The sequence below is a fragment of the Anolis carolinensis genome, chromosome 4 (assembly GCF_035594765.1).
Source record: "Anolis carolinensis isolate JA03-04 chromosome 4, rAnoCar3.1.pri, whole genome shotgun sequence".
Classification (NCBI taxonomy): domain Eukaryota; kingdom Metazoa; phylum Chordata; class Lepidosauria; order Squamata; family Dactyloidae; genus Anolis; species Anolis carolinensis.
The window spans coordinates 181952107-182024195 of record NC_085844.1 but is presented as its reverse complement, the minus strand read 5'-3'; the positions used below and the strand labels follow the sequence as shown (position 1 = coordinate 182024195).

Here is a 72089-nt window from a genome sequence, read left to right as displayed (position 1 = left end):
TAATAGCAGAAAATTATTTTTATAAGCCTAACACTATGTGAATGTCCCCAAACATTTATTAAAGACATATATATTATTGACCTTTAATTGCATGTCAGTTATGCATTGTGAAGTGGTTTCAATGCTTGGCTATTACTCATAAAATCAAGTGAGCATGAGTTCTAATGTCCCAATATTTGTTCAACATCCTAGTAGAAAATAGGGACTGTGTTGACAAGCTGGATAACTTAAAGAATCTACAAGCAGGAATAAAAATCTCAACTGAGAGCAATGCTGGCATACTCATTTTGCACACTTAAGAACAGAGAGTGCCTCATTGACCCAAGACACTGTACTGCTTGAGAAAGAAGGGCAAATAGTATATGTGAGAATACATGAAAAGACATATGCACATTTAGGTCAAAGGCAGGTCAAGTTGTCTTTTTTATCTGAGTCAAAAAGGGAAGGAGGGAGAGAGGAAGAAGGGATCAAACCATAAATAGTAAAACTAGCAATATGTTTCCCTTTCACAACAGTCAAATTGTGCTGCCTGAGGAAGCACACACACTCTGTCGAATGATAGGTCTGATTCTACTACAGTGCATGTTGAACGCCATGCCTAATGAAGCTATCAGACAACCATTTCTGCATTTACTTATATATCTGGTAACTCACAAAACATGGAGATAAGTCATGTAGAGTGAGAAGCTCTTTAAGTTCTTTCTGCCTCTGCAACTATTCATGCATATGTGTCACTGTCACCAAGTTCTGTCCTCTCATCTTCTGGGAGTGAGGAGGAAGGGAAAAGGAAGACAGACGAGAAGAAAGCAGGTAGTGAATCTGAAAATATATGAATAAACCTGTTTGTGTCATAAACGTGTCATTCAGCAGGCATTCCACCAGGCTGTGAAACCTCATAATATAAGGGACATATGCCAAAGTTTTCTGGTTTTTATTTTCCCTACCTTCCTCCTTTTTCATTTTCATGGAATCATGATGCTTGAAAGTAACACAAGGGTCAACTAGTCCAACTCTCTGACAGGCAGGAATACACAGCTAAAATATTCCAGACAAATAAGTGTTTAACTCCTTTGCAACCATCTCCAAATAAGGAAAATCCAACACTTTGTAATGCAGTCAATTCCTCTATTGGACAACTCTTATCATCAAGTAATTCATCCTAATGTTTATTTATCCTTTTCTGGTCTCTGAAAAAGCAGGAAATAAGCTTGTGCCATCTGCTACCTGTCCATCATATTACCTCTTCACCAACTAAGCTTACCCAACTAAGCTTAAAAGATTAGTTTCTAGATGCTTTGCCATCTTGGTTGAGTTTTGGACACATTCCACCTTTTCAATAACCTTTCTGAACTGTGATGCCAAAACTAGCACAGTATTTTGGCTGAGATCTGACCAAAGCTGAATTATTATTATCACCATCATTATTAATATTATTATTTTTATACCCAGCTTTTTCTCTCCACAAGGAAACTCAAAGCAGCTTACATTAAAAGCATTTCAATACCATTTAAAATCTACAAATATACAAACATTAAAACAGAATTAAATATCATTGGTATTTTAAAAATCAGTTAAAATCCATACAAACATATTCAAAACTAAAAAACACAGTATCCCCTGATTTGATCTTTAAAACGTTATTCTTTAAAAGCCTGCCTGAATAAAAATGTTTTAGCCTGCTGCCAGAAGGACAGCAGGGAGGGGGCATTCTGGGCAGGGAGTTCCAGTGTCGAGGGGCAGCCACCAAGAAGGCCCGCTCTCTCATTCCCACCAACCGACCTTGAGATGGAGGTGGGACTAAGAGAAGGGCCTCTCCTGAAGATCTCAGGGCCCAGGCAGGTTCATACATGGAGAAACAATCAGCCTGGAACTGAGCAATCTAGGGCTATTAAGGTCATAACCAGCACTTTGAATTGTGCTCAGAAACAAACAAGTGGCCAGTTGAGCTGCGGCACCAGGGGGGTTGTCCACTCCCTGTAGCCAGCCCTAGTTAATAATGTGGCTGCAGCTCTTTGGACCAGCTGAACTTTCCAAGCACTCTTCAGAGGCAGCTCCACGTAGAGCACATTACAATAATCCAGATGGGATGTAATTAAGGCATGTACCACCTGGTTTCTCAAGGAATGGGTGAAGTTGGCACACAAGTTTTAATTGTGCAAAGGTCCTCCTGGCCACTGCAGATACCTGGACCTCCAGGTTCAGTACTGAGTCCAGGAGGACCCCCAAGCTTTGAACCTGTGTTTTCATGAAGCAAGTGAGATGGAGACTAACCCCATCCAGTACAGGCTGGATCCCTTTTCTCTGATCTGCATTCCAACTGACCAAGAGCACCTCTGTCTTGCCTAGATTAAGTTTCAATTTGTTTTTTGTCACACAGACCATTACTGATGACAGACACTGGTTTAGCATCAGGACAGCTTCCTTGGCTTTAGATGGGAAGTAGTAGTAGAGTGGCACATGCATATAGGTGGCACCACACCCCAAAATTCCAGATGATCTCTCCCAGCAGTTTCATTTATGTGTTAAATAGCACGAGGGACAAAACAGAACCCCGAGCAACTCCACAAGACAACAGCCGGGGGCTCCCTCGGCACCATCTTCTGGGTATGGCCCTCCAAGAAGGAATGAAGCCACTGTAAAACTGTGCCTCCCAGTCTCATCCCAGTGAGATGGCCCAGAAGGATACCATGGTCAATGGTATCAAAAGCTACCAAAAGGTCCAGGAAAACTAACAAGACACACTCCTTCTGTCTAACTCTCTGCATCGGTTACCCAGCAAGTCACCAAAGCTGTCAGAATTTTCTCCTTGAGGACCAGTATGTAATAGCCTTTTGACCACTCAAAACAGCTCAGTTGGATGGTTCATTGCAGATGCAATGGTGGCAGCAATAAACTATTTTTCTGCTGCCTCCATTGCCACAGAGTAAGCTTTCAAATACACTCCAACCTGGGCTCAGTCAGAGTTTTCTGCCAATGCTGCTCTAGTCTCCATCTGTCTTGTTTCATCACCGCCGACTCCTTCAAAAACCAAGGGACTGGTTCAGCTCTGCTCCATAAGAAGGGACGTTTGGAAGTGATTGTTTCCACTGCCATGTTCATTTCCCCATTCTAGAGGTCAGCCAGAGCTTTGACAAAATCGCCTGCTGAGGTGACAGGAAAATCCCCAAAAACCATTAGGAATCCATCCAGATCCATAAGCCTCCTGGAGCGGACCATCTTAATCAGTCACCCACCCCTGTGGAGGTTTGATGTCCCAAGTGAGTCTTAATCTGACCAGGTAGTGATTGGTCCATGACAAAAGAACTGTGACAAGTTCCTCCACACCTCCATCACTATCAACCCAACATGCTCAGAAAATAAGTTCCAAAGTGTACCCAGCAGCATGAATAGGACTAGACACCATTTGGGATAGACTCATGGTTGTCATAGAGGCCATGAAGTCCTGAGCCGCTCCCAACAGGGCAGTCTCACCATGGGTGTTGAAGTCTCCCACCCAAATACCCAAAGTCTTGCAGCTTCAAAGCCTGGCTGCTTCCAGCCTGGGGGGAATCCTTTGTTGGGAGGCATTAGCTGGCCCTGATTGTTTCACGTCTGGAATTCCACTGTCTTCTGAGTGTTGCTCTTTATTTACTGTCCTGATTTTAGAGTTTAATACTGGTAGCCAGATTTTGTTCATTTTCATGGTTTCCTCTTTTCTGTTGAAATTGTCCAGATGCTTCATGTGGATTTCAATGGCTTCTCTGTGTAATCTGACATGATAGTTGTTGGGGTGGTTCAGCATTTCTGTGTTCTCAAACATGCTGTGTCCAGGTGGTTCATCAAGTGCTCTGCTCTGGCTAACTTCTCTGGTTGAGATAGTCTACAGCAGGGGTCCTCAAACTTTTAAAGCAGAGGGCCGGTCCACAATCCTTCAGACTGTGGAGGGGCCGAATTATCATTTGGAAAAAAAACTGAACAAATTCCTATGCACACTGCACATGTCTTATTTGTAGTGCAAAACAACAACAACAATGAAAGAACAATACAATATTTAAAAATGAAAACAATTGTAACCAACATAAACCTATCAGGATTTCAATGGGAAGTGTGGGCCTGCTTCTGGCCAATGAGATAGTCAAGTTAATTAGGATTGTTGTTGTTGTTGTGTGCCTTCAAGTCATTTCAGACTTTGGCCGAGCCTAAGTCTAAAATTATTTATTTATTCATTTACTACATTTATTTATTACATTTATATCCCACCCTTCTCACCCCGAAGGGGCCTCAGAGCAGCTGTATGTACATACAATATATTATATTATTAGCATAGTACAATATTAACATTATATATTACTATATTGAACTATACCACTATACTGTAATATTATGTGTAATATATATCGTATAATTAATATTATTATATGGTATTATTAATATTATATTGTATAACATTATAATATTTTTATCAATATTATATGTATATATAATATATTATTTAAAATGATATAAAAATATATTATAAAACTGAGGGCAGGGGCCAGGTAAATGACCTTGGAGGGCCGCATCCGGCCCCCGGGCCTTAGTTTGGGGACCCCTGGTCTACAGAGCCTTTCATGTTCCTTGATTCGTGTTTGGGTGCTGTGTTTGGTAGTCCTTATGTAACAAGCATAAAAATAAGATATAAATAATAACAGCAGCAACCTGTTTCTTTAAGCTTCTCTGCAGCTATGTGCCACACCCACTCCTCTAAGCCACGCCCCCTTTCCGGGAGGCACTGAGTCATATTTTTTCTGGAAAGGGGGCAGCAGTCCAAATAAGTTTGGGAACCACTGGTCTAGACCATACCTTTCTACTGATGTACTTTTGTATCACATTGACTTTTTGTGTCATCTCCTTTTAGACTATACATTTTAGACATGAATTGAGTTGTTGTTTTTTGTTAAAAGGCCACTCTGAAAGTCTTTTCAGCTCTAGAAGAAAGGTATAACTACTAAAATAAATATAGAAATTGTTCTCCCTGAATAGAAAGAGCCACCTAAATGTTGCATTGAAATAACTGCAGCGATCACAAGCTACTCAGCTTATTTTGTTTTGAACATTGCCGAAATCTATTTGAGTGTAATGCTTCTAAAGTCCCAAGGCAAATCTGATTCTCTCTTAAGCAAAGTTCAACTTGTTGGGTACATTATTCTCTTTCTGTCTTAGCCTGCCACCACTACGTGAAATTTATTTTCAGTGTTTTCCCTGTGGAACTGATCTACTGATATCATTATAATCAAATATTGTTCATTTTCATTTGTTCTTCTTTGCCCCACTTTTTTTAACTTGACTTGTGCCATGTCCAGTAATAAATGTTATTCCTCACAGATACGGACAGGTTGCTCACCTGTAACCATGTTTCTTCGAGTGTACCCTGTGAATTCACACTAATGGAGAAGCTGCGCCTGCGCAGGTTCCGACGGAAACTCTTCCAAGCTGAAGTTCAAATTTTGGCGGTAACCACGCCCCCCCCCTTCCCAAGGGGCATATAAGGCAGCCCCAGGCGCCCGCTCTCCAGTTCCTACGCCGCCAAGGCAACGAGAAAGGGAGAGGTTTGCCAGAGGGGAAGGAAGGGCAGGTTTGTGTGAATTCACAGAGTACACTCGAAGAAACATGGTTACAGGTGAGCAACCTGTCCTTTTTCTTCGTGTACTCTGTGAATGCACACTAATGGAGACTGACACGCTAAGGTCCCGGATGGTGGGACAAGGCAAACTCGACAATCAGTGAATGTCCAAACATATGTTTATTAGGACATATTGAGATAACAGTCCCAAGAGACCAGTGCAGTAAATTGTCCGAAAGGACCAGTGCAATGCAAACATGAGCATAGTAGAAGAGGAAACATAACATAGAAATTATTCAATAAACATAATAGAAACACGCAATTGCGTATAGTGCATATAAACGCTCTCCCAGGGGGGAGAGGGGAAAGAACATCATGCCGTTTGACATACCCGCCAGGATCAATAAGGCGCTACAAAGCAACAGAGCAACTGCTCAACACAATCAGGGAAAAACATATCCCTAGAGGTAGGTATGGGGAAAAAGACTGGCCCAAACTTGAAGGAGAGGTATAGAGAGTCACCTGCGGGTGAGTATAAGGAGAAAGACGTTTGAGAGTCAGGAGAGGCAAGATGAGAGTACTGATCTTGCGAAGGCCGAGTCCTTTAAGGCTTTATTGTCCAGCCTGTAGTGAGAGACAAACGTAAGAGGGTTTGACCAGATAGCCGCTTTGCATATGGAGTCAAGCGGAATACCCCTAAGGAAGGCGGTCGAAGCCGAGAGGCCCCTAGTCGACCTCGGGCGGATGGATGGAGGAGGAGGTCGCTTGGCTAGTTCGTAGGCCAACTCAATGGCCTGAGCGATCCAGTGGGACAATCTTTGGGAAGAGATGGGATTACCCAACTTGTCCTGGGCATAGGCGACAAAGAGTCTTTGTGTCTTACGGATGCCCTTGGTACGGTCCCTGTAGAAGAGAAGTGCCCTTCGAACGTCGAGAAGGTGCAGTTTTTGCTCGAGAGGAGAGGAGGGGTTAGAGAAGAAAGCTGGTAGGACAATGTCCTGGTTGAGGTGGAAAGCTGACACCACCTTAGGGAGAAAGGTAATGTCCGGGTGAAGAACAGCGCGGTCATGGTGAAAACGTAGATAAGGCTCGTCGACCCTGAGAGCAGCAAGCTCGGATGGCCGTCGTGCCGACGTGATCGCCACTAGAAAGGCCAGCTTCCAGGAAAGCAGACGGAGATCGGTCGAGGCAAGCGGTTCGAAGGGAGCAGAAGTGAGTTGAGAAAGTACAAGTTCGAGGTTCCAGCCCGGCGTAGGTGGTAGCGACGGCGGGCAGATGTTATTGTAGCCTCGGAGAAAAGTTTTGATCAAGTGGTGAGAGAAGAGAGATGGCTGACCGTGGCGTTGAAAGGACCAGGAAAGAGCTGCGAGATAAGCCTTAATAGAAGCGAGAGAGAGTTTCTTCTCGACGAGGGTCATGAGGAAGTCGAGGACCACCGATACCGAGGTCGGAAAGGCGTCGACATTACGGGATCGAAGGAAGGCGTGAAAGCGAGAGAGTTTATAGGAATAAGCCTTGGTAGTAGACGGCTTATGGGCTGCCCAAAGGACATCTTGCAGGTTCTGCGGAAGGGAGGCTAGGTAAGAATCCTCCATGCAGTGAGATGAAGGGAAGGGAGGTCCGGGTGAAGAATTTTGTCGTCCTCCCTTGAGAGAAGGTGCGGCGAGGGAGGCAGAGGGCGAAACGTTCCTCTGGAGAGACGAAGAAGGGCTGGATACCACGGTTGGCGGGGCCAGGCCGGAGCTATGAGAATCGCTGTGACCGAGATCGAGAGAAGTCTTTCGAGAACTTTCGGTATGAGGGGAATCGGTGGAAAAAGATAAAGCATCTCCGCCGACCAGTCCAGTAGAAAGGCATCCCCTAGACAGCCGGGGAAGGAGTTCGGGGGAAGTCTCGCTCCGTAGCGGGGTAGCTGAGCGTTGTGGGGAGATGCGAAGAGATCCAGAGTAGGGCGTCCCCAGTGGAGGAACAGACCGTCGAGGATCTCGGGATCGAGCTTCCACTCGTGAGAGGAAGATGTCATCCTGCTGAGGGCATCTGCTAAGTCGTTTTGGGCACCCGGCAGGTGGATTGCAGAGACGTGTACGTCGTGGGCTATGCACCAAACCCAGAGACGGGAGGAGAGGAGCTGTCACGACCCAGGCTACAGAGCACCAATAACCATACGCAGAGGCCAGATTCTATCTAATATCTTTATTAAGGAAATATATAAAGTTAGTAAAAGCAAATGTAAAAGATAGTCCAGAAGCAGACCTTTCAGGAAAGGTCAAAATTAGTCCAAAGAAATAATGTCCAATATGAAATATTAAGGTCCAAAGTTGTAATCCAATAACCGAAACACTCACTTTGCCAAGCAAAGTGAGGGGAGATGACAAGGTCCTTTAGTCCATAAACTTGAGCAAGGCTAGGAAATAACTTGATACTTGAAACAAGGCTTAAAACGTGGAACAAGGTAACTAGGAACAAGAACAAGGTCCGTGGAATAACTTGGTAAAATCCGTGGAACAAGGCAAGGATTGGTCCTGGGAAACAAGGCAAAGTCCGTAGATAAACAAAGGCTGGGAAGCAAGGCGAAGGCTGGATAGCAAGGCAAGGCTTGAGCAGGAGCGAGGCTTGAATCGGAGCGCGCTGTCCAGACACAACTCGCTCCGTAGGCTGACGAATTGACTCCGCGAAGTTACTACGCGGGCAAAACACCTATATAGAGTCTAACCTTCCCACCGAAGCAGTTCTCTGGGAATCAGAAACGAAAGCTAAACTCTGAGACCAGATGTTAAACTCCTCAAAGATTCTCACGAGAAGCAGTCTTAATTGGCTACATTCTTAGCTGCAATCCTCGCACTCCTGCGCGAAGCTGATTCCAAACTTCTCTGTTGTTTACAAAACTCCCGGCGCAAGAACACGGGAGAAGTAGGCTCTGGGCTTGTTTGACATACTTCTGGGAGACAACTTTCTTGCAGGTGCAAGGTTCCCAGATCTGCCTGGGAAAGATCTGGCTGAGAGGAATCCAGTTCAGACTGGGAAGGTAAAAAACCCAAGTTTTCATCTTCATCAGGAATTACAATGTCCTGAGCAGGACTACAAGGCCCATGGGTCATCACACTATCCCCCTCCTCAAGGCCCCTCCCAAACTGGGGCCCTCTCCCCGAGGCGCGAGGTCGCGGCTTGGCGGGATAGGTCTGATGAAAGCGACGGGTTAGCTCAGGAGCATGGACTGTGGAGGCGTCTTCCCAAGAGCGTTCCTCAGGGCCAAAACCCACCCAGTCAATGAGATATTGTAGGCGGCGGCGGTGAAAGCGAGAATCCAAAATGTCCTCAACCTCGAACTCCTCCTCCCCATTCATCAAAACAGGAGGGGGGGCCGGTTGGTCTGTATCAGGACGCACACCATCCGCCGGAAGGAGCAGGGAACGGTGAAACACTGGGTGAATGCGCATTGAACGCGGAAGTTGGAGTTTGAAAGTCACGGGGTTTAATTGCGCCACCACTGGATAGGGGCCAATGAAACGGGCATCTAACTTCCGGCAAGGGCGGTGGGAGGGCAGAAAGCGAGTGGACAGAAAAACCCGATCTCCTACCTTGATTTCGGGGCCCGGCTGGCGATGTTTGTCAGCGTGGCGTTTATAGTCCTCCTTGGCTTGGTCCAGTTGCTGGAGCAAAAGTTGTTGTACCGCTGTGAGTTCCTGCAGCCAATCCTCTGCTGCGGGAACTTCTGAAGTTTCAATGACAGGGGGAAAGAAACGTGGGTGGAAGCCGTAGTTTGCAAAGAACGGCGTTTCTTTTGTAGAAGCTTGTACTCCATTGTTGTAGGCAAACTCAGACAGTGGTAACAGAGAAGCCCAATTGTCCTGTTGGTAGTTTACATAACAGCGAAGATACTGCTCCAAAGTGGCATTGGTGCGCTCCGTTTGCCCATCTGTTTGGGGATGATGAGCTGAAGATAAGCGAGAGTCTATGCCCAATAGTTTTTGTAGCGCCTTCCAAAAACGAGAGGTGAATTGAGATCCACGGTCTGTGACTAAACTCTTGGGCAATCCATGTAGTCTGAAAACATGTTGAAGGAATAGATCCGCAGTCTCTTTGGCCGTGGGGAGGCCTTCGCAGGGAATGAAATGGGCTAACTTGGTGAAAAGGTCCACCACCACTAAGATCGTGGTGAATCCACAGGAAGGTGGTAGGTCAGTGATGAAATCCGCAGAAATTATTTCCCATGGGCGAGATGGGGTAGGAAGGGGGTGTAAAAGTCCTGAGGGCTTCTCCCTTCTTATCTTGGAGCGCTGGCATACTGGGCAGGTGTTGACATATTTTTCCACATCCTTGCGGATCTTGGGCCACCAAAAATCCCTTAGGATCAGATGCATGGTTTTAAATAGTCCGAAGTGTCCTGCTGGTTTGCAATCATGACACAGACGAAGCGCTTTTTCCCTGCCCGGTCCGGGTGGGATATAAACATGATTTCTATAGCAAAGCAGCCCATCCTTAAGCGAAAAGGGAAAATGCAGACCTTGGCGAAGTTGGTCCTGCGCCCAGGCATCTGCTTGCTGACTAGCCCTGATTTCTTGAGCACAGAGGGGTCCTGGAGTAGAGGAAGTTGAACCAATGGGAATGGATTTGGTGTTCCCCACTGTGAGCGTGGCAAAGTTCCCGGGTTGTAATAGTTGGGATTCAAAGGTCTCCTTGCGTCCTGCAGCGTATTCCGGTTTACGTGACAGGGCGTCTGCTTGCTTGGTCTGGGCTGGGGTCACATAATGAATCTGGAAGTCGAAACGTTCGAAGAATAAAGCCCAACGTTGCTGCCTCTGATTTAGTTTGCGGGCAGTTCTTAGATGTTCTAGATTACGATGATCAGTGTGGACTTCAATGGGAAATTTGGCCCCTTCTAGCCAATGTCTCCAAGTTTCAAAGGCTGCCTTTATGGCCAGTAGTTCTTTTTCCCAAATGGTGTAATTCCTCTCTGGTGTGGTTAGTTGACGAGAGTAAAAGGCACAGGGATGGAGGTGATCTCCCACCGGTTGTAAGAGTACAGCCCCAATTGCCACATCTGAGGCGTCCGCTTGCACAACAAAAGGGGTTCCAGGATTTGGGTGCTGTAGAATTGGCTGGGAGGTGAATAGTTTCTTTAGTTGCTGGAACCCTTTCTCTGCTTGATCAGTCCAGCGGAAAGGCTGCTTTCCACGGATGCAGCTAGTGATGGGGTCGGACCAGCGGGCAAAATCTGGAATGAACTTGCGGTAATAGTTCGCGAACCCCAAGAAACGCTGCACCTCTTTCTTGTTAGTTGGCGCCCGCCATTCCAATACTGCTGAAACCTTGGCTGGATCCATGGAAAGCCCTAGAGGCGAGATGCGGTAACCAAGGAAATCTACCTCTTGTAGATCAAAGGCGCATTTTTCCAGCTTGGCATAAAGTCCATGATCCCGCAATCGTTGTAACACCATTTTGACGTGGTTCTCATGTTCTGATTGTGATCTAGAAAACACCAAAAAATCGTCCAGGTAGATTATCAAGAACCTGTCTAGATAGTCCTGAAAAATGTCATTGACAAAATGCTGGAACGTTGCGGGAGCTCCGCATAAACCGAAATTCATAACTCGGGACTCGAATAATCCGAATTTGGTCTGGAAGGCGGTCTTCCACTCGTCCCCTTCCCTGATGCGAACTAAGTTGTAAGCCCCCCGAAGGTCCAGCTTGGTGTAAACCTTGGCTCCTCGAAGCCGATCCAGTAGATCCGAGATTAAGGGCAGGGGATAGCTGTTCCGCTTGGTGATATTGTTCAATGCTCTGTAGTCCACCACCAAGCGTAGTTCCCCTGACTTCTTCTTCACAAACATCACTGGGGAGGCGGCTGGGGATTGAGAGGGTCTGATGAATCCCTTGCGAAGGTTTGTCTCTATGAATTCCCTGAGAGCTTCTTGCTCTGGTTCAGTCAGGGAGTAGAGATGCCCTCGCGGGATCGGGGCCCCCTCCACCAAGTCAATGGCACAGTCATAAGGTCTATGTGGGGGTAATTTTTCGGCTTCTTTCTCATTGAATACATCCCAATACTCGGAGTACTTCTTTGGCAAGGTGATGATGGGCTCGGTGTCCGTGGCATGGCAGACCTTGGCTACGAGGCAATGGTTTTGGCAGTACGGTGAAGCAAACTGCAGTTCTCTGTTGGACCAGGAGATGTTAGGGTCGTGGAGAGTCAGCCATGGAATTCCCAAAATCACAGGGAAATGGGGAACCTCGGTAACAAAGAAGGAAATCTCTTCCATATGTTCCCTTATCCACATCCTGGTGGGTTCCGACCACTGACTTACGGGGCCCGTCTTGAGGGGGCGGCCGTCTATGGCTTGCACCACACGGGCATTCTTGAAATCATGATATTGTAATCCCAGAGAGTCGGCATACTCTCTATCAATGAAATTGTTGGTAGCTCCAGAGTCTATCATGGCGTGGATCATGACGGGTCCCCTTTTTGCTGACCATAATGTGACCACGAGAAGGAACAGGACCCCGGTTGGCGGCTCTTGAATGGATTTTTTGACCGGGTTGGCGAGCCTCTCTACACCCGGTCGTTGGCTTCCCCCGCCGGCTGTGTGCCAGTCGGCTCAGACGCCTTCGTCTCCGTGGAGGACGCCGCCGCAAGACGGGCGGCAGGCTTCCCTTTGGCTGGGCACTCTCTGGCGAAGTGGCCCCCGTTCCCGCAGTACCAACAGAGGTTTAAGCGTTGACGACGGGCCTTCTCGGCGGCATCTAGTCTGGGACGCACATTGCCCAACTGCATCGGCACCTCCTCGCCTCCTCTGGGGTATGGGGTTGGCGGTGGGGGTCTCCACACTGGACGTGGCTGAACGCTGGCGGGAGCGGGGGGTTTTGCCCCGGCTCTACTGCCCTGGCCTCGAACCCACTGTTTCCTGTTGGCAATCATGACTTCAGCCCGTAAACATTGATCAATGAGTGCCTCGAGGGTCTGGGGAGGATCCACCTTGGAGATTTCTTCCAGCATTTCAATGTTGAGACCCTCCCGGAATTGTCCTCTGAGGGCTACATCGTTCCAGCCGGTGTTGTGGGCCAGCACTCGGAACTCGGCTATATACTGAGACATAGGTCTGTCTCCTTGGAAAAGGCGACGGAGTTTGTGACCGGCTGCCTCCAAATTGTCCTCGATTCCCCAAGTCTCCTTGAGGTGGTCCAAGAAGTGTTGCGCTGATCTTAGGTGTGGAGAGGCTTGGTCGAACAGTGCCGTCGCCCAATTGGCCGCTGGCCCGTCTAGAAGACTGTAAACCCACGCCACTTTGATGTCTTCTTGGGGAAACTCGGCATCACGGGCCTCTAGATAAGCTTGGCATTGGCGACGGAAAACATGAACCTTAGAAGCTTCTCCAGTAAACTTGGTAGGCAACGCCATGGCCGGGAGGCGGATTCCGCGCTCCCGCAAGCCCTTTATTTCTCCATCCTGGGCGTTGAGTCTGTCGCGGATGCGATCCACTTCGTCCTTGCTGATGGTGTAGCTCAGTGGCTGCCCACCGGGCACGGTTCCGGTAGACATTCTGGCCGAGGTTAATTGGTGCTTAGGGTGGCGGAGTCAAACTGTCACGACCCAGGCTACAGAGCACCAATAACCATACGCAGAGGCCAGATTCTATCTAATATCTTTATTAAGGAAATATATAAAGTTAGTAAAAGCAAATGTAAAAGATAGTCCAGAAGCAGACCTTTCAGGAAAGGTCAAAATTAGTCCAAAGAAATAATGTCCAATATGAAATATTAAGGTCCAAAGTTGTAATCCAATAACCGAAACACTCACTTTGCCAAGCAAAGTGAGGGGAGATGACAAGGTCCTTTAGTCCATAAACTTGAGCAAGGCTAGGAAATAACTTGATACTTGAAACAAGGCTTAAAACGTGGAACAAGGTAACTAGGAACAAGAACAAGGTCCGTGGAATAACTTGGTAAAATCCGTGGAACAAGGCAAGGATTGGTCCTGGGAAACAAGGCAAAGTCCGTAGATAAACAAAGGCTGGGAAGCAAGGCGAAGGCTGGATAGCAAGGCAAGGCTTGAGCAGGAGCGAGGCTTGAATCGGAGCGCGCTGTCCAGACACAACTCGCTCCGTAGGCTGACGAATTGACTCCGCGAAGTTACTACGCGGGCAAAACACCTATATAGAGTCTAACCTTCCCACCGAAGCAGTTCTCTGGGAATCAGAAACGAAAGCTAAACTCTGAGACCAGATGTTAAACTCCTCAAAGATTCTCACGAGAAGCAGTCTTAATTGGCTACATTCTTAGCTGCAATCCTCGCACTCCTGCGCGAAGCTGATTCCAAACTTCTCTGTTGTTTACAAAACTCCCGGCGCAAGAACACGGGAGAAGTAGGCTCTGGGCTTGTTTGACATACTTCTGGGAGACAACTTTCTTGCAGGTGCAAGGTTCCCAGATCTGCCTGGGAAAGATCTGGCTGAGAGGAATCCAGTTCAGACTGGGAAGGTAAAAAACCCAAGTTTTCATCTTCATCAGGAATTACAATGTCCTGAGCAGGACTACAAGGCCCATGGGTCATCACAGGAGCATCAATTTCCTCGAACCCGTACCGCCCTGTTTGTTGATGTAGAATACTGCTACGAGGTTGTCCGATTGAATGGGGATGGACTTGTGACGGATGAGGCGGGAGAAAGCTTTCAGGGCTTTGAGAATGGCGAGAAGCTCGAGGAAGTTTATGTGGTTGGCCCTCTCGGATGGGGACCAAAGATCTTGAACCGTTAGACCACTCATGTGGGCTCCCCAAGCGTAGGTGGAGGAGTCCGTGGTTATGGTTAGCGACGGCGGGGCTGGATGAAATGGGAGGCCCCTGCACACGTTCTGGTGAGACGTCCACCATGAGAGGGACTGGCGGACGAACGACGGTACCGACAGGTACTTGGAGTTGTGGTGGTAGAACGGCTTGAAAGTGTCTATAAACCACCTTTGTAGGACCCGAAGGCGCAGCCTGGCAAACGGGGTCGTGAGAACCGTGGAGGCCATGTGGCCCAGAAGGACTTGAATGGCACGGGCTCTGACCCTCCGGGCGGATCGACAAAGGGCGATGTGGTGGCGGAGAGCTAGGAATCTGTCGAACGGTAGTGAAACAGTCTCTGTGACGGAGTCGAAGAGGGCCCCGATGAACCGGATTCGGGTTGACGGGGAGAGATTTGACTTCTCGGAGTTGAGTTGGAGGCCGAGAGATTTTAGAAGACGCAGCGTGAAGGAGACGTGGTTTTCGAGAAGAACCGGATCGGGCCCGACGAGAAGCCAGTCGTCCAGATAAGGAAAGACCGTGATGCCATGTAGCCTGAGATGGGCCGCTACGGCGGCGACGACCTTGGTAAAGACCCTTGGGGCCGAAACGAGACCGAAGGGTAAAACGGTAAATTGGTAGGTTTGGTCGAGAACTTTGAAACAGAGGAACCGTCTGTGCGCCTCTCGTATCGCCACGTGGAAGTAGGCGTCTCGTAAGTCTATGGAGGCAAAGTAGTCTCCCCGCTGCAGCATCGGGAGGATAGAGGCAATAGAGACCATCCTGAATTTGGAAGGGCGAATGAATATATTGAGGGCCCTTAGGTCCAGAATGGGGCGTAGCCCGCCCCCCCTCTTCGGGACTGTAAAGTATCTGGAGAAGAAACTTAAAGGGTCCAGTTCGGGAGGGGAGGGACGGATGGCGCCCTTGGCCAGTAATGCATCGACTTCGGCCAGTATCTCTGGAGAAGGAGTTGAGTAGAGAATGCGACCTGTAGGTGGGAGGTCCGTGAACTCTAAGGCGTAGCCGTCTTGGACAATGCGAAGAACCCATGCATCTGAAGTAATGGACTCCCATTGATTGTAAAAGGGGGCTAGGCGGTCGGCAAAGGCACAGGAGGGTCGAGGCAGCGTGGGCTCTACAGCGGTAGCGGGCGAGGAGCTTTGGCAGGGGTTGGCGTCAGGTACGCCGGTTAGCCTGCGGAGGAGCGGGGGTGGTTCGACCGCGTTGCTTTTGCGGATGAGGTCCCCGACGAGGTTGGTGATGGGTTTGATTATTCGAGCCCGAGGGCCGCCTGAAAGAGTGGTGTCTGAAAGATTGCGGCGGGAAGCGGCGGGAGCGGTGCGGGAACCAGCGGGTGCGCTGAGGTTGCGGTTGGTCGCCACATTTAGACGCAAGAATTTTAAAGTCATGATTAGACTTGAGTTTGTCATCGGTACCGGAGTTAAATAGTCCGAGCGCGTCAAAGGGAAGGTCCTCAATGACCTGTCTGGAAGATGAGGAGAGACCCGAAGACCTCAGCCAGGCGTGACGGCGGATGGATATCGCGTGGGCAATCATCTTGCCCGCAGTATCACCTGTATGTTTCGCCATTTGTATTTGGTGGTGAGCAAGCGAGTCTGCTTCCTGTTGGAGGGTAGTGAGGACGGAGCGGTCTTCGTCCGACATCTTAGCGAAGAAGGGCTGTGCCTTCTCCCAGATAATCTGCTGGTAGGCACCCATGCAGGCTCCATAGTTCGCCATGCGGCAAAGCAAAAGGGCTCCAGAGTAAAGTTTTCGACCCACGGCGTCGAAGCGCTTCCCTTCTCTGTCGGCCGGAGTGTTCGACTGACGACCTGAGGATTGAGAGGCCTTAACGACCAGGGAGTTGGGGTCGGGGTGGTGTTTGAGCCACTCCAAGGTATCATCGTCGGTACGGTACCAAGTCTCGATCCTCTTCGAGGTCGGAGGAATGGAGGAAGGGGTTTTCCAGGAGGCCTGGATAACGTCCAAGAGATAAGGCAGGAAAGGGAGTAGTGTGGCCGGCGGAGCTTGGGCCTGCACCCTTTTGAAAACTGGATCAGACACTGCTTTGGAAGTCTGCTTGATCTCCAAACCCAGGGCGTCGGCCATTCTGACCATTTGATCAGAGAAAGCACGAATATTGTCAGTAGGAGAAGGCGGGTCCGCCTCATACGCATCGTGGGGAGGAGAGAGGTCGAGACCGAGAGAGACCACCGAGGCCGAGAGGACAGAGTCTGGGCGGTCAATATCAACATCTTCCTCCTCAGCCCCTTGGGGGGACTGAGGGGGAGAAGAAAGCACAGTCTCGGGAGGAGGCATGGCCTCGCGGGAAGAGAGGGCCGGGAGCCGAGGATTCTTAGACGCTGAGGCCTGGGCTGCTCGAGCCAGGCGAGCCGTTTGTCTGCCACGCTCCGGTGTCGAGGTGGGAGGGAAGAGCTGTTGGTGCGACGAGTGAGGCGGCGCAAGGGGCTCCGGCACCGGCACCCTGACCACCGTTTGGGTAGAGTGGTGGGGTGAGTCCTGCAGCTCCCCGTCAGACAGGGGGTGCAATGGAGATTGAGATACATCTCTAGGCCTCTGGGCTGGCACAATTGGAGAAGACCTTCTCGAGGAGGTTGCCGAGGAGGACGGCGGGTCTCGCCTTGAGGAGGCCGAGGAAGAGGAGCGCTGAGTTAGCCGTTTTTTTGTCGGCGGTTGCTTAGATGCAACCCTCAAGGACTTGCCAGGTGTGGGAGGAACCACAGCTGAGTCAGATTGCGCTCGACGAGACTCCTCGTGAGCCCTCTTAAAGGCTATCTTAATGGCAGAGGAGGACGGCGGGGAACCAATACGGGAGCGGACCGAGGTCACCGAAGCCAGAGAGCTCGACGTCGAGGAAGGCCCCACCTTGCCGGAACGGGTGGAAACGGTAGCCGTCGTCACGGTACACGGCGGTTTGGCCGATTTAGCAGTCCTGGAAGCCCTGGACGCCTTGGACGAGACCGAGGAGGCTTTAGTTGTCGGGGGCCTAGCTGGTGGCGCCGACATCGCTCTCAGAGCTGAAGAAGACGACGTACCCGACGTCGACGGAGTCGGTTCTGGCGCGAGAGATCTTTCGTAAAGCGCCGCTCTAAGCCTAGCGGCTCTGTTCTTTCTGGCCTGAGCTGTGAGAGCTAGGCAGAAACGGCAGGTACTGACCACATGAGCCTCGCCAAGACAGAAGAGGCACTTGGCGTGGCCGTCCGAGTCAGGAATTTTAGCAGCACACTGCGTGCAACGCTTGAAACGAGTAGTAGACATGCGAAGAGTCCGAAGTGAACCTTGTGGCGGAAAAAAAGGAACTGGAGAGCGGGCGCCTGGGGCTGCCTTATATGCCCCTTGGGAAGGGGGGGGCGTGGTTACCGCCAAAATTTGAACTTCAGCTTGGAAGAGTTTCCGTCGGAACCTGCGCAGGCGCAGCTTCTCCATTAGTGTGCATTCACAGAGTACACGAAGAAAAAATGTGTTTTAGAAAATGGACACATTAGTAAATTAATAAGTGGCTTGTATAGAAGTACTTCAAAAGGGAAGGGAAGAGGGAAAGGGAGCCTTGTAAATACTGCAGTCGTTCCTTCAGAGAGAAGATTGCTTTCTCAAGTCACACTTAAATTGATTTTTGCATTTCACTCAAGTGTGCCAGCATTATTTCAGCCTGCATTGCACATGGTGATTTGATGTTGCAAAGAAGCCAATAAATGAGTCAAGATAACTATGCTGCTTTTTGAAGATGATGTGAATTTATTGGGTTTGATTAGTTATATCTGAAGATATGAGAAACTGAACTTCTGAACAGACTCCAATTGGGCAGTTAGAAGTGTTTTGAAGGACATTGCCCTGGAGTATTTATATGCATATAATATTGTTTCTTATATCTCACGAAAGGGAAAAGATAAATGTTTAGTTTCCTCTATTTACCCTCAGGGATTGCAAAGCTTCTGAGATCACTGCTCTTCTATGTAAAGGTCATGGCCCAATGAAGAAGGCTCCAGGCCTTCCCACATTATATTAGATGTGATGGTGTCATCATGGATTGAAGCTATAAACAAACAGCTTGCACATTGCTGCCCATAATAAAATATGTTAATGTTTGTAACAGAAGAGGGTGCCAACTCTTTCTGTAATTTTATTATCATTGTTTCTACCATTGGTAGTGTTTTGGCTCCGTATTAAGATTTTTGTCAGGGACAGAAAACTATTTAGAGTTTGGGACCCTCAAATGTCACCCGTCAAACTCTGGAGGGCCAAAAAACCCAACATGCATGATTTTAAAAAATTCTTACATTATTGTGCCATGCGCTTTCTAGGGCAGTGTTATACAAAGTGGGAGTTACTAGATGGGTGCCACCCAGCAAGCCATCAGTGGAGCACCTGTGATTCATAACCACCCAGATATCCCCATGTGGTTCACAGTCATAGATCAAAACAGGCCATAGTTTAGTGGTAAACCCCAGGCTTTGCTTCAGTTTACTTTAGTCGTGGCAAACTGAGTTCAAAGTGCAGAAGTCTCAGTTTAGGGGGAAAGGAAAGAAAAGGACAGAATCCTGCCCTTCCCAGTAACCAAGCAAAACAAACTGTTATGGCCTTTCCTAGCTCATGCATTCTTCATGACTAATAACTTTTGCCATCTTAACTACCTTCTGATGGTGTTTAGCTACATGTATCTTCACCTGTGAAATGTTGTAGGGTATGGGTTCAAATTCTGTAGAACAAGGCATAGTTTAGAATCAAACTGCTAATTCATATCACGTCTAGCTAAATGAGGAAACTTGGCCCAGCTTAGTAAGCACAGAATCATAATTTTAATTCTTAGCCACTTGGTTGCTCCAGCTGTAAAAGCAGGGGAAAATAATCATATTATAGTACTAATTCTGTTAATCACACTTGTACTTCTCATTGTGCTAATTACAACAATATGGAACACTCAGTTCCAAAATGAATGTTCTGTCTTGATAATGAAATTGGAAGACTCTTTGAGTTGCACAAACCTTTACTGATTCATCTCTTTTGAAATTTCGGCTTAGGTTTTCCTCAAAATAACAAAATAAGACCAATGGGTATGTCTGTTACATTGAAGTAATTGGCTTAGATTCAAAAGATTGTTATGTTACATGGGTTTTAAATGATGCATTATGTATTGTCATAGCTATACCACCCTACCAATTCAGCTTGTTTTACTAATGACCAGTTACAAAACATGTTGGTGGGAAAATCATGTCCTATGACAGTTAAATGAGGGAGCACATATTATTCTTTATCCAGGCAACTTTTCATCATACCACTAAACAAGCCCCTGTTGAGGGCAAAGGATGCACGTAAGAGATAGGGCTCTTGTTCTCCCTTACACTTATTTGTGGTATAGTAGAGTCTCGCTTATCCAACATAAGCAGGCTGGCAGAATGTTGGATAAGCGAAAATGTTGGATAATAAGCATTAAGGCAAAACCTATTAAATCTCAAATTATGTTATGATTTTACAAACTAAGCAGAAAAACATCATGTTTTACAACAAATCGTCAGAAAAAGCAGTTCAATACACAGTAACGTTATGTAGTAATTACTGTATTTATGAATTTAGCACCAAAATATCACAATGTATTAAAACATTGACTACAAAAACATTGACTACTAAAAGGCAGACTGTGTTGGATAATACAGAACGTTGGATAAGTGGAGGTTGGATAAGCGAGACTCTACTGTACTTTTAAGTATGGGTGGCTAGCTGTTTGAAGCAAACTGTAGGGAAGTAAATTGAGAAAAGAGGTTCAGATATTCTTACTAGGGTAATTGCCCCAAGCTCTCTGCCCCTCCCCCTTTAGCATTTTTGATCTATAGTCTTCCTTCTGCCAAAACTCCAGGTTTATCTCTTAACTAAATGGGAAGTGACTCCCATTAATGAGTCTAGTTACTTCATGAAGCGGTTACTCATAGTACCAGAACACTAGGCTGATTTGTCCAATAAAGTAGACTTCTGCAAAATAGATTGTTTATTTAATCAAGTCCTTAATGAAGTCATTCATGACAAGTCTTCCGGCAATGCTTTCTAAAATAGGTTGCTATGCTGACTCAAAATGGTGCTCCTGCCAGTCTACCTATGGTATGCCAGGGAGATTTACTTAGATTACTCCATCAAACTCAATATCTATTGTGCGAGGGAGACGTGGCAAAATGAGGGTGTTCCCCTCCATACAAATTCTACCCATTCATGAAATTTTCCTTATCCTGCAAATTTGTAACATTCCACCAACTTAAAATTTCACTTGGGCATTATGAAATCTAGTTTAGGGGCAGCTAATACAAGAGTAATAAACGGGTTTTTTTAAAATTTTTCATTATCTGTGATATTAGAAATTTGAAGACGGCAGGAAAATTTCATTTCAGCTTTCTTATCTGGGGGACGCGTTCTAATTGGAGGACAGCTGTTACCAACAGTGCTGTGGATTTTGAAGAAGCATGAATAGGAGAGAGGAAACGTGCCAAAAGGAAGGTGTGTCAAGCAAACCCTTGTCATGACTGTCTCCCACTTGGGAATCTATGTCCTCATTGTGAAAAACCATGCAAATCCAGAATAGGTCTCCACAGACATTTGTGGGCTCTACCCTTGGGAGACAATCATACTTGGCCTCGAGTGATCGCCTACGATGACAAGTAGAAGCAATTGCTAAAACAATTGAAAAGCTTGGACTTTTTAAGTGTTGAGAAACCTTTGCAGAGTGACTTCTCTTTGGCAAGATTTATGGTAATGTTAGCATCTCATCTAGGAGAGACCGGAGGCTATGTAGCTTGATTGACAGTTGGGACATTTTCCTAAAGCCCTTACAGTGCAGATGCAACTCTCCAAATATCTGAGCTAAAACTCCAAACAGAAGAATAACATACAAACTTCATCTGCCAAGAAAATATTTGTATATTGCTTCTAATGCTTTCCTTTTTTAAAAAAAAATGTTATTTTTACTGATAACAATGTGTGTGCGCGCGCTTGTACACTGAGTTAATCATCAACAATTCATTAGTGGTGGTGTTGCTCCTACTGCCAGAAGAGTTAGTGGCCCACTGAGCACTTCTTCAGAAAGAAAAACAGCCTGTTTTCAAGCCTGAGCTTCTGCCTTAATCACACAGGACAAAAAAAAAATGATGGCAATGCCTCCAATAATTGTGTTAAGAGAAAATAGTAAGAAGTAAATGACATAGCAAGACCTGTAGGGAAAGCTTGGGGAGAGAGTGGGCACCAACATATGCTTCTTCAGAATTGTCAAGCCTTCAGTTGCCATGGTAGCAATGCTCCTAAATAAACCAAATTAGATATTTGTGTCTATGCCACTGGAATTGTCCGAATGAAAAAAACATCAGCTTTCAGAGTTAAACAAACACACAGGATTTGTTGTTTTCTCTCATCTGCAAAACAGTCACTTTTCTCCAAAACATGTATCTCGTTAGTGTTCTTCGAGAGAAAAATGTGCACGTGGATTAGGCTCTGTAGATTCTTTTTGTGTGAGTAACATTGGAGGAAGAGCAAGGAAGAATTTTTTTAGAATGTTGTTTACACTGAAGAATGAGCTAAGCACTTTAAGATACTGATAGTGAAGAGCCTATGCAGAGGAAACCTGTAGAATTGTGCTGCAAGAAGCATGAATGTTTATATACTGGATGCCTTTCCATTTCTGCTCTCACTCACAGACATGCTGCTTGCACGCAACATTTTTATGACTTGAAATGAACCGAAGGCAGTAATACATTGGATTTTAGTCTACGTGCCTGAAATCAGGACACAAGTAGGACCTATAGCAAAGTTGTGGTGCATGTTGTCATATCTTAAGTTTTTTTAAAAGCAAACGGAGCTGTGTTGACTGGAAAACAAAATCTGAAGTCCATCTTGTGATGATGCCTTTGTCTGCCTGACTAAAGTTTACAAATTTCATCATGCTGGTTTTTGAAGCCTAGAGGGTTTTTGATCAGGCAAAGGAGGTTAAACAAAGACACACCAGGAAGGGAAAGTCCTGGTGTTGGAGTGGCCACATCTATACATTTGTTCTGAGGAAACATCCGAGATGCTGCAAAGAAAACAGTTGGTCTATATACCCCTACAAGATTTCCTGTTGATGACACACTTTTTAGACATGCATCATTTTGCATCACAGTAATTCAACCCTTTATAAGAGATACACATACACAAATTGTAATAATGAAATGTTTGGATACACAGCATATCTCATGAAAACCTTTCATTTATATTTTTTAAAAATATATGATTTGTAAGATAATACATTTGTGCAACACCTACACACTGTAGCCGACACACTAAAGTATTGCAAAAAGTATTTGGAAAACTCTGCTCTAGCTGTGAGCAGCTGAGTAGGAACATAGGCAGTAAAAAGAAAGCAGTAAAGTTGTGTAGCTTAATTTGAAATTACAAAGTATCCCCCCCATTGAGAAGTATGGTTTTTTGACAGTGAGTCTGTTCAGTGAGTCTTTTCAAAAGTCTCTATACTGGCAAGTCGGGAAATAAATGTATAAATTTAAATGGGCAAGGTATGCCAATAGAAGTAACACTGGATAGCCATTCTTTGTTTTGAATGCAACATTTCCTCAGAAAATCAAGTCACAGTATATGAGAACATAAATTCATAAAGTCCCCTTCTATTGCTCAAAACCTTAAGAATAGAATATGCACTAATTTTTTTAACATTCTGAGTAATAGCATCAACTTGAATATGATGATACATCCCTTTTCCCATTGCACTTTCTGCTACCAATCCAATCGGCACTTCACCATCTTGATTTACTGTTCGAGGGAAATATGTCCACACTTTCTTTACTAGACTTTAGAAATAAGATCATTAAATAAGTATGCAAAAACTATTAATAACAACCCTTCCTTTCTGCATTGCAAAAACTAGTATCCATTAACAAAAAACAGGACCCCCCCCCCCCCCCGTGGTTCAGTGAATTAAACTTTTGTACCGGCAGGACTGATGACTTGAAGGTTGGATTCCTGACCTGAAGGTTGACAATTCGAATCCAACCTGGGGAGAGCATAAATGAGCTCCCTCTATCAGCTCTAGCTCCATGCGGGGACATGGGGAAAGCCTACCAGAAGGATGGTAAAAACATTTTTAAAATCATCCAGGGGTCCCCTGGGCAGCGTCCTTGCAGACAGTCAATTCTCTCACAGCAGAAGTGACTTGCAGTTTCTCAAGTCGCTCCTGGCACACACAAAAAGTTACATTTCCAATTTGTATCTCCAAGTGGAAACAATTATTTCATGATACCACATCTTATTCTAGGTGTTTAAATCAATTGTTCCATTGGATTTTGAATTGTAGATGTACATTGTATGGCAATCTCAATAATTAGGGTTTTTAAAAATCAGTTGCTATCTCTACAAAATAAACTTTAAACAACTCTTCATCAGAATTAAATTATATTTCTTAATTTTATTTGCTTTACCTCTTTTGAATGGCATACCATCAGGCAAAGGAATTTACACTTTCCAGATCTAACATTATGTGGCTGCAACTGAAAACACATTTCTGACTCAAACCTTGAAACCATTCAATATGCTTCCAGCCTAAAATCGCTTTCCATGACATGTAGTTATTATGCATGGTGTACTAAGAAATGGCCAGTGATGTATTTGGTTGAATTCTATGAATTTCCATTTGGGAAAAAGTTTGTATAATATGTTACTCCACAAATTAATAAGAAAACAAAGTACTTTAAAAACAACTTTATGTTTAATTTATAGTACACAATATTAATAAATGTGTCACATACATAGGGATATTACTTCCTGAGTTTGCCAACACTTGGAAAAAACCCATTAGCTATGCAGTACAGTACATCAGTAATAGTTTAAAGTACACTTAAGAACCAAGGTATAATTAATTACTTTCACTAATGGTGCAATATATAGAAAACTTTTAGCAGTCATTCTTCACATTTATCACTAATATGTACTGTTGTAGCTAAAAAGTGTATAAATACACATGTTGTATCCAAAGGCAAAATATGAAGCCATCCTGGCAGACTGGATTAGGATAACCTCAATTCACATCCTCTGACTAGTTGGATTTCTTCCATTTCCTGGTCCTTCAACGTGAATACTGATTTTCCAACTTTAAACCTTGCTTAAAAGAGACGACTTTCTGGAGCTGAACAGCTTCATCACTTTTAACAAAGCAAGGCTTTCTAAGATGTTCAAGCTGAAATTACTGGTTTGGTTTTAAAATAACTATGGTGCAATTGTAATTGCAAAGCTCCTGGGTTTGAAAGGGCATTAATTAAAATAATAGGTTGCATTTAAAAAGAAAATCTGACTCCAGTCCTGTCACTTGTCTTTCCATTACCAAACCCAAAATACACTATAGTAGAGCTTTCAAGGCCTGAAGTATAAGAGTATTCCTATATAACTTTCTTGACATGCAGAAATACAGAGAACAATTGAGACACAGAGGAAATTATTACCACAGGTGATCATGAGGAAGTATGTTTACATTGTGCTGTGAAAACGGTATATGCCAGCCCTGTGATCATCTTCTCTCCATCTTCAGTTTCACAGAACACCCTGTGATGTGTGTATGACTCAACAGCAAGAAACTCTCTTCTCGAAACAAACTGATCCAAGCTCTATGGAGCTCTGTTAGTTTACACAACTCGATGACATTACCTTTTCACTCATTGTATTAGAAAAGGCTGTTTTTGGTATATACTCAGAAATGTCAAACTGAATCTGATGTCATGTTGTGTTGTTGAAACAGTTTGATGATATGCTCCTCAGATCATTAAAGAGATGCTAAAAATAAATCCTACAACAATGCAAGTTCACTACATTAAAACTTTTTGTATGGTACAACACAATCCAAATTTTAAAAAACTCCATTACTGGCCATGCTGGCTGAATATTTCTGAGAATAGTTTTCCAAGCAAGAACATTTTTAAAGTTCTGGTCAGGTCTATAAATAAGGATCCACCTAATAAACACTCTAGAAACAACAATAGAGGAAAGGTTTTTGTGCATATGTTTTGCCATTTCACTGAAGTCTTCACATGGACAAAGAAAGAAAGTTAAAAAGCAGCTGAATGACCACCAGAGTTATTCTGCAGCTGTAGGTAGAGACCAAAAATTGTGGAAGTATTGAAAAGTTCTTCAAGTTCTTCAAGTCTCTGGCTATCGACGATGTGCAAACACAGCCTGGGTGGTTTGTTATGTCAGTACCACAGCACCACTGTAATTGAAAAAACATCTTATAATGTGTATTTACAAAATTTAAAACTTCAAAGAAATCATCCTCGATGTTACTTCACCCCAAGTTTGTTCTAAAAACTTTTTTTTAACACTGACAGTTGAACAAGTTCTTTAAAAATGTGATGCAAAACTGAGTCTAACTATGATAATCTGAGAAGGGTGTTAAAGGGCAGAATGTGGAGCTGGTTGGAAATCGCTGCTCTTTATGGCCTGGGTCATGGCTCTGCGTTTGGCTAGGCGAGATTTGGACGGAGGAGACAGCTTCATGGAACACATGGCCTGCGAGAGACTCTTTTCCTCTTCGCTGAGATGATTCTCATGCTGAGAGAGCTGGCGGTTCAGGGCAATGGCCTCCGCAGCAAAGAGGGTCAGGTCTTTTGTGCTGCTGTTCCTGTAAAAAGGATATGGGAGTAGGGAAAGAAATGGACAGAACCAGTTCATACCAGGCAGGCTGAGCTCACTGGAGCTGCATAGCAGTCCAGCTTGTTTTACTCTCTTCTATTTCACAAAGGTCAGTGGCAAAAAGTGAAGAATGGTGAAGCCAGTACAAGGTGTTTAGAATTATAGAGTTAGAAGAAACACCATAAGGGAAACACAATCAATGCTCTCCTGACTTATGGCCATCCAGTCTCTGTTTAAAGACCTCCATAATATTTCATTGTCAAACAACTCTTGCCATCAGGCTGCTCTTCCTAATATTCGCTTTCTCTGCAGTTTGAATCTCTTGCTCTGTTTCCTAGTCTCTAGAGTTGGTAAACTGGCTGGGATTTCTGGGAGTTGTAGGCCAAAACACATGGGGTCCCACAGGTTGAGAACCACTGCTCTAGAGCATTGCTCCATCTTCAACATGACATCCTTTGGAATATTTAAACATGGCTATCATGTCCCCTCTCAATGTTCTTTTCTTCAAGTTACATACCCAGCTCTCTAAGCCAGACTCCTCATAGGGCTTGGCTTCCAGATCTTTGACCATTTTGGTCATTACTTTGAACATATTTCAGCTTGTCAATGTCCTTCTTGAACTGTGGTGTCCAGAACTGAACACAGTATCTGACCAAATCAAAACAGAGTGGTACTATTACTTTTCTCAGTCTAGACACTATACTCCCATTGAAGCCATTGTTCCGTGTCCTAGTCTGCAGGGCAGCAGAAAACAAGCTTGCTCCCTCCTCCCTATGACTTCCCTTTACGTATTTGTACATGGCTATCATGTCTCCTCTCAGCCTTCTCTTCTGCAGGCTAAACATGCCCGAGCGGTTAAGGGAGCTGGGCATGTTTAGCCTGCAGAAGAGAAGGCTGAGAGGAGACATGATAGCCATGTACAAATACATGAAGGGAAGTCATAGGGAGGAGGGAGTAAGCTTGTTTTCTGCTGCCCTGCAGACTAGGACACGGAACAATGGCTTCAAACTACAGGAAAGGAGATTCCACCTGAACATCAGGAGGAACTTCCTCACTGTGAGAGCTGTTGGAACTCTCTCCCCCGGGCTGTGGTGGAGGCTCCTTCCTTGGAGGCTTTTAAGCAGAGGCTGGACGGCCATCTGTCGGGGATGCTTTGAATGCGATTTCCTGCTTCTTAGCGGGGGGTTGGACTGGATGGCCCATGAGGTCTCTTCCAACTCTACTATTCTATGATTCTATGCAGGCTAGAACCGCACTGATGTTTTTAGTGGTCAGGCCACATCATATTGCTGACTCCTGTTTAGCTTATATCAACCAAGTCTCCTAAATCTTTTTCACACATGCTGCTGTCAAGCCAGATATTTCCCATGTTATAATTCTGCATTTTGTGACTGAGTCCCTGACTAATGGAGCAGGTGGAACACATGGCGATGGGCCACCATGGGAGGCCCAGAGAGGACAGTATCAAGCATTTGAGAAAAAGCAGCATACAGCTACACCTTTCTCTGCCTTTTTTCTTCTTTCCTCACCTTGTTCCTTTTGCCATTTTGCTTCTATCAGAATAGTCAGTCACACCATTATTGGAGCCAATAGGATCCTGGTCTAAAAACCTATTGTTAGTCCCTGTAGTAACACAGAAACTGTATCTTCATTGTATCCTTTACAAATAGTCAAGTAAAGTTTGGCAATCCTACCAATCAAGCATAATTCTGTGATCCTAACTAAATGCCATAAATGACATAATAGACTGTGTTCTGTCACAAACAGCCCCGCCCCCACACACATACTAATGCTTCTCTCCTTTAGTTGAAATTTCTTTTTACTGGATTGTAACCACCACTCTTAATTGGTTTTAAAAGATATTCAAAACAGGTTACCTTTGAAGGACCTGTGGTGTAGGCAGTCCTCTTTCAGAAGCATGCTGTGCATAATGGAAACATTGCAAGGTTGAGTTGAGGATGGTTAGAGAATCATTATTCATTCAAACACAATATTATTTTGAATACCCTCTATGAGCTTCGAAATAAATAAGGCAAATACAATGTTTATAGAAAATTACACTGAACAACAACAAATACCAACAAAGGAAAGACGTAACTCATTCCAGATAGCACATTCAACAGAATCAGACAGTAGCTGCTGAAGAGTGAAAATGCTACATTTTATTACAAGAGTGGGATATTGTGGACTATCAACTTAATGTGGCTCCCTAAAACCATTTTTGTGGTCCTGAGGCCCTCATGTTTTAGCCTCCAAATGCCCTTTGGCATTCAAAAGAGAAATTTCCCCATATTTTGGACTCCCTCCTTAGTCTTTCAACCCAAGATATGTCTTTTATTTCCTTTTTTCATAAAAGAAGCTAACTTTGAAACTGACTTCCAGATCATGATTCTACTTGACCTAAGATGGCCAGGGGAGATGGGGTAGGACATGGCTGACTTGCCTCCCCCAATGTCTCTTTCTCAGACATTTCTGGTGACATTATAAAATATTTTATTTATCAACATGTATGTAAATCTTAGACCAATGACCTTTTGTTTCCTTTTTCCTTCTCTTGACATCCCCAAGTAAGGTACATATGGGTAGATTTCTTCATCAGGGACCTATGCTTTATCAGACACTGTGCACACTTATGACTCTCTATAAACCTTAAAAACTGTGGCACAGACACAGAGAACTGAGAAGCCCTGGCCCTAGAGTGTTTTAACTTGAGGTCAGCTGTTAACAACAGTGCAGAGGAATTCGAAGAGGCATGAATAGAGGGTGGAAGGGAGAAACATGTCAAGAGGAAGGTGCATCAGACAAAGCCTTGTCCTGAAATGTATATCCTCACTACAAAAGACCATGAGAATCTAAAATAGGTCTCTACAGTCACTTATGGACTGTACAAGACTATACACTTGGAAGACAATCATACTCAGCCACAAGTGGTAGCTTATGATGATGATAAGAAAACATGATAATTTAAAAGACACAACTTACACCTTGTACCCATGGATGCTGTAGAACCTGAGCAGCACTGAGCCTTTCTTTGGCATCACGGACTAACAACTTTGAGATCAGATCCTTGGCATCATCAGAGATATGAGACCAGTCCTTCTCTGGAAACTCATATTTGCCTTCCTGAATACTCTCAAAGAGTTTGTTCTAGAAACAACAAATATATATATCCATTTTCTTCAGACGGCAAAAGCTCAGAGTCAAAATGTTTATTTCTCCCAATCTTACCAAACCTCTCCTATTTTGTAAAATGGAAGAGGTTTGGTAAGTCTGCCATTAAAATTTTGGATTAACATTCCTCTTGTCTTGAATGAAACAACATAAAACCCATATTTAGCCAATTCTAAGATTAGCTATAGTGTCATATTTCCATTCATCATAAACATGCACAGTTCAGATCTAAGTAAAGCAGCAAAAGAGACTTCCAGTTTGAGGTATCCCCTTTCCTCACTAATACATCACACAAAAATGATATCAAAAGGCACAATTCTGGAAATACAGCCTAACTTGAAGAAGAGCCAAGTCAATATGGTGTAGTTGTTAGTGCATTGGAATAACCCTTCTGAAATCAAGATTCTAGTCTCTACTGAGCTATCAAACTAGCAGGACTTATACACAAGACTGTTGTGAAGATAAATTGGGAAGGATACAAGCCAGGTACACCACCTTGAGATGGGATATAAATGTAACTCATGAATAGACACGAGGAGAAGAGATGCTAGATCATAGTTCTAAAGGGAATGAAAGAGAAGTAGACAGCACCTTTACATGATTCTACCCATGCCTCACTCTTCTAGTCAGAAGCATATTTCAAAGGATTCTTTTTTGATAGAGGTCACCAATGCCTGCTTATACCAGAAGAATGTGTCTCCAGAACACAATATATTTATCTAGTTACCTGACAGACTTTGCAGACTTCTCCCCGGTCCCAGCCACAATCGGTGCCACAGTTTCCCACAAAAGGTGGATAGCCACTTAGCATGATGTACAAAATTACTCCCAAACTCCACAGGTCACAGCGCTTGTCATAGAACGTGGCTTCCTCTGTGAACACTTCCACCACCTCAGGGGCCATGTACTCTGCAGAACCACACTAGCAAGATACAGTTGGGGGAAAGAAAAAAAAGAAAGTAGCATTTAGAATCAACTGTAAAGGAAGGAGAAGCAAATGCCCTAGGGCCTTATTTTCAGAAGTGCACTCAGAACATAGTAAAAACCTACACATGCTACCCATTTCTATGCTTGCTATTCAAGACAAAGTCTATGTCAGGTTAATTTCCATTGATCCTTCCAATGTTATTTGTACAGACTAGTCATATTTCCAAAACCAAATCATTCTCTGAAAGAACTACCCTTTTCACATAAACCTGGCAGAGTATAAATCCAGCATACAGTATACTCCTGCTGACACTTTTAAATACAAACTTAAGAAGCCCAGGGCACGATATCAGAGAGCCAACTGAGAGATAGAAAGGTGGTAGCCAGGAGGAAATTAACCACTCAGTATTGATTTCCCTACAGCAGAAGGGGCAAAACCTTCAGCCGATTGAGATTCTCCATCCTCTGGGAATGACTCTTTTGCTCTTATCTCCAGTCAGTCAGGGGATAAAAGTAATTCAAGATTCAAGGAGGAGGTCTGATTTGCAGCTGTCTCCGGTATCTGGATGCCTTTGTATGTAGCAGGAGTTTTTGTTTGCAGTCCTGGAAGGTTTTGTAGGCTTGAAAGAAGTGGCATAAGGAGAAACTGGTCCTCGCATTTGCTTTAATCCTTCCTTATAACTAGAAATCATAAAATATCTTTCCTCTAGCTCAGAGTTCTTGGGCAATCATCCTCTGCCCCGTACATACAAGTCACTGAACACACTTGAAAAGCAGCCCAGGGCAAATCATTGGGTCTCAAAGAGGGCAGAGACAGACTGTGAAAGACCAGGAAGACAAAAGTGTAAATTGAATTCATGTTTAGAGGACCACTTATGCTATTCCGACATATTTACAGCCAAGGACTTTCACTCTTATCAAAATTTCACATTCCATGTGAAGAAGCAAGGGATTATTGGTTTGCCTCCCACAACCCTGGTAATACACTACTGTAGAGTTGCTGGGCAACAGCAAGTATTATGTAGAAGCCAATGAAATCATGAAGAATTGTCATTCTTAGGTCTTTCAATATGCAGTACTTGAGCAGGCACACAATATTTTTAGATTAATCATGCACTGTAAAGAAGGGCTGATCTTTTGACATGTATCAACTACAACATACATTTTCAAAACACAATGAGTATTGTAATATCAGAACTCAGAGAGTCAAAACTCCAGGAGCTGAACAACCCATACAAAGCTAGAGCAGACACTTTAAAACACCTGCTTCAAAATCACTTGAACTCTGGTTTGTGTTTGAATGGTCTTATATCAAATTTAGATGAGTCCTTCCAAATTTGAGATTAGGCTAGTAGAATATACTTCTGCAGTGGTTCTCAACATGTGGGTCTCTAGATGTTTTGCCCTTAAATTCCCATAAATCCTAACAGCTGCTAAACTGGTTGAGATTTCTGGGAGTTGTAGGCCAAAACACTTGTTGAGAACCACTGTTCTAGTGGGATACAATCATGCCTGTCTTTCTAGTATCCAAAACGTTGCATCACATCAGCATGCTGAGTACTGCAATGAGTCCTAGCAAACACACCAAACTATATTTCTCCATGACACCTTATACTAGCAGAACTGCTGAAGAATTGAAAAGAGGAAAGGAGGCAGAAGAAATAACCTATGATGACTTTAGAGTATATTTAAGATAATAAAAGGAGAAGGAGATCTGCTCTCAGACTTCAGAACTGCTACTGCAGCTATATTGCTTTGGACCACTCTCAGCCTTTATTTCCTTAAATAGTCTTATCTATCCTTTACTGGCCCATATATATGAAACTTAAGAGTTTAATGACACATCTCTCTTCCATGATAGCCCACCTCTTTGAAATCTAGAATCAGTTATAAAACGGTCCTTTGGCCCTTATCCTGCACAAAATGCAAAATGAAATGGGTGTAAATGAATGCATTACATGCACACACACAAGTACTTTTACTTCCATTCCCCCCTCTCCTCTTTTACTTCCTTTATCAAAATTAAGACTGCCAACTCCCCAGGGTCTTTCTTCTTGTTACGTCTGTCTGAAGCACATGGATATTGATTTATTACTACATACATTATTTAGTACTAATGAAGTGGCTTTCAGTTCAAGCAAATTCATTTTGCAGCCAGTTTTCAAAATCCCTAAAAATCAATATTAACCTAAAATGCTTTGGGAAACTTTATCATACTGATAATTTAAATTAATGGCAAACCTGCCTCTCTTACATCATTATATAGTAATTCAAACTCCATGCATCCCTGCTAACTAAATAGAGCCTTTGGCTTGACTGGAGAAAGACTACATTGTAGTGGCAAAACACATTTTGCAGGCAAATAGTTCAATCCTGGGCATTTCCATGGAATGCTAGGAAAGACTGCTGTCCAAAGACTGAAGAGCTGCTGCCAAATAATTTACCTAGACTGACTAGTACTTTGGTGATGTTAAATTCTTTGTTAATTTAGGCCAGTGGTGGTGAATCTCTGGCACGTGTGCCATAACAGGGACGCAGCGCCCATCTCCTGGCATGTGCGCCATCCCACCCTCGCTTGGGCATTCTGTCTCTAAAAGGTTCTCCATCACTGCTATAAGCTATAACCCAATATCACATATGCTAGCCATAAGATCAAGAACACAAGAGATGTGAGTGCCATTTCTATTTTCAGAGTTAAAGGAGAGAGAAAATGAGAGATAAACCCATATCTAAAAGTCCTCCTTTGAAACCAGGCTCTGTGAGCAACAACAGACATACTAGAACTAGGACAATAGCCCTGGAATTATATCCTCCTCTCCAAACACTTAAGGATGCAGCTTTGAAGGAATATGAGTCCTGCATATATATTATATGACCTCAAAAATGTGGGTGAGCATCAAGACACAATTACATGTTGAAACACAGTTGAAGTAGCATAGTCTGCAGTGCTACATGACCTCTCATGTTGCACTCTCCCCACCTTCCCATAGAAGAGAATAATGTTTACATACTGGAGTAGTCAGCTCAGGAGTAGTAATTGGAGTACATGCACTATTGAGTTTTACCCCACTTCCAAGGTCAAAGTCACAAATTCTTACTGGGGATACCTAAAATGGGGGAAAGGAAAAAAAGGAGGACAGCACACATTTTATTATGTTCATGAATTCTACCTTGCAAAAATAATAAAGAAGAAGAATGACAAATCATGAGGTACCTTAGTGGGAGATTCACACAATATGTTTTCAGGTTTTAGGTCTCGATGAGCAATGCCTAAGGGGGGCAAGCAGGGAGAAGAATGAATCACATCTCAAAAAGCCACGTAATACAAAATTGGGGTGGGAGAGACCTTATGACAATATTTGATCTTGGTGTCTACATGTAGACTGAAGTTTTAATCAAGCTGCTCAAGAGCTGCATTGCCCACCAAAACAGAGTTAACCAGCCCTTGTCTTGCAGAGTAAGTCCTAAACAAGAACAGATACCTAGAGATAAAAGCATTTGCCCCTTGCTTCACTACTCTACCATCAGTGACTACATTTTGGGGACGGGCAATGCCAATGAGAGATGAAGACATGATACAGCTTCCTCCCACTTGATATAAATTACCTAGCACTGTTCAGATATTTATGAAGTGCATTATTCTTGTTGCTGTTAGGTGTTTTCAAGTCAGCTCTGATGGACAGTCACCCTTTTTATTCTAAGAGTTTCTCAGCAAGCTTTGTTCAAAGGAGGCTTGCCACTGCTTTCCTCTAAGGCTGAAACAGTGTAACCACTGGCCTTCTAATAAGCAAGTCTCTCAGAATCCTAGTCACACAAAGATATTATACGAGGGCTATCCACAAAGTTAATTACGTTTTGGAATTAAAAATTAACAACGTATAGGAATAAATATTTATTATATACATTTGAAAGCCACACTGCAATAGTACTTTTAAATATAGTCCCCATTCAAAATTAGGCACATTTCATAACTATTAGTGATTTTTGAAAGTTATTACCCTCAGCGCTTTCCCGCCGCCGCCCTGAAGAGTGTGGAACCCGCGCTATTGCAATGAGGAAGCTCAGCCAGCTGAAGAATGAATGCAAAAAGAAGGGAGGAGCAAGCCAGAACCCCGCTCTCTCTCTTCTTTTGCAAGATCGCAAGAGAGAATCAAAAGTTTCTGGCGTCCCTTTCCCTTCCCTTCCTGCCAGTTCTCTTGCCTCCCGAGAAGAAGCAGCCAGGATCGGTCAAGCAGTCTGGAGGAGATCAGCATTGCCTCCGGAGGAGAAGCTGCCAAGAAGCCTTGGCTGATCCTGGCCGCTTCTTCTCGGGAGGCAAGAGAGCTGGCAGGAAGGGAAGGGACGCCAGAAACTTTTGATTCTCTCTTGCGATCTTGCAAAAGAAGAGAGAGAGCGAGGTTGTGGCTTGCTCCTCCCTTCTTTTTGCATTCATTCTTCAGCTGGCTGAGCTTCCTCATTGCAATAGCGCGGGTTCCACACTCTTCAGGGCGGCGGCGGGAAAGCGCTGAGGGTAATAACTTTCAAAAATCACGAATAGTTATGAAACGTGCCTAATTTTGAATGGGGACTATATTTAAAAGTACTATTGCAGTGTGGCTTTCAAATGTATATAATAAATATTTATTCCTATACGTTGTTAATTTTTAATTCCAAAACGTAATTAACTTTGTGGATAGCCCTCTTATTACCTCAAAAAATTAATATAAACCACAATTTTAACACTGAAGTTTGCAGGAGCTTCACACAACTATTTGAGAACCTATATTATATTCTTCCTATATCCTATATTCTTCCTGATGAAGAAGTGTGTGTGGAAAGGACTGTGACTTATTTCTGACTTGCATAATATTGATTTTAAAAAGTAACACAAACATCTGCTAGCGTCTGAATAATATAATCACCACCTTTCATCACACAATGACACAAAGTGTTGCACATAAAAGCTTCATTAGGATTGTGTCACACCCATAAAGTTACTTGCTTCCTTGTTCAATTCCCATCCATCTTTGAGTGAAAAGGGCTACCCTCTTGGCTCAAGTCAAGTTACAAAATAATCCCATATAGACCTTTCATTCTCAGCACTATAACAAAGAACCTATTGGGTTGCTGTGAATTCTCCGGCTTTATGCCCATGTTCCAGAAGCATTCTCTCCTCACATTTCACCCACATCTATGGCAGGCATCCTTAGAGATTGTGAGGTCTGTTGGAAACTAGGCAAGTGGGGCTTATATATCTGTGGAATGTCCAGGGTGGGAAAAGGAACTCTTTGTCTGTTGGAGTCAAGAGTGAATGTTGCAGTTGGCCACCTTGATTAGCACTGAATGGCCTTGCGGGTTCAAAGCCTGTTGTTTTTCAGAGCAACTGTTATTTTTACATGAATATATTACTCACAAGTTACCATATGGGCAAAGGAGCATTGTTAGGAAGGACAAATGTTGTGCAAGTAAATAAAGTTTTGAGTATTTAATAACTTTGTAGAAAGTTACACAACTAAAGAGTTCTCCTTCAGTATGCCATTAAAGCATAGAGTCTTATGACACAAAAGGCACATGAAACAATGCTGGATTACAGACTTCATGCTACAACACTTTCTATAGGTGGTGGAAAGCATGCCCCTCTTGACTTGAGAAATCTAGAATTTTAAACAGTAACAAGCTTAAGCATCCACAGCAATGAAAGCTTCAGCTCCCAGTTTAATACTGTGTGCAACATTTTTTAATAAGAGTGTTAATGCTACACAGTGGAACTGCAAACTAAATGAGAAAATCAGGGATTACAGAGGATCCTTCTGCAAACATTTCTTCCCGCTGTGTAGCTTCTCTCACCCAAATATAATTTTACCAGCTGCTTGTAAAACCTTTTTCGCACAGAACAGAGTATGTTCTGTGTAAATGAAAAGCAGGCCATAAAATTCCAGACCAGCTTGTATTTACATGATTTCTAATTCAATATTCCTGTTTATAAAATATGTATGCCCCTTCTTCTGTTCAAACTACCTCAGAATGGCTTACAATTTAAAAGCATTAGAAAACAAATAAACAATGAAACAAACAGCACCAAAAGCATATAAAGCACAAAAGCAAAGAAACATCAGACAATACAGCATCAAACACCATAAAGATCTACTAAATGCATTTTAATCCTAATGTCTGTGCTAAGAGAGGCACTCTTCCCAGAGCTATAATTCCATAAGTGGAATGTTAAGGCAGTTCAATTCTATAGTCTCACAGGGCAGAGACACATAGACAGCATATTCTGATAAATTCAACATGGAGATAGAATCACATTCCTTAATATATCCAGGTCCCAAGTGTGAGGGTTTTTTTTTAAATAAGCAAAAACCAGCACTTCGAACTGAAGACAAAAACATATCGGAACCTGCATAGCAGACATTCTCCTGTTATTGTTTCAGTTGAAGTTTAATGCAAACCACCTAACTCAAAATGATGGAACACCTCTTCTCAAAGGAGCTTCTACTGCAACCATCCATACCTTTGGTTTGTAATTTAATGCAAATCACCTAACTAAAAATGAGGGAACACCTTTTCTCAAAGGAGCTTCTACTGCAACCATCCATACCTTTGGTTTGTAAGTCCACATTTAGCCTTTCCACTCATATGGAAAGGAGACAAAGTTGAAGGTCATCAATGCCCTAATAATGCCACCCCTGAAGCTGGAGGTGGCCTTTTTCGTTTCTCTCTTTTTTCGAACAGCCAAGCAGACATGCTCCTGCTATTACTTCAAGATGTAAAGCAACTCTTTACTAAGTAAAAATTACAGCTCTCCTAGAAAGATTTTATACCATCATCTCCAGATTTCTGCTTAAGTTTATTCAACTATAAAGCAGATGAGAAAAACAGACAGCCCTCCAAAACATTTTGGGCTAGAAGTCTCCGCAACTTCAGTCATCACTACTAACACTGAAGAATCCTTGGAATTGTGACCCAGCATCATCTAGTTATAGGAGTTTCACCATTGATGTACACAATGACCCTTAAATCATCCTGGGAGGAAAAAACCCTCTGCTTCAATATTTATTTTTTAAATACTCTCCATCACAATCCATGCTATGCGGCTCAGCAATGATATGTCTGTAAATCAGTTTTTATGGCAGACTGGCCACTCCAGACACTCTATAGCAGTGGTTCTCAACCTGTGAGTCCCCAGATGTTTTGGCCTTCAACTCCCAGAAATTCTAACAGCTGGTAAAATGGCTGGGATTTCTGGGAGTTGAAGGACAAAACACCTGGGGACCCACAGGTTGAGAACCACTGCTATATAGCAATACTTTCAGATAAACTAATATTAATATTGTTACATGCTATAGAGTTGATATCACAGAGGCACAAGTGAACACAAAAGAAAGCAGGAACATGCCTTCATGCTGCAGGTCTTTTTTCTCATAAACACATAAGCTAGCTTTCTTCAACCTTGCATTGCTTTACACAGTTAAGCAAAAGAAGTTAAATATGGAAGGCAGGATTATGGAGCTGAAAGGGGAAACAGCACATATCTGGATATAAAGTACTCAACTTTAAATTAGCCCCTGCTAGTTTCATAGTATAAGAAATGTAAGGCATAAATGAACAAAGAAGTGACTGTGACCATAATAATGCAACCATCTCCAGCTCATAAAAATCACAATTTTAAAAGCCTTATTAAAAGGAATCTTTGCAGTGATTAATCATCATCATCATCATCATCATCATCATCATCATCATCATCATCATCATCTTTATTTATATACCGTTCTATCCCCTCGAGAGGACTCAGGGTGGTTTCCAACATGTATGCAAAAATAGTCAATTGTCAAAACAACATACAACAACCTGAAACACAGCAAACATAATAAACACATCATAACAAGGCAAAACAATTCAGTTAAAATAGGCAAACTGTAGTTACAGTCAGAACATTTCATTAATTAGAACCTCAAAATCAGCAAAGCATAACACAAAAATACTTTAGGTTGAATAAGTCATATTCTTTTTTTATCTGACCAACAGCAGCCTCTAAACTAAAAACACTTTTTTTCTTACAGCATGATTGACAAAGGGCATCTGCAAACATGAAGCTGGCAGTGTAAGTGTTATTCATCTTCTCAATAAACAATTTGGCCACAGTGAGTGACTAGTATTTTGAATCATCATGTCTGAGCCTATAGCTCATACAAAGCCTGTTTTCACCTCCTTCCTAATCATAGACACTACTGTACAAAGCCAGAAAAAATAGTACTAAAATGCATGGAGTAGGTAGAAAATTTCCTGTGGATGAAAACAGCAGATACATACACCAAAGATGACTAAACACTGAAGGGTCCCAAACATCATGCTGATTTCCTATATGTATACAAACACAAGACAATTTTGAAGCTGTTGGTTAATGAGCTTGTAAAATTGGGAATGGCTGTATTTTCACCTTTTGTGTGCAGGAAATCCAGAGCAGAGGCAATGTCTCTCACCACCCTGCTGGCTTCTCTCTCATTAAAGTGCTTTTGCTCTTGTATGTGGGCCAGGATGGAACCTGGGGATAAAAAGGGCAAGCAGGTGCTTTTGAGGGAGAGAGAAAAACAACAGACAAAGCTACTTGAAAGCAATACATTCTAGACAAAAATAGTAATGGGAACTGATACTTTTGAATAAAATTGAATAGCATGGCTCTTAACTCAGCATAAACAGGAGCAAAGGTAACTATTGTACAGAAAGTGATGTAATAGTTAACAATTTCACAACTCAATAATAGGTGCAGAATATGCAGTCTGATTTATGTATGTTGGTTGCCAGCAAGTCCTGAGGTGTCTGAATATTGTATGAGTCCCGAGTTACTTGGATATTGTGCATGCAACACAACCGTCTTAAGGCAAGAACTGAAAATCCCAAGACATGGTTACTTAATTAAACGGGGGAAACTGTTTTAAAGTAATGCAAGATTTTGCACGACATTTAAAGGTAAAAAGAAAAGCATATATCTGAGTTGGAAAACAAACAAGAGAAAATAAGATTTCTTCAATGTAAGATTTCTTCTAACTACCTTTGCCCCGGATTGTCTATAGTACGCATCTGAGTGTACTCAACATCTCACACCCAAACATGCATTTTTCAACTGTTGTTTTGTCCTCTAGCCACTTATGGCTAGTTGCCCCCATGTCAGTATAGTAATGAAACTGTTCCAGGATGTAGTCTGAACTTCAAAGTTTCTGAACCTATCAAGGATAGGGTCCAATACTTTTGATATCTCCTTTAAAGTTTAGTTTAAAATGAAGCAGATTCACTATATCACTAATACGGACATCACCATATTCTAATACTATTCTAAAGCAGAGTGAGATAATTATTGAAGCTTCTGGCAGAAAAGGGAAATGATATATGGCACGTTGTTAAGAGATATGGGTTATGATCTTTTTCTGATCCATCAAAAGACCTCTAATGAATTGTGTAGGTTCTGAGCCTAGGTTCAAGGCTTATCCTATCAGGACTGGCAGACAGGACTTTCTTATGAATTATGCATGGGACTAAGAATGAACCAACGCAGAACAACAGGCATACACAATTTTGCTGATGAAAAGATGACATGGTTTCTTTTTTAAAAAGGTGCAGCAAAGAAACTTTGTCAAATACAATTTTTATTTTATGCGCAGGCTACTCAACACTCAAGTAGCTTACCAGGAGAGGCAGGGAACTTTTTTTTTTTTAGAAAAGATGACACTGGTTAAACTTTATAAATGCAGCCAAATAAAGGTAAAGATTTCCCCTTGACATTAAGTCTAGTCAAGTCTGACTCTGGGGGTTGGTGCTCATCTCCATTTCTAAGCCAAAGAGCCAGCATTATCCATAGATGTCTCCTAAGTCATGTGGCCAGCATGACTGCATGGAGCGCTGTTACGTTCCCACTGAAATGGTACCTATTGATCTACTTACATTTTCATGTTTTGAACTGCTAGGTTGGCAGAAGCTAGGGCTAACAATGGGAGCTCACCCTGTCCACGGATTTGAACCACCAACTTTCTGTCAACTTGAAAGCAAGTTCTGCAGCTTAGTGACTTAATCTGCTGCGCCACCACGGCCCCAGCCTAGATGATTCATCACATGCACATACTATTTCATCTCCCTTTTCAACAAAGAATTCCAGCCAGTGTTAATAATTTTAGGCATAGAACTGGGGGAGGGGGGAAGAAGGAAAGTGCTGCATTAATGCATACAGAAAAATATGCTGCAGTGAATTCATTATGCCCTAGTAACAGCCAGGATAGATGACTGCAATTGGTTATTTGTATAGCTATCTCAAACAAATATAATGAGTCATCCAGATTCATGGAGGGATAAGGTTCTTGGACCACGCTCAGATACCCCCCTCCCTAAAGTAGTCTGCACCCCATATTATTAAATGGTACCAAAGTTCTCACAGATGCTTCAGTCCATCTGCACTCAGATTGCCACTATTTCATGTATAGGATGCATTAATATATCATGAATCTAAGACTTGCAGATTCCCTTTTTAACATCCTTCAGCAAGTGACACCATCTTCAGAGTGATGACTGGAAAGAGAGCTTCTTTTTATAGAAGCGCCATATTCTGAATTGGCACACTTCTATTTTAGACAGCATTCAAATTCTGACCTGTTTTCCTGAGTTATAATGACCCTTAAGATCCTTCTTTTCTTATCTTCTTCTGTTTGATGGGTGTATTGATTTTGGTACATTGTATGGCATTTTATGTTAGCTGTCTTGAAAGCTTTTGATGTCAAAGCATGGATTTTAAAATGCTATTTAAAACAGAAAGCATACTATAGTCATGCAATATACCCTTCAAAGGAACAAGAGGGGGAGAAATGAAGAAACAGTTGCAGAAAGCAGGGTGAGTAAAAATGCAAGCTCTGATACAAAATTGGTGGGGAGGTGAAAAAAAGAGTAAGGTGGAGGAGTGACATAACTTTGTTCATTCTGTGGTGCAAATTTAGACCCTGTTCTTTGAAATCAGATAAAACTTCTTTGAATGGTCAAAAGCTCAAACCCATGGGACATATCAGAAGAAATTAATCTGCGTGAATAGAGAGGTGAGATGTAGCAAAAGCAGCCAGCAAAGTAGAGACGCTATATTTGTGTTGTTTACAATATCACTAGCAAGTAGCATCTCAGTCCCCTCTTCGCCTCTCAAGCACGTGCATGCGCAATCCCACCGCTGCCACTGCCGCTGCCTTGTGAAATGAAAACAAAGCTGCTTCAGCCTCCTTTTCTCTCCCTTCAGCTTCTTTTTCCTTCCTTCCTTAGGCTTCTCCTTAGGAAGGAAGTAGAAAGAGGGATTTACAGTATAATATTACTTTATGATTTATAATATTTTAGTGTTTATTTAAAAAACCACAAAACAGCAAGTCTGCGAAAAGCGAACCGCGAAGTAGTGAGGGAACACTGTAATGCCAAGTTGATCAAATAATATGAAAAAGACTGCAGGGAAAACCTAGCAATATAACTGAATCTATATTTTTGCTGATTACAGAGACAGAAGAAGAATTCAAAACACTCTATGTAGGCATCCAAAGCTGATTCCTAGACTAGTGAGATTTTACAAACACTATCCATTGGCACCAGGAAGCAATTGGTATCACTTAATCTATGTTTAAAGGCCATCTGTAGACATGTTCAATAACAATGGCATAAATTCAACTGGTAATCAGACTAGAATAGAACCAAGGAATCAGTGGAAATTTTGTGAATCAAGTCTCACTGATTAAATGGGTCCAAGGAAGTATCTACAGAACAGAACTAATGACACCACTTTAACTGCCACAGTGCAGTGCTATGGAATCATGGAGATTGTAGTTTTACAAGATTTTTAGTCTTCTCTTCCATATAGTGCTGGTGCTCCACCAAACCAAAAATTCTCAGAAATCTACAACACTGAGCCAGGGTGGTTAAAGTGGTGTCAAACTGATTTAATTCCAGTGTAGATGCACCCTAAATTGGCACTAACAGTTTGACACTGATTGTTGGTCAAGTTTGTAAAAAAAAATTCCCTTGGAATACTAACTATAAATTCTTAAAATTGGAGATATATTGGATTTTCCCTACAATTTAGAGTTACTAATGCTATTTGAGTTTTGGATTCTCGAAATTGACATGTCAGATTTGAAGCACTCTGGAAGAGACTGGGCAATTTTCAAGGATCTCTAGTCATCTGATGTCAGGAGAACAGGGGAAGGAACTAAAGCTAGTTTATGAACTAGGTTCTCATATTGTCTTACAAATTTGCTATTCTTTTATCTAGAGATGTCTCTGATGACTTGCAATTAATGAGGAGGCAGTAAAGGTTTATTTTAAGAGTACAGCTTTCAATGTGTGCTGAAATGCTTATGTTTAAAAAAATTATAGTTTACACTTTATGTGATCTCTAAAATATAACTTAATGTATATTATCATGACAATTCTGGAGCCTTTTGCCATTGTAAACTTTATTTTTCAAATTGCAAATTATATTATAGGTAAAGGTTTTCTCCTGACATTAAATCTTGCCGAGTTCAACTCTGGGGGTTGCTGCTCATCTCCATTTCTAAGCCGAAGAGCTGGCGTTGTCTGTACACACCGGGGGCTCCAAAATTATATAATAATTACAAAATGCTAATAAGTGTGTGCTCATTTCCCCTCTAGTTTTTGCTCTCAAAACTATGTCTCACTAGTGTAGCACCACAACAGGCCTGACCTTTAGTGTCATGCTAATTACTTTTTTAAAAAAATGTGCATATATACCTCCACGTAGTTTTTCAAAGACAAGGTAATACCTTGAATTATCTTCAAAAAATTCTATCAGTTCCAAAATGTTCCTGGGGAGGAGGAAGAGAGAGAGGAAATTATACTTTTTGCAAGAATACAACAAAAGAGTTATTACTAACAGGCAATACTACCGAAATCTCATAATCATAGGTCTAATGGCCAAATTGCTGGTTTATCAGCACAAAATCAGTATAATCATAGTGTGCCTAATATACATCTAGCTTTCACTAAGTGAATTCTACTTTTTCAATCCCATAACAAAAAATATATAGTACAGTCTCACTTATCCAACATTCGCTTATCCAATGTTCTGGATTATCCAATGGAGTCTGCCTTTTAGTAGTCAATGTTTTCAATACATTGTGATGTTTTGGTGCTAAATTCGTAAATACAATAATTACTACATACCGTTACCACGTACTGAACTGGTTTTTCTGTCAAATTTGTTGAAAAACATGATGTTTTGGTGCTTAATTTATAAAATCATAATGTAATTTGATGTTTAATAGGCTTTTCCTTAATCCTTCCTTATTATCCAACGTATTTGCTTATCCAACGTTCTGCCGGCCTGTTTATGTTGGATAAGTAAGATTCTACTGTACCATCATTTACTAAGTCTGACTATAGCCCTTCCTAGAATTAAACTGGAAGAACAGAACTTCTAAGTCAGTGATTAATGTAAAAACACAATCTACTGCATTCTTATATGATTGAATAGGAGCACTGGTGCTACTTTGAGTAGAGTACAGAGGCTATTTAATTCAACCCCCTGCCATGCAGGAATACACAATGTAAGCATTCCTGAAAGATGTCCATCCAAGCTGTATTTAAAGACCTTCAATGATGGAGCGTTCATCGAGCTCCCAGGCAATCTTTTCCACTGTCAAACAGTTCTTACAGTAGAAAAGTTCTTCCTAATGTTTAACAGGATCTCTTTTCTTGTAATTTGATTAGTTCATGCACTGGAACAGGAGAGAAAAAGCCCCCTCAATCTTCCACATGACTGTGTTTAAAATATTTAAAGATGTCTATCATATCACATATCTGAGTCTCCTTTTCTCAGTCCATCATTTCTCAATCTTCTTTTCCTCAAGGTAAACATACCCAGATCCCTATTCATTCCTCATAAGTCTTGCTTTCCAGATCTTTGATCATCTCAGCAACCCTCTTTTGAAACCATAGTACCCAAAACTGGTAGCAGTATTCCAGGTGAGGTCTGATCAAAGTGGAGTTGAGTGGAACTAATACTGGACACGATGTTCCTGTTGATACTTTTTTAGCCACTACATCACACTGTAGATGTAGTGGCCAAAACAGTACATCACATAGCCACTACATCACACCTATATCCATTTCACAAGTACTACTTTCAAGCCAGGTGCCAGTCATTATAATATTTGGTGTTTGCATTTTTCTTGGCTAGGTGTAGGACCTTATATTTCTCCCTGCTGATATTAGAGTAATAGAGTCATAAAATCGTAGAGTTGGAAAAGACTTCACGGGCCGTCCAGTCCAACCCCCTGCAAGAAGCAGGAAAATCTCATTCAAAGCACCCCTGACAGAGGCCATCCAGCCTCTGCTTAAAAGCCTACAAAGAACTCCACCACAGTTCGAGGCAGAAAGTTCCACGGGGCAGAAAGTTCACAGTGAGGAAATTCCTCCTAATGTTTAGGTGGAATCTCCTTTCCTGTAGTTTGAAGCCACTGTTCCATGTGCTAGTCTGCAGGGCAGCAGAAAACAAGCTTGCTCCCTCCTCCCTATGGTTTCCCCTTACATATTTATACACAGCTATCATGTCTCCTCTCAGCCTTCTCTTCTGCAGGCTAACCATGCCCAGCTCTTTAAGCCATTCCTCATAGGGCTTGTTCTCCAGACCCTTAATCATGTTAGTTGCCCTCCTCTGGACGCTTTCCAGCTTGTCAACATCTCCCTTCAACTGTGGTGCCCAGAATTGGACACAGTATTCCAGATGTGGTCTGACCAAGGCAGAATAGAGGGGGAGCATGACTTCCCTAGATCTAGACACTATACCCCTATTTATGCAGGCCAAATTCATTTTGTAAATTTAGCCCAGCTTTCCAATCTGTCACATTTTGAATTCCTGCCCTCTGTGGTATTCACTACCTCCCGCCTTAATTTGGTGTCACGTGTAAATCTGATAAGCATGCTTTCTATCCCATTACACTATGCAACACAATTTTTGGTCCTGAATTACAAATATCATTCCCTACTTGGTTCTATCATAAAAACATAGAAAAAATGTATTAAACTGCAAAAACATTGTTTTTGCAGGGCATCCTACAGCACATTGTGCTATAGCTTTTCAATGAATATCCCATATAGTCCCGGGCTGTGGCGCAGGCGGGAGAGCAAGCCAGCTGCAATTAATTGCAGTGAATCACTCTGACCAGGAGGTCATGAGTTCGAGGCCCGCTCGGAGCCTATGTTTGTTTGTCTTTGTTCTATGTTAAAAGGCATTGAATGTTTGCCTATATGTGTAATATGATCCGCCCTGAGTCCCCTTTGGGGTGAGAAGGGCGGAATATAAATGCTGTAAATAAATAAATAAATAATAGTGTCAACCAACTTAACATAGTTTGTGGCAGTCATAAAAATGAAGTTTCTGGAGTATAACAACTACTTTCAAAGTAAGTAGTGCACAATTAAACAGGAAAGAAAACAGTCAATTGAAGAACAGAACATTTTTCAAATTTTGTTACATAGTATTATCTAATTATAGATCCATTTAACTGCAGTAATGTCTAGCCCATCTTGCACCCAGGAATATCATGGGGAACCTTTCCCAAAAGCCTTACTAAAATCAGAATATACTCCAACCGTACTTGACTCAACTTTATGTTAACAAACAAAAAATTATAATTTGTGTGTTGCTGTGAGTTTTCTGGGATGTATGGCCATGTTCCAGAAGCATCATCTCCTGACATTTTGCCCACATCTATGGCAGGTATCCTCAGAGGTTACAACCCAGAAAACTCACAGCAACCCAGTAATTCTGGCCATGAAAGCCTTCGACAATACAATTATAATTTAGATTTTAAACACACTTTTAAAATACAATATTTTCAATTTTTCAAATTTAAGGGGGCAGGAGTACCAAGTCTCTCAAACACAGAGAAAAATCATGTGTCTGATCCCTTTTTAAGTGTTTCTGAAATTAAAACTGGTTAATAAATACAGAGGGTGACCAGAAGATTAAAGGAACAATATTGACCTAGGAGTGTTTCCAAGTGATTGTTGCTCCATATAGCTGATGAATGTAATTTGCCGTGTCACAATACTTTAGCTTTGGTTACTCCCATGAAAATAAGTAAATGATATAAGATTGTATAATTAGAAATACTCAACACTAATAACAATTTATAAACATATTATTAAACACAACAACACTTTCTTACTTGTTGCCCTGACACTGATACAAAGTCTCCACCTCTCGGAAAACCCGACTCCGACTATGTCCTGCATGTTTTTCAATTATCTGTTATAAAAATGGAAAATAGGATTTAAAAGCAAACAACCTACTCTGGGCCATTATTTTTCAACTTTATAAAAGGTTTTAACAAAAGAATAAGAGAAACAATTTTTTCAGGGATATATCTTACAGTTACACATACCATCCGGATATTCTTCCTTCATTACAAAGCTCCTTCAAACAGATTAAGAAACTGAGATGGGTTCACACACTGTGCATAGATTTATCCCTTTTACTTTTACTTCTGTCAAACAGGATTTTGTGCAGGTTTTCTGAGAAACGCAATCTGTTTGATCAGATAAGAGTCTGGTGCATTAGAAATAATGGGTACACAAGGGAAATGTTATCTGCCTGAAAACACATAAATCTATTTATAATTACTGGGATAGTTTAACCAGTGTTACTCAAAAGAATGGCCCTTGGACAAGCATCGATCCCTGAGCCATTGGTGGATACTCCCTGGCATATTTCCAGGAAATAAAGAAAAACATTATACTCAATGGATGAATGTTGGAAAATAATAAATTCTAGGCTCACATATCAAACAGCCTGAGAAATAGTGTTTTAGACATCCCAAACCCATGGTTTGGAAAATTGGGAATTAGCATATTACATGTATCATTACAAACTTTCTGGCTGTGATCAAACTGTGGGTCAACAATTCCGGTGTTAAAATGAACTATGATTCGACTAAGTCATGACATTACCCATCAAGTGAAGTGTGCAAAACATGGAAGGAAGGGGCACCTTGTGATACAAAGATGAGTAAGCAGAGACACAAAAGAGATGAATAATGCTAAGCAAAGTGTACAGAAAGCAGGTAGGGAGAAGCCTTTCCCTTATATTTCTAAAACTCTGAGTCATTTACTGAAACTAGATGGTGAAAGATACAGGAAGAAGGAAGCATTTCTTAATGTGGTTTGTAGTTTAAACTGTGCAATTCATTGTTACATGACTGCCAACTTCAAAAGTGATCTAAAAATATTTGTGCAGGTTAAGAGGGCAGCAATGGCTACTAATCAGGATCGCAAGATACAACCAGTATGAGAGACAGTAAGGCTCTGTATATAAGTTGCTGAGGAGCAGGACTAGGATGGAGCTTTTGCACTCGCATCATACCGATAATCTCCCCATTCGCTTGGACACTGTGTGAAGGATGGACTAGATGGGCATGTTTGTAGACTCCAAAATGATTGGTTTTTCCCTAATCCTCTATATCAGTGGTTCTCAACCTGTGGGTCCCCAGATGTTTTGGTCTTCGACTGCCAGAAATTCCAGGGGCAATTGTCTCAAAACATCTGTCAGTATCCACAGGAGGCTATGTTGAGTCTGGGTGCCAAGTTTGGTCCAGATCCGTCATTGGCTAGGTTCAGTGCTCTTTGGATGCGGGTGAACTACAACTCCCAAAATCAAAGCCCATTCCCACAAACCCCTGCAGTATGTTCAGATGGTCATGAGGCTTCTTTGTGCAAGTTTGGTCCCAGTCCATTGTCGGTGGGGGTCACTGTTTCTCTGGATGCAGGTGAACTATAACACCCCTTTCCCCAAACTTGTCCAATATGTTCTTTTGGTTATGGGGACTCTGTGTGCCAAGTTTCGTCCTGGTCCATCATTGGACAGGTTCAGAGTGCTCATTCATTGCAGGTGAACTATAAATCCCAGTACCTACTCCTCGCAAATGTCCAGGCCAATTCCCCTCAAAACCCGCCATTATTCAAATCATAGAATCATAGAATAGAAGAGTTGGAAGAGACCTCATGGGCCATCCAGTCCAACCCCCTGCCAAGAAGCAGGAAAACACCCAGAGGGCCGAAGTTGGCCCATGCCTGCCCAATTGAATACCTCAATGGGTTTCCCAGTCCAGAGGCCTCCCTATTCCTAATAAACCCCCATTTGAAGACCATACTGCATTTCCCCATTCCTCTTTCCCTTCCTGCCCCTCAAGAAACCCCCTCCCTTCCCTTCCCACTGCTCCCCGTCCCCCAGCCACGACCATCTCCCCATTGGACACACAGTGCCTCCTCTTCCTCCTCCATAATGGCTTCCCTTCTATTGATAAAAGTGAAGGAGCCCCTTCCTCCTCCTCACCGCCTTCTTCCCTCATGTTGCTGCCCAAGGTCCGGGCAGGGGACCCCCGCCCAGGCCCAGCTCCTGTCCTTTCTCTGTCTGTCTGTCTGTCTATCTGTCTCTCTCTCTCTCTCATTCTCTCCCTCTCATCAGGAAAGGCATCTCTCCTCAATCTCTCAATGGGAGCGGAATAGGAGAGGAGCGGAGCAAGGGGTCCCGCTCTCTCCTTTCTCTCTCTCTCTCTCTGCTCAGATGCCAGCTAGGCCCTGCCTTGGCAACCCCCCGCCACAGCGGGGAGTCATATCGGGAGTCAAATCTGGGCATATCGGGTATACATGGCGAGTTTGGTCCAGACCCATCATTGTTTGGGTTCATAGCGTTCTGGGTGTAGGTGAACTACAACTCCTCTAAATTCCCCAGTAGGAGTCACAGTGCTCTGACTTGATGCAGGGTGAACTTAAACTTCCACCATGTGGAGTCAATCCCCAAACTCCTCCAGTAAGTGTAGTGGCTGCTCCGTTGTGCTCTGTTTCTTATGGAGACAGATTTGAAAGGGAAGGGCCGTAGGCGGGTTCATGCAAATTCCACAGCAATGGAGACCCTGGGATGCCTGCCTGTGGTAGAGGAAAATGCACAATCTAGGATGAAATGTACCCCAAATGAAAGCATTCCTTGGCTGGTGGGCTATAGTGTTTGGGGAGGACATTGGCAGGGGTTGGGATATATGTTCATGGAGCTCGCTGTAACTGCAATGTCAGTGGAAAAGAGTGACTTGGTGGCTCCTCAGCACTGGGAACTATAGCCTGTTTCTGGAGGCTGGAGGCTGTCTGTGTGAGCGGACACCCGTGCCACATACACACATATGGGTTTTCAATTTTATTATGGATATAGATATTACAAGCGATGGCTTCCAGGTTCTGTTGCCCGGCCTTGATCCCACGGTAAGCAAAAAGGTGGAAAGAGGGCAGAGGGGGCGTCAACCTAGCCTTTCATGAAAAGAAAGTCCATAGCTAGGTGTTAACCATTAAGAGAGCCTTTTTCCATGTCCCCATCAGCCAGGTTTGTGGGACTGCCATAATCATATAGGCTGATAATGTTTTTTACATAATCCAGACCCAAACTGTATAGCAATTAAAGGTCATAACCAGAACATTCAACTATGTCTGGAAGCAGATTGGTAGCCAAAGAATTCACTTATTTACTATGGCCTATATTTGTCATCACCATGTACTTTCAGTACAGAAATATCTATGAAGCGAGACCTTAAAAGAACCTTGGGGTACTTTTACTTACTTTGACTGCATATTCCTTCCCATTTTGCAAGCTGACTGCACCCTGTACTTTGGCATAAGAGCCCTCACCCAGCAACTCTGCAGTGAGTTTGTACAAATCTGCCCAAAAAAGCCAGCACATAGAAATGGTTAGTAAGGGAAACTACAGTGACTTCTACAGACAAGCAACCAAATTAATGACTACTTTCAACAGTAATTTAAAAGCAAAAAACCCTTCAGTTATAAACAAAATTGAGACAGAAGCTTTAGTGTTGTAATCAATCTGTTCTCATCAATAAGTCAAAATCAAGAGTGTGGCAGTAAAGCTTAAATCTTTGCCACATAAAAAATACCAACTTCAAAAAGGCTATGATGCCATAGATTTAACTGGTATAAATATGTCAAGCTCACTTGTAGCTTATTCTCCAGGGGGAATTTGAGACAGTAGTACTGTTTCATTTTAACATCTTAAAATAGCTACGAAACTGTTTGTGCTGAGAAAAAGATGAATTTATTTATTTGGGTACACACATAAGACACAATCCAAAAAGGATAAGATTCTAATATGTCTCCCTGAATTCAGTGCATTCAGTGCCTGGCAGTCTAATGCACAAGTAATTAAACTGATTGCTCCTATTTAAATCCACACAGGATTGAAGTTTTAATGGCTAATTCTCAAATTATTCTGAAATAATGTATATACTGATAAGTTGACCTTGTGTGTAAGTCAAGGGCAGGTTTTGGAAGCAAAATTATGGGTTTTGTTTTGATATGATCCTTGGATAAGTCAAAGGGACTCATCTTCTTTCCATGGAGAGGGGAAAGCACCAATGCTGTCTCACGGAAATCAGTTTTTCTATCCATTTCTCCATCCAGGTATCCTGAAAGGCTAAAAGTAGCATCCTGGCAAAGAGAGGGAGTTAAAACTTTTTTAGGTTCATCCAGGATGCACTAAGCTGTTGCCTTTCACCACTCTACTCAGAGCAAATAATGGGTTCTCTTTGGTACGTATACTGACCCATGGGTAAGATGATCCAGTTTGGGAAGATTAATGTTTTAACTACAGTTTCTAGATTTATACATCAGTATTTAGGGTAATCTCAATGAAACAGAAGGATTTGTCATGAAAAATTGTTCTGTAAAAAGTAGTTTTCTATTGCTTTTCTGCCCGTGAGGGCCCCCTTATCAATATTAAACAATAATATAATTGCATGCTTTAAAAAACCTGAATATTTTAAATCAATTTTAACAATAATATTTTTAAAATAAGTTTAAAACACCAAGTTTAACCAGTTCTATTGTTTAAGTTGTATTGAGATACTATCTCATCTCATGCAATCTTGGGACGATGTGGCATAAAACAAGGCACCCAATGAAAACTTCAAAGTCTGGGCAGGCTCTTGGACTAGGATACAGCCTTCCAAATCTCTTTGCTCTAGCCATTTAGGGGTTCAAAACCAACACTTTGAACTGAGCTCAAAAACAAAACAGAAGCCAAAGCAATTGTTCTGTGTCACAGCCACAATGTGCCACACGTGGTCCACCACATTTAACACAGGCTGCACATGCTTTTTGAGAGCAGATTCGTGTAGAGCACATCACAGTCATCTAATAAGTAAACGATTAGTAAGGCCTGGTATGAACTTCACAATTTGAATATTTTGCTGTCTTGAACACCCAATCACAATGGTGAAACTTAAAAATAGTGGGCATAAAATAGGCTGCTTAAAAGGTTTTCAACATAAGCAGTGGTGCAAACCGAGTTCACTGCACAGAATAAAAACAAGAACCAAAAATAATAAAGCAAAACAGAAAGCCTACCTTCAAACCTTCCAGGAAAATGATCTGTAGCTCTGGTCCTTTTTTTCTTTTTCCTTTTGGCATTATCTGCTATGGGAAGGGGCTCGCTGGTGACCATTTCTACAGGGTAGAAAGGGTAAACCACATTATGTTTATGTCATGTAATGCTGGGAAATAATATCTGTTCAATGTTCAGGTTTTCTTTATGGTTGTAGCATTTAAAATTTGTACACTCCCCCATGTGAGAATTAATAAGTAACTAGAAATTGTGTGTGTTTTTAACCAAGTTTTTTCTTTTTAAACTGTTTTAAAGTCATAAATTATTCAAGACAATATGAAGAACAAGCATTTATAATAAATTTACTGAGAAAACTATCTCTGTCTCTCGGTACTATGGCAACAGCATACCAAACTGGCCCAACAGAAATATCTATACTCTTTCAAAAGCCTCCAGTGTGCCTCCATTGCCAAAATACAACATTCCCACATAGCAAATTGCTTGTCTGTTTCTCACAGGAGCTTAATTAATTCGCCTCCATTTCAATTGCCTTAAAACAGGATTCACTTTTCAAATATGGATGGAATAATGAAATATAGCTGGAAGAATAAGAGAATAATGTCATATCAGGACAGCAAGGTCTACAGATTGCAGTCATATCTTGTAACAAAATGATATCTACTTAGCTCATTTCACTTATTTCCACCTTCTTCTAACCTCTGTAATGATTTCTTCAATATACTACAGAAAAGATGCCTCTATGTCGACAAAAAAGGTGTAAAACATTGGTCCCACATAAAATAGCTCAGCCTTCAAATTTGAAGTCATTTCTAGATGCTTCCAAATTCTACCCTTCCTGTGTGATTAATCAGTTGTTGCTGTTGTTAACTGATGGTGATCTACACTGTAAAATTAATTCAGTTTGATACTACTTTAACTGTCATGGCTCAATGTTATGGAGTCCTGGCAATTGTAGTTTGGTGGGCACCAGCCTCTTTGGCAAAGAAGGCTAAAGACCTTGCAAAACTACAACCCGCACAATTTCATAGCATTAAGCCAAGACAGTTAATGTTACACGAAACTTCATTAATGTAGCCCGAGATTGCAAACCAACCCTAGAAGGAAAAACAGACTTTAGTGAATGCGGCATTCTTTTACTTTCCATTCACACAAGAAGTAAATTGCATGAGGGAATGTGTCTTGGAGCAATTGCCTTCTTACTCCTCTCACCAGTCTATTACTCTTCCCAAAGTATGGAAGCACTTCTGAAGTACAATAGCAACGTGATCTACCAAGCTAGTGATTTAGATGGTTGACCAATATACGCTCTGCTTTGTAAATACTGTACAGCTTTAAACAATTTGTGCAATTAATCATTTTAAAGGAAAAGATTGCTTCTTTATAACCATAAAACTTGTTTATGGTGACAAAAACTGCCAATACACAGACTTAATAATTATCCTCCGCCATCACTGCAAACATGAAAAAACTAATTTCCATGTTCCGTGCCTTTGTAGAAGAATAAAAATATGAAACATTGTTCAAGATCAATCTACAAATGCTGAAGAAAAAACCCACCAGTATGTTAACATAATTTTATCAGAAACTGGAAAAAGAATTACGTGTAGAAGCACTCATTTGCCTGATACGCTCTCTACTGTTTTTATTTAGATTGTCGAATAAATCAAGTCTTCATAGCAGCAACAAAATTTCATTCATTCTCATCTATCTATCTATCTATCAATGTTATCCCTCTTGGTAACCTTCAGAAAATGCAGAAAAAGTTAAAACTAAAGAAGGTAATATATTTTCATAGTGAATTACACCATGTTATCTCTTATTAACCTTTATTGCTTTCTGATCCTTATATAATTGTGACAAGTGATGTCCTTCATGAATTCATCCCAAAACTGTATTTGTTCTGTCTGCCTGAACTGGGCCAACCACGATAAAGTATCAATTGCCTGGAGGATTGTTCAGACCAGACTTCTACCAGTTTCTTCCATGTGTGACACTCCTAAGGTTAAAGAGTTTTCTTTCACACTAGAAAATAACTTCACTCCTTGACATTTCCAATGTGTGCTATGACAGACATACAAGAGGTGTTATTTTATCTGTTTATTTGGCCTATGGCCTGTAATCTGAAATGCATGACATATCCTTGCATGACCTCTAGTGATCTAAAGATACTTTCCCAGACAGACTCAACCAGACACATTTTTACTGTGTGCAAGACAGCAATCAAATACTGCACAGCAAGGCAATGGCTCTAGCTTTAACTTCCATCACCCCACAAAATATATTCAAGATGGCATTAAGGGAACCTTGGGTCAGCTGTGTGTGTACCTATATTATAAAAAATACCAACAAAGTTTCTGGGAGAAAACCATTTAAGTCAATTCACTGTAAACAACTTCTAAAATCAAAGATAAATTAATTGACTGCAGCAATAACAAGAAGTTTTATCGAACCTTCAAAGCTATTCCTTGAAGATATTCTTAAAGTAGAAAGTATTCAGTTCAAAGTTTGTTCCTGTGATTTTAATGAGCAAATTGCACCAATTTGCCTACATTCTATGTTGTTGATGCCTCCTGTTTTCACAACAAACAATTCACTGAGAAATTATCTCAAGAAGGAACATGAACCCTTTTTTAAAAGAATGTGAATGGATGAATATTACAATTTGTAGCACAACCAAAGATGTGATACAATGGGGACTCTATAACCATTTTCATGGCAGAACATATCTTTTTTCAAATAGACTTTTTGAACAGATCTATTTCACAATGTTTTCCTAAATGTGTACAGACAGTCCCTGAGTTACAAACATCTGACTTACAAATAACTCCTAGTTAAGAACAGGAGTGAGACAAGAGAAAGTGAGAGAAATCTACCCCTCAGAAGGGAAATTCACTCCTGAAAAAGCTATCATAGGGAAAGAGTTATCACGGGAAAAAGTGTCTCCACTGAAGATTTATAGCCAATTCCCCTTTCCACAAGAAGCCTTTTTTTTTTCAAAATCCAATGATCACAGGGAAAGTGAGGTGAAATCTTCTAAACAGGGGTCTAGACAGCAAAACAAACACCAGAGGGGTGTTAACCTTTTCCTATGCTATCCAAAGCTAGCTAGCTAGATAGATAGATGACAAATACTCAGAGAACACTCAGAGATGGGTTTGCCAGGTCTTTCCTTTGAAATATAGCCTACAGGATTCATTTATAGGAGCCCCCGGTGGCACAGTGGGTTAAACCACTGAGCTGTTGAACTTGCTGACCAAAAGGTTGGTGGTTCTAATCCGGGGAGCGGAGTGAGCTCCCACTATTAGCCCCAGCTTCTGCCAACCTAGCAGTTCGAAAATATACAAATGTGAGTAGATCAATAGGTACCGCTCTGGCAGGAAGGTATCAGTGCTCCATGCAGTCATGCCACATGACCTTGGAGGTGTCTATGGACAATGCATGCTCTTCAGCTTAGAAATGGAGATGAACACCAACCCTCAGAGTTGGACATGACTAGACTTAATGTCAGGGGAAAACCTTTACCTTTACCCTATTCATTGGTACTCGCTGACACTCTCCCAGCCAAGTACTAACCAGGGCTGATCCTGCTTACTCCCAAGATCAGATAAGATCTGGTGTGTTTTAAAGGTATTCAGGCCCTCAATGCACACAACAATGAAATAAATTAATAGGGCAAGAGGATATGTGAAGAGGGTGCATGCTTGAACTTTTATCTTGTTGAGAAAACTTGAACAGGGACACATTCTCCAATGCATGATAGATAGATAGATAGATAGATAGATAGATAGATAGATAGATAGATAGATAGATAGATAGATAGATAGATAGATAGCTGGAGTTACCCTTAAAATGTACCTGTTCTGAGTTACAAACAAATTCAGCTTAAGAACAAACCTACAGAATTTATCTTATTCATAACTTGGGGACTGCCTATACTTGAACTACTGCAAGTCATGAAAACTTGAGGTTAGGTTAGAAAAGACAAGAAGGGGATCTTTAAAGTTATAGAACTGAAAATCAATATGATCAATGTACTAAGAGACAGTTGAAAATGCAATTTAAAAAATCACTCGAAAGAGCACCTCTCTAAGTCTTCCGATCAATTCTATGATCATCTTCTGCCCAAAGTTGACTACAGAATCATGTGGAAGGGCTGAGAGGTTTCTAGAGAAATTTTCTCTCTAGCAATGTCCAAATTATTCCCAGTAGATTCTGACCTAGAGACTACTAATCAATTTTGTGAATAATCAATTCTGCAAAAACTAAACCCTCAGTATCCCTGTGTACACTTTTCCTACCACTCTTAATTGCAGGAGGAACAAATCAAAGATTCCTCCCCTGGTTTGTTTATCCTCTCATTCAAATATTGACAATTTCTCTTCTTTGCTCACTTCTTTCCACCAAAAATAGAAAAAGAATCCAGGGTTTGCTAATCAGTCATTATCTTTAGGTATAATTTCATTAGCTAAATTTCAAGATGTCTTCTTTTTTCCAGTCTGTGTTGAAAACTAAATATTTGCTCCCTTGTGGTAGCACAGTCATCGCTCCCCTTCTAAGAAACAGTAAAAGAGAACAGTGTGAACAGTGAAATCAGGAGAAACAGGGCTTTTGAATTTGATCTTGCCTCAACACGACAGCCTCAGCATTTGCTCAATGAAGCCACTTTAGCTCTGGCATGTGTTGTAATTTAATTAGAAAAGACCTATTTGAGATGACCTTTCACTGTCATGAAAGGTAGGTCTTTCATGTGTTAAAATGATTTATGCTGGAGATAAGCTGTTCTCATTTAGAAATGTCAAAAACATGCTTTTAAAGTTGAGTAATATTTACATTTAATTAACTCCTTAAAATAAACAATGGAATTAAGAGTGCAGATGTCCAGGGAAACAGTTCCTAGCTGAGGGAAACAGTTGGGAAAAGGCAATATGATTCTGAAAATCCAATGATGATGCATTGTTTAACTGCTAATGCTAAGACAAATAAACTAGCACAATAAAGTGAGTCCCATAGCCTTCTCCACAGGGATGGACACTCTATTGTAATCACACCAAAGAGTGTCGTGTTCCCCCTTGCACATCCCCACAGGCAGGAAACCGTGAATAACCTTGTCCCTTTGAATGTTTTGCAGGTAAATGCATCACAGGGATAGATGCAAACATAACAATCCAGACCTCAAAGCAGATACCTGATTTATGCTGGCTTGACTTCACGGAAAAGATTGCTGGTGTATCCTGGCAACACATTTCACTCACAAATGGGCTCGATGAAGAACTACTTTGTGACTGAAAGAAAAAAATCTTATTTAATTTTGCAAGCTGTCACCTAGAGAAAACCCACTGTGCCCTATTCAAGGAAATGCAGCAAAAAGGGCAAAACTCATGATAGTAGACTTATTAACATACACATATATTTGCTGCTATAGCTACACATTGTCCACACACATACATATATTAGATAGGGTATCTATCGGTGCAGCTCCATTCATTTTCTGTCTATTCTATTCCCCAACATTGTTTCTGTTAGGCTGTACGTTCCTTAGGGCTAGACAGGTACCTGCCTGCTTTAGTTGTGAAACTCTGTATACATCACCATATACAACAATTGCACTGTGTGTATGTGCCGTCAACCTGCCTTATGAATTTCGCAGGATTTTCCTAGACAACGAATACTCAGGTTTGGGTTTGCCAGTTCTTTCCTTTGAAATATAGCCTACAGTATTCATTGGTATTCACTGGCACTCCAAGTACTAACCAGGGCTGATCCTGCCTATTCCCAAGATCAGACAGTATCTGGTGCCTTTAGAGTATTTAGGCCCTCAAATGTGCACAACAATGAAATAAATTAATAGGGCAAGAGGATATGTGCAGAGGGTGCAGGTTTTTAGAACTTCCAAATTCAAGTTTTCTCAACAAGGTAAACAGGACCACATTCTCCAGTGCAACTTTCTTTTAGATGAAATGGCAGGCTAAACTGAGAAAACATTAACCAGCTGGGAAGACAAAATCCTGAAAGGCAAGCAAAAAAAAATCTTTATTTCACCAAAACTGTTGATACTGTTTACACTCCATTGGTAGGGTGGCACTCACAGTATGCCAGGATCATCTTGCCTATGTAAGCACAATATTCGAAAATACACATCTTAATTCTCTTTCCTTCTTTCAACTGTTGATGGTCTTGGATTTTTCCAAGAACTCCTGGACCAACTGCTTCTACAAATGCAGCTTCAATAAAAGGTGCAAATCTTTTTTTAACAAAAAAAATCTCAATCATATGAGGGTTGAATGAAAAGTAATGCCTAAACCTTCGTAACTCCTCAACAGATGGCAATACTGGTATGTGGCAGGTACTGGCTTGTTCAGTAGACTCTCCTCTATAGTTCCCTTTGGCGGGAAGCCTTAGCATTGAACGGTGGTGTTGTTAAAGTGCAAAGTATGGAACCCTGTGCAAACGGTCGGTCAAGGCGACTTAAGCAACATGCAGTCACTGAATTCATGACAGCAGAAGGTGTCACCCCAAAGGAGATTCATCAGAGAATTCAAGCTGTTTATGGTGATTGTGTTGATGTGAGTACTGTGCATCGTTGGGCGAGTAAGTTTAAAGATGTTGAGGTGGGGACATCTGACTTGCGTGACAAACAAAGAGTTGGATCTTCTGATAGCCAAGCAAAGCAATAATGTGACCCACATGTTCTTGTGAAATGCTGATTATGCTTGAAATTTCTCTCTGAATGATATGACTATCATCCTGAATCAATCTATCGACCTTTTGCTTGTGAAACTCGGTGGTTGCTATCACAGGATGTCCAATTTCCCCAGATAATGATGCTGTGGGAAATGGAAGGAAAAGGAAGAGGGGCTGACCAAGGGCAAGATGGATGGTATCCTTGAAGTGACTGACTTGACCTTCAAGGAGCTGAGGGTGGCCACGGCCGACAGGGAGCTCTGGCTTGGGCTGGTCCATGAGGTCATGAAGAGTCAGAAGTGACTGAACGAATAAACAACAACATGCACATCTTGATTCCATGAGAGCTAAAGTATGTGTTATAGTATATATAGTTTCCCAGAAAATTTAGAATTAATTGAAGCAGCGATTTATTTGGCTTCAAATGTATGTTTGAATTGCTATGGCAAAGGTCTATTAAAATCTGATGAACTGTCCAATGTATTTCCCACTAGTAAGAAAGCAGGACTTTAGTGCCCTGAATTGAAATTGAATTTTTCACTCCCCAAAATGAGCTGTGGCACATTAAGAACAGTAAAAGTAGAAGAATAATGTCAAATAACATCATTTGACATAACTTAACCACATAGAATCATAGAGTTGAAAGAGACCATGTGGGTCATCCAGTCCAACCCTCTGCCAAAGCACCCCCAACAGATGGCCATGTATTTGATCTACTTGATTTATGCAACCTACAAAAATGAGCTTTTTATTTTGGAAAATTCTGAGCTACCTTGGGGTAGAAGATGCTGTTAAATATAAAAAGTAAAGCATACACTTGGCTAACATCACCTATGTAGCTAAATGATATAGCAATAGGTTATGCAGAACTCAGTGTAGGAAGACAGGACAGACATACCAAACATATGCTATGAAGAAATTCAACTAGAACTAAGAGTTTACTTAACCCAAAACACTCTTTCTCAATGCTTCATGTACAATGTAAACCATTGCCACTTTCAGAAAAGTGCAGTTCCCGTCTACCTTTGTCTCTAGGAAGCCCATGAATGAGCAGATTTCACTTCATTGTCACGGTTCTGCATAGCGTATCAGCTCTTCATAAGGGCTTGGGCCCAGGGGAAATGATTATATAGCCATGAAATACAACCTCCCTTCAGGTTGATTTTTTAAAACATTTGGGGAAGAGAAGCAGCTTGTGCAGAATGGGTGCAATAGAAGCTGATTATGATGAAGTTCTCCCTACTGAAACTAGTGCCACAAGCACATTTGTTCCATTCAAGTTTTAACTGAACAACAAAAAAGCATGGTTTCCAGACATCACCAGTTGCTAGTCCCTGTCACTTTCCCAAGAAAAAACCCCTGAGAACAATTACGTACTGGACATAATTTCCCACACTGGAAAAATATGACTGCCAATCCCCCACACCAGACAGCTTGGGCACTAATAGAGGGGAAGAGGTATGTCATTACATGCATTGTATCTTCTGTTCTCAAGAGATCTCACCAATTATCCCACAATGTTATATTAAATTGGCTAGAGCTTGTCATACATGTGTGGGTACATCATATGAACTTCATTTCATTGTTAAGAATAACTTTTCTTCAAATATGGTCCAACAGGTGCTGTGAACCGTCTGGATCAGGATTGTTTTTCCTCAGCTACTAGTACCTTCCAGATGTTTTGGACCAGAATGATTCTGAGCAACTGATCATGCTTGGCCAGGACTGATGGAAGTTGCCAACTGAAACATCTAGTTGGCACCAGACTGGGGGAAACTATTTATATTCCTAGAAGTGACATTATGGACTAATCTGCAAGATTAATCATCAAAGTTCCAAGCTGAGAAAAAAGCAACCCATTCTACTTCCCATCCCACACAAACTTCTGTGATCCAAAAGGAAAAAGGGAGCTAACTATTTAAGCCAGCACTGCATCAAAAAAGGTTCTTCTTTACCCAGATCTACTTATATTTAGCTGTGCACTGTTTTTGTTTATCCTAGGTTGTAAAGGGGCTGTAAATTTAAATGAAAAGCAATGGGATCCTATTGTTTTTAGATTTTTAATTTGTTATTCTATAGTTGATATTGTTATGAGTGATTGTGAGTGATACTTGATTTTGTTTTGTTTTATTGACTATGGATGTCAATCCTTATGTCTCTCCAAGACTGTTTTCTGCAGAGGAAACTGATGCATACATATAACAAGTAACATTATATTTCTACAATATATCCCTCTTTGACACTAAAATACAAATATTTTTTTAGAAAAGAAAAGAAAGACAGAAAAAGGACAAACTGCTGGGGTTTCTGCCTTTAGGAATACATCTCCTCATTCCCTTGTTGTTAACCAGCACAATCTCTCTTGTTCAGCCATCTACAATCTTGGTGCAATGAAAAATAGTAAAATAAGACAGAACAACTGGAGGAGAACCATTCCAAAAAGGTCATTTTAAACAGAACAATGGCCCTGCAAACACTTGAATCACAACTGCAACTTGCACATGATGTGCTTGAAAAAAATGAATTTTTCTCCAGATGGATTCCCTGCTTTTACATTCCCTGCCTCTAAACTGCCTTATTTTTCTAAGGGGGAAGCAGTGTACTCCAGAGATGTAGAAAGAAAGGAGGAAGGAGGAGGTTTCTTCCAACCAAAAACCCTTAAGTCTTTATGTCTACTTTTCGAGAAATAGAAACTTTTCAAACTGAAACTTAATCAGGCTGTTTCTGGTAATATGAAAGTTACACAGACATCTGGTGAAGGACAACTTTCACTTCAAAAGCCATGTGATTACATCTATGACAAAACTGCAACTAGGATTCTGTCTCTAAACTAAGTGAGGGGATGTCAATTAAATATTAAAAGCTGTTTCTCTCATATTGGGCTCAAATTTACTTTCCGTACTGCTTCTCCACACTGAATGGCCTGTGGATCATCAACTGCCTGGCAATTTAAAGAGTGTCCTAGTGGATTTTTACCTAGTTATACAATCTATGGAATAGATAAGCACACTGTACTGGAGATAACACTGCAGGACATACATTCCAAAACACTAATCATCCTGTAAAAAGGAATTAGGATTAATCAATAAGAAGCTAAGCATAAAAGATCAAAACATAAATTGTGGGACTATGTAAGTAAAATTCAGGCATGCATGGAAAAGCTCCTACTGGAAAAACACATTTAGTTTGGATCACCACTTTCAGAACTCAACTGAAGTAGTGTTAAAAATGACAAACATGTTTGGGGCTATGAAAAATAAGAGAGACAAAGAAAAATGAAAGAAGCTGGATTTTTGAGGCTTGGGTGGGGAAAACAAATAGAAACTCGATAACATTTCTCTGAAACATGTTTGTCTTACTGGGCAGAGGAATACATTTTATGCCTAAAGCAGATGACAAAGCATAATAAGGACACTAATGAGAAACACAGACAGAACATTAGGAACAACATTGGCTGTGAACAGGCTGTAACATTATAACATATCCCCTTATTTTATCAGATTTATAGATAGATTTCAATCACAACATCCACTCCGGAAGTTTATAGCAATTTTTAAAATAAATCATGGTAGATTTTGATTCACTGGGGGAAAAATCCAGGAGTGCAGTAGAACAAGGGCAAAATAAGAATATTGTTTCCCACAACATTTAAGAATTCTGACTTTCTATGAATTTTTCCTTCAGCATTGCTATAAATTAAGTAAATTAAGTATTTCAAAATTCAAAATACCTTTACTGGCCATCTAGTATGCACAAAGCACTTGATGTAAGCTTTCAAAGCTCCAAAATCATGTAAGTCACAGTGTAAGAGTCACAGGCCTACATTTTGTATCAAATGTAATTTCTGTTGCACCGTTTAGACTGCCAAAGATGGACAGACAAGGATACCAAGGATCTACAAACATAGCAGATATATTAGTTGTAGGTGTAAATTGGTTTTCAGGTTCTCGCCTCTGCAATGCTAGAAAGTTGCAGGAAAATTTCATTGGGGAGCAATTTTGATTTTGGGGAACAATGTTCTCATTTTGTCCGGATTAGCTATAGCACATTTGCCCTACCCTTGATTTCATGAACTAGCCAAACAGGGCTAAAATAGTACACAGCTCATGAACACAAAACAAGATATTCTATTTTACCTTAATGGAACAAGGGAAGCTCTTCAGTTCTGAAATTGCACTGTGCCCGATTGCATTAGACATCTGGAAAAGATGAAAGCAGAATTATTCACAGGTCTTTTAAAAAGCAGAAAATAGCCTTAGGTAGAATACACAAGGTTTTCAATTAATAACAACAAAGAACTTGTAGAAAAGAGACTGTCAACAATTATACATTTCCTGTGCAAGGTACTGAAACTAACCATTAAGAGTATCTGACACAGTGATGTCAAGATTAATTTGAAGTATTAGTGGATTTGTAACACCACAAAAAGGTAGTTTATCATATAGTCTATAACAAGCATGGGCAAACTTTGGCCCTCCAGGTGTTTTGGACTTCATCTCCCACAATTCCTAATCAGCTGTTAGGAATTGTGGGAGTTGAAGTCCAAAACCCCCGGAGGGCCAATGTTTGCCCATGCCTGGCCTATAACATAGAAGCAGCCTAATCAGAGAAAAGGTAGAATAGCTTTAAGAAGTTTTTTTTGAACTACAATTTTAGGGATTCTGAGAGAAGTACTTCAAAAATAGGAATATAACAATATTATAGAATAGGGCCCCATACTGAAAACATGAAGAGGACAACAACACCCCTTTCCTTCTCCTCTGACAGTCCTTCTACCTTTGATATTTTCATTATTTTCCTAAACACATGAAAACCTCTGTCCAATGGCAAAAGAGTATGGATCACAGTCCCTTTGAAATTAATTAGGATTATTTTAAAGACAAGTGTTTGCAAGGCTAGATTTAATTGCTTTAAAATTTATAACCTTCCATGACAATTACACTCACAGCATCTTACAAAGAAACAAAAATCCAAAAACAATACAGTATAATGTTTTGAAGTTGCAAAAAAGGGGGGGTGTCAATTAAAATCAAGAATGCAGAAGGAAAATAGATTCTTTATACAGTACAATCCTATGCAACTTAAACTGTTTGCTCTTAGGTTCCTAGGACTGCACCTCTATGATACAAAATTGTGTGTATACAGGTGTGTGTATGCCTTCCTTCAGGACACCTGTTGGCTTTCACAGTGATTTTCACCTGGTGAATTTCACAGGGCTTACTTAGATAACAAATACTCAGGGGTGGTTTGGCATTACTTTCCTCTGAAATATAGTCTACAGACAACTAAAATATGCAGGTGGGACTGAGGGCAGGACCCCCCCCCCCAGATGATCTTAATATCCGAGGTGGTTCATAGAGGGAAATACGTTCAGACAGGTAACTTTGAGTATTTCAGAAATAGATATACTACAGGACACAATATAAGATCATAAAAAAGGAGAGCCACTTTTTATAGATTTTACATCTGGTGTCCTAGGAAAGGCAAATAATTTTGTCTCTGAAGTGATGCTGATTGGAGGCTGGCTTCCACTTGAATCTCTAAGAGTTATAGCATTCTGGCTCCATCTACACTAACCATTTAATGCAGTTCAAAGCTATCTCCAAGCTGTAATGAACAGACAACAAACTCCCACAAAAACAAACAAAAGCAAGCCCTTAAGGTGCATCAGTACTCTGTGGTTAGTGTCATCATCATCTGGGCATCAAGATGGTTCTAGGATTTCCTATGGAATCATCTGTACAGAGAAACCATTTTCTTCAATATCAGTTTGAAACAGCAAGACATGGAAAGTGCAGATGGGGTATATGATTCCACTTTAACTGGTTACATCCTTTGAAGTCTTTGGATGTGTAGTTTATGGAGAGATATTCAGAGTTTTCAGTCAGACAGCTTTAGTTTGTCACCAAACTACAAGCCCACTACCCTTGGGTTTTATATGAGGCAGTCATGGTAGTTAAAGTGGGATCATAATGCAATAATTGTGTGGTGTTGATGGTCTTGTTTTTTAAAAAGAGGTGAGTGCTGAGCATCAGTGTTCTGAAAGCTGCAATGCAGGGTAAACAACAAGGATGTAGCCATATTCAAACTAGTGTTCTTCAAACATGCTTGGAGTACAATTTCCATCGTCCTGATTGGAGATGGTGGCAAATGAATCTATATATCGTAATGGGCACCAGGTTAAGTTAGGCTGACCTAAAGAGAAGACACATCAGTAAAATCAGGATGGTAAAATCAGACTTTAGGTAAAAAGGTAGTACACCTTTGAGCAAATGCTAAATATAATAATTGGCACATGGTGTCCTCGTGGCTTCAAACTACAGGAAAGGAGATTCCACCTGAACATCAGGAAGAACTTCCTCACTGTGAGGGCTGTTCGGCAGTGGAACTCTCTCCCCTGGAATGTGGTGGAGGCACCTTCTTTGGAAGCTTTTAAGCAGAGGCTGGATGGCCATCTGTCGGGGGTGCTTTGAATGCGATTTCCTGCTTCTTAGCGGGGGGTTGGACTAGATGGCCCTTGAGGTCTCTTCCAACTCTACTATTCTATGATTCTATGATTCTATGGCACGTTTTCAGAGGAAACAGAGGGAACTGAACTAGTTAGATTACTAGTTAGACTGTATTGTGATCTAGCAAATTTAATTACAGCCTTTTGATTTCAGCGCTTCCAAGACCTGAAGCCCAGTTGTGTTGATTGCTTTAGTTCTCAGATGTTTCCACTACACCAGAGAAACTAGTAAGATAAATATTGGTTACATAGTGGGCATTGTTAGGAACCTGCACTTAGTTTGCAACAGAAACTTCAGACAACATATTCAACAATAAGTTAAAATATAAGAGTTTTGGTGCAAAGCAACCATAGAGTCATAAGTTCCTCATCTGTGGCTTACAGACAGCCACTCCCGTGATCTTATTGGACCACTAAGGGTGCATCCACACTGTAGAATGAACGTAGTTTGACACCACTTTAACTGCTGTGGCTGAATGCTATGGAATCATGAGTATCACAAGGTCTTTAGCTTTCTCTGCCAAAGAGAGATGGTGCCTCACCAAAACTACAACTCCCAGGATTCCATAGTTGAAGTGGTGTCAAACTGCATTCATTCTACAGTGTAGATGTAACCCAAGAGTGAGTACTGGCCTCAATCCAAACTGAAGAACAGTTCCTGTAAAATTACAATATTTGCACGTCCACTGTCCTGCTATTTTATCTACTTTGCATATTTCCTATTATTCAGTGCATCTATGCTGCAGAACTAATGCAGTCTGACACCACTTTAACTGCCATGGTTCAGTGTTATGAAATCCTGGAATATGCATTTGGTGAGGCATCAGCGCTCTTTGGCAGAAAACGCCTTTAAAACTACAATTCCTAGGATCTCATAGCACTAAGCCATGGCAGTTAAAGTGGTGTCAGACTGTATTAATTCTACAGTGTAGATGCACCCATTGTTTATTGTGGAAGAGGTGCATAATAAGTAGAGCCCACAGAAATGAACACCAAACTGCATCACAATCTTAATGCCAGTCCACAGAAAGGATCTGTTTAAGTAATGTGTTTGACGAATGCACACATTTTTCTAATTGTTATGTTATTTCAAGACTCGTGGAGAGGAAAAATTAAATCCAAAAAGTACCACCTTGGACCGTGGCATCTTATACTCTGCCTTTCTCATAGCAAGGGACTCAAAGTGGCTCACAAAACAAATTAGACCCAAATCCAGCTAAAATAACCTTTGATCCAGAATTTTGAAAACCAAAATACTCCAAAATCTAGAGGTATCTACATGGAGGGCTGAGTGATGCCTTTGCTTTCTAATCGTTGAATATACACAAATATTGTGTTGTCGAAGGCTTTCATGGCCAAAATCACTGGATTGCTGTGCGTTTTCCGGGCTGTATGTCCATGTTCCAGAAACATTCTTTTCTGATGTTTCACCTGCATCTATGGCAGGCATACTCAGAGGTATCCTGGAAACCAGGCAAGTGGGGTTTTTGTATCTTTGAAATGTTCAGGATGGGAGAAAGAACTCTTGTCTGTTTGAGGCAGGTGTGAACGTTTCAATTGGCCCCCAATGTCTGGCTGCTTACTGCCTGGGGAAATCCTTTGTTGGAAGGTGTTAGCTGGCCCTGATTGTTTCACATCTGGACTTCCTCTGTGTTCTCCCACCCTGAGGATTCCACAGCTATATAAACCTCACTAGCCTAGTTTCCAACAGACCTCATTACCTCTGAGGATGCCTGCCATAGGTGCAGGTGAAATGTCAGGAAGGAATGCTTCTGGAACTTGGCCATACATCCCAGGAAACTCACAGCAACCTACAAAGTGTTTCATACAAAAGGGAAAAAATAAAATATTGAAGATTACCTTTACGTCATGTGTTTAAGGCAGGCATGGGCAAACTTTGGCCCTCCAGGGGTTTTGGACTTCAACTCCCACAATTCCCAACAGCTGTTAGGAATTGTGGGAGCTGAAGTCCAAAACCCCTGAAGGACTAAAGTTACCCAGATCTGGTTTACAGTATATATATGAAATATAAATGAATTTTGTGTTTAGATTTGGGACCACACCTCCAAGGTAACTCATTGTAGGGATATGTATTGTAGGTATTACAAAATCTAAGGAAATAATCTTTTGGACGAGGAATGCTCAACCTGGTTGTTTTGGGGGTTTTTTAAATGAGATTTCTATTGAAAAACCAGCGAGGAGTGTGCTTTCATTCCAGGCAACGACTTCTCCCCTCTGCTGCTGAAGTGCCCATTCATCAGCAGATAAAGAAAAACTTTTAGAAAGCAAAACCTGCTCGCATGCACACAAAATGAGCTTCATCAGCAAGATGGACCGGAACACTTTCCAGGGTGAAAACTGCTGGGAGTCAGAGACTTGTGAAGTTGTAACAAAAGAGTGCCTCGGCGCATGTGCAGAGTGCCTTTCTTTCATCCGCCAACACACTTAAGCTGCTTTATAGGAACACCATGCCAATTGAGCTCGGATGCTGATGCAATTCTCTTCCACGCTCTCCCAGGGTGCATCCACCCTGTAGAATCCATGCAGTATAATACCGCTTTAACAGCGGCGGTTCACTGCTATGGAACCCTGGGAGTTAAGAGTTTGGTGGTTCAGAGAACTCGCCAAAGTAGAACTCTCATTGTTCCAAAAGCGGTGCCAAAACTGTATTAACTCTACAGTGTGGACGCACCGCCAAAGGGAGAGGCTGGGCTAATACCCGTTCCTCTCTCCATCCCACGAGGGGCCCTTCCTCAGCCTACTGCCTCCCTCTCCGGCCCCATTCCGCCCACCAACCCGACTTGCACCTCACCCACCTCCGCGTCCTCCAGACCCCTCTCGGCGAGGGCTTCCACCCAGGCGCTCTCCGCGGAGGGCGGGGCGACGCGGGAGTGATGTCACCCGGGAAGCTCCGCCCCCATTGGGAGCTTCTCCTTTTCTATTTTTTTTTTCCACCTAGCAAACTATTTAGGAAGCGCCCGCGAGCGCATGCCCGGGGATTGCACGCGCGCTCCCTAGTTCTGGGGACAGAGCGAGAAAGGAAGGTTCCGTGCGCATGCGCTTTTCATTCAGGGAGGACGCCAAAGTCATTAGACCATTCATTCTATGAAAGTTTTACATCTATTTCTGTTTTATTGACTATTCTAAAGCCTTTGACTGTGTGGATCATAACAGGGTTGTTGTGTGTTTTCCGGGCTGTATGGCCATTGGCCATGTTCCAGAAGCATTCTCTCCTGACGCTTTGTCCACATCTATGGCAGGCATCCTCAGAGGTTGTGAGGTATATTGAAAAAAACTAAGCAAGGGAGGTTTGTATATCTGGAAGGTACAGGAAAGAACTCTTGTCTGTTGGAGGACAGTATAAATGTTGCAATTAATCACCTTGATTAGCATTAATGGCCTTGCCAGCTTCATGTCCTGGAACAAAATCTGACTACCAGTATTTTAAAAACTAAAATCAGAACAGTAAATAAGGAATTCCTCTGAAAACAGAGGAATTCCAGATAAGAATAAATCAGGGGCATCTAACACCTCCCAACAAAGGATTCCCCCAGGTAGGAAGAAGCCGCAAGGCCATTAATTTTTTAAAAACCTGAAATTTGGAGTTCAACCCCACAGCTACAGCCCTGTGAGTGCCTCACCAAACTATAAATCCCAAGATTCCCCACATTGAGCCATGGCAGTGACAGCAGCATCAAAGTGAATCAATCTTTTTGGGTGCACCCATAGAGATCATATCTTTTAAACCTTTTGGAAAATGGCATTCGTAACCTTTTGGAAAAACACCTTTTGAAGATCATAACATTTTAGAAAAACATGACCTTTCAGAGAAGAGCCAAAATCCCTTTAGAGTAGAATATTTTCTTGTGGTATACAACCAGATATAATTATACAGGGCAATGGTTTTTGTTGTTAGACTGAATAACTTATCTTTGATCTGTTAGGAAACAGAGATTTGCCAGTGCATAAAAACAGCGGAGCTTCAGAAGTGTTTTTCAGTGCCCAACATATATATACAGTATATACTCTCCCATAAAAAAACTTGTTTTATATTATGCACTCAAGAGACAAACATGAAGTAGGCTTGGATAAAAATAACATATTTGGTTTATTCACAACCTTCATGTGTTCAGCATAGACAGGCTAAACAAAGAGAGAGAGAGAGGGAGGGAGGGAGGGAGAAAGAGAGGGGGGAGAGAGAGGGAGGGAGCGCATGTCTGCAGTCCCTTTTGTAATAGGAGTAAGTGTTTATAGATTCATGAAGATAGCTGTGAACATTAAAAGGGATGAATTTTGGCTTGATTGTGGCCACAGTGGTTTCAGATCATAATAGAAATTCAAGTCTACCTATGTAATTGTATTCCAGTAAACATCTTCAGTATATTTTGTGTATTTGTGCTATGTGCAGTGTCATTTGTTTACCTGCCTCTTGAACTATTTATGCCAGAGGCATCCACCTGATGAGGCATGCAGGTGGTGAGGCAAATTAAATATGAAAAGGCCACATGGAGGCTGTGAAATTCTGTAGCTGAAAACTACATCTGCAATACAATGAGCAGCATTCAGTAAATTAGATAAAACTGCTCTATTTTTTGATAAGAGCATGTTCAGGTAAATTGAGGATGGTTACTCAGAATATTGCTTTCTGGTCTTGTTTTCAAATATTTGGAAACGGTCACTGTCATCCTGGATTTAGACCTAGCAAATGCTATCCAGTGTGACCTTAAGAGAACTGTCCTCAGTTGGAGATTGTTTGGGCTTGTGGAAGCAATAAGGTTTCCAATCTGTCGATTGAGTACTACATTAGGGAGTCCTGCACAAACTTTAGCTAGCATTACTTATTTTAGAGAGGCATTCTTCTCACACAATTCATATAAACAACATGGGAAATTCATATAAGAGAGCGAGTGTGGTTTGAGCATTGCACTATTACACTAGAAACCAGGTTCTGATTCCCTGCTTGGCAATGGAAACCCACTGGATGACCTTGGGCAAGCCATACACTCTCAGCCCCAGAAATCCCCATTAAAGTTTCACCATAATTACTTGAAGGCCCATTACAACAAATAAATCATGTAAGGCCAGTGTGCTTTGTGCCTTCCCATAGCTGGGCACCATATCAGAGATGTCAGAAGGTAGGGAAGTCTTGTGTAGGAAGTTCCCTTCAGAACTTTTAGCCTTGACCTTTTGGGACCACAACTTCCTTCATCTCCAGAAAATAATCTTTAGCCTCAATAATCATGTTTGATTTTATATTTGAGGAATTATCTGTGTTGTTTGAGATCAAACCTTGCGGGAATAGCCTCTGCTGCAGACACCCACGGACTAAAATGTATTATGACTCACGAATCTCCTCTGCTGCTCAAAGTGCTGAACAATGCTGGAGTGAAACAGTATTGTTGATATGTTTCAGGGAACACAGGTAAAAAGCATCGAGAATTATGTGCAATTTTTGAGCCAGATATATAAAAGACAGCAGTTATGTATTGGCTTAAAGCTAAGGCTGTGTCTTATCAAAAACTGCAAATCAGACATTCATTTAGAAGCCAGTTATCTGAATAGAATGGGGTCAAGAATGCCAAGTGCAAAAAGTATATGCATCCTATCTTAAACAAACTGCAGTTGAGGTTAAAAATGCACAGAGAAAAAGCAGAAATATAAGATATAAGACCATCATTCGTAATATACCTTTCAAAATAACAGTCATCCACCACAATAACTCTAAATCTACAATAATTACTTTTACTTACTTAGGCGATCCCTCGCAGTTCGAGGACGATGGTCTTCCATCTTGGGTGTGTGTTCTCATGTGGCTGAAGAGACCGATTCTTGACCCGCATATTCTCCCGCAGTGAGGACATCGGTTTCCGGGTGGAAGGCGGTCCCGGTCGGGGTTAGCTTGACGCTCCTTCCTCTTGGCACGTTTCTCCCTTAAACCCTCCGTTCGTGCCTCTTCGAACTCCGCAGCACTGCTGGTCACAGCTGACCTCCAATTAGAGCGCTCAAGGGCCAGGGCTTCCCAGTTCTCAGTGTCTATGCCACAGTTTTTAAGGTTGGCTTTGAACCCATCTTTAAATCTCTTTTCCTGCCCACCAACATTCCGTTTCCCATTCTTGAGTTCGGAGTAGAGTAACTGCTTTGGGAGATGGTGATCGGGCATTCGGACAACGTGGCCAGTCCAGCGGAGTTGATGGCGTAGGAGCATTGCTTCAATGCTGGTGGTCTTTGCTTCTTCCAGCACGCTGACATTTGTCCGCCTGTCTTCCCAAGAGATTTGCAGGATCTTCCTGAGGCAACGCTGATAATGTCCACATCTGATGAGGACAGCAATGAAGTCAATCAAGTTGGGAGCGTCCTTATACCCACAGCCTTTCTCTTGGAAATGTACTGCAAAAAGAAATTACAGTATCACCTTTTTTGGTACCACTCAGCAATATCTAATTTTGATATTACAGATTCTACATTTTGAAAAGTTATTTTCTGTCCTGACTACCTTATTTCTTTTTCTGTTAGTTACATATTGCATTAATCACTGGCTTTCAGGGACACCGGAGTGCATTATGATATTTTAAAACTGAGTTTATCATGAATGAGCAAACACATTGCTGTATTTTGCTCAGTCATTCTCATTCAGCTTCTTCAACTGAAATCAGTTTAATAAACCAGCGACTCTGCCCATAGTTTGTTTATCATGATGCCTGAACCAGGAGCTCCAAAGACTTTAGAATCATCAGCCAGTTTGCTAGCTTGCAAGCCAGCACTGACCAGACCCTGGTTTTCTCTTGTAAAGGACAGTATTTACTTCACCAGCTGTGAAGAACAGCACCCAGGAGCAAGTCAATGAAGCCATGCTGAGTGGCCACAAAATATTGTGCTGAGTTCATAGTGTGTGAAATTGAATATGTGCTAACTGGGATGTATGAGAGAGACATTCCCCACTGCAATATTTGGTTCCATTTGATTTGAAATTTTTGGCTCTGTAAAAACCTGGCCATTTTGTTGATCAACTTCAATTTATATGGGGGAATTACAATTCTTATTTCTCTCCATCATAAACAAATGGATAATGGAACATTTTAGCTGTATATGCTAATATAATAGGCAGGACTGTGTAGATGTATCAAATCTTTGGCTCCTCTATTATCCTGCAGTTTAATTCTTTCATAAATGTTGAAGATATATTAAGCAGTAATAAATTGACTACTATAGTAAAATGATAGCACAAGATATTTAATCATCAACATCATCACATGAATCATTATAGAATATAAAGCATCTCTTGGTATCTCTCAGCAACTAGCTCTGGAGTGGCTTTAATGAGACTGCCACAAGATTATGATTTCTCTTTCTGAAAATAACATACAGTAGTTCCATCAGTAGATGTATC

At 41.8% G+C, this 72089-nt stretch overlaps 1 protein-coding gene across 6 annotated transcripts; it reads right to left on the bottom strand.

The window, feature by feature from the left end:
- Positions 1–24068: 24068 nt before the first annotated feature.
- Positions 24069–70589, bottom strand: mknk1 (MAPK interacting serine/threonine kinase 1). Of its 6 annotated transcripts, XM_062978336.1 has the most exons (15): positions 67519–67621; positions 66424–66513; positions 62331–62393; positions 56699–56795; positions 51516–51614; positions 49717–49814; positions 46283–46362; positions 42843–42916; positions 38521–38625; positions 33316–33371; positions 33113–33208; positions 29902–30096; positions 28986–29150; positions 27881–27924; positions 24069–25992 (listed from the first exon to the last, which is right to left on the bottom strand). In XM_062978336.1, the coding sequence occupies exons 2-15, from the start codon at positions 66487–66489 to the stop codon at positions 25764–25766; spliced, it is 1467 nt and encodes a 488-aa protein (XP_062834406.1). In that variant the 5' UTR covers positions 66490–66513; positions 67519–67621; the 3' UTR covers positions 24069–25763. The 6 variants fall into 6 exon arrangements, with proteins under 6 accessions (XP_062834406.1, XP_062834408.1, XP_008107761.1 ...); XM_062978338.1 differs by lacking the exons at positions 66424–66513; positions 67519–67621 and adding an exon at positions 70453–70589; XM_008109554.3 differs by lacking the exon at positions 66424–66513 and having other exon boundaries at positions 67519–67661.
- Positions 70590–72089: the final 1500 nt, after the last annotated feature.

Bases quoted from the DNA above. Each gene is read 5' to 3' on its own strand.
- mknk1 (XM_062978336.1), bottom strand. From the start codon at position 66,489: ATGGCCAAGTTCCAGAAGCATTCCTTCCTGACATTTCACCTGCACCTA. The intron at 49,815-51,515 runs GTAGGCTTTCTG...TTTTTTGGGCAG, and splicing joins TTTTCCTGGAAGGTTTGAAG to ATTTGTACAAACTCACTGCA. The intron at 25,993-27,880 runs GTAACCTGTTTT...TCCTTTTTACAG, and splicing joins ACACCACAGGTCCTTCAAAG to GAACAGCAGCACAAAAGACC.